At 39.1% G+C, this 60,658-nt stretch overlaps 1 protein-coding gene and 1 long non-coding RNA gene across 2 annotated transcripts; both read right to left on the reverse strand.

Annotated features, from left to right (window-relative positions):
* Positions 1 to 2,243: 2,243 nt before the first annotated feature.
* On the reverse strand, positions 2,244 to 60,413 carry LOC135084060 (uncharacterized). The gene is made up of 4 exons (XM_063978803.1): positions 60,066 to 60,413; positions 13,938 to 14,026; positions 13,262 to 13,336; positions 2,244 to 2,384 (listed from the first exon to the last, which is right to left on the reverse strand). Exons 1-4 carry the CDS (start codon positions 60,196 to 60,198, stop codon positions 2,244 to 2,246), a joined length of 438 nt encoding a protein of 145 aa, XP_063834873.1. The 5' UTR covers positions 60,199 to 60,413.
* LOC135084020 (uncharacterized) lies at positions 48,501 to 50,608 on the reverse strand. Its single transcript, XR_010259758.1, has 3 exons — positions 49,857 to 50,608; positions 49,643 to 49,768; positions 48,501 to 49,559 (listed from the first exon to the last, which is right to left on the reverse strand). It is a non-coding gene; the product is annotated as an uncharacterized LOC135084020 (long non-coding RNA).
* Positions 60,414 to 60,658: the final 245 nt, after the last annotated feature.

Here is a 60,658-nt window from a genome sequence, read left to right on the forward strand (position 1 = left end):
ATACTTGCACTTTATTAATTCAGTAAATAACTGTCCAATAACTTTCTTAACTGTCCAATGACTGGCAGTTTACCCTGCTGAGGTCATGTTCTGTTAAAATCTTCTTTAATCGTGTGGGTTGACTTTGTATGAAACAAGAACTCCTTAATGACCTAACACCCTGCGTACAGTCTGCGTCAAATAGTTCGTGACACCCAAAGTGGTCAAAAATTAGACAACAGAACCTAATTCCAATGAGGGCTATCGTTTTAGCGCTCACCAGTTAGCGCCACTGTAGAGTAAGGTCCTGTCACTTGCTAGTAGCGAAGACAGTGGCACCAACTGGTGAGCGCTAAAGTGGTAGGAGGACTATCGCATTAGCACTCATCAAGATGGCGCCACTGTAGAGTAAGGTCCTGTCAATCGCCAGGGGTGCCAACTGTTAAGTATAAAAACGATAGCCCTCATTGCAACTAAGTCGTGTTGCGAACTTTTTAGCTACTTTGGATGTCACGAACTATTTGACGCTGACTGTACATCTAGTAGAAATGTTAATATGTCTTAACTAAGCCTTAACTTGACGTTTGTTTTTTTTTTCTTATCTTGAGCACTGAATATGATACAAGTAGGTCGCTTAAACATCATTAACTTAACTAGGGCGTGATTAACTCTCTCTTTAGCCATTACAAAATAAACTAAAATACTAATAATCTAATCTATCCAATCTACTTATGAGTATGTACTTACATATCCTTGGTTCTTATTTGGTTAGACATGTAAACACGAGGGAGGGCTATTAAATTTGGCATTACTACGCAAGTGCACGTATTGGCAAAACACCAGGAATCCGTGCGGTACTATAGCTTAGCTACTGAACTAAATATGTTATTATAGCTAAATAACGCTACGGAAATAGGTAAATAATAGGGATAAATGTAGCATCAGTCATACATATTTACGTATACTTACGTCAGGCATCGACGGCATTAGGCCATAAGTGGCAAAAGACACTTAGGTAGCTTTGGCTAAACCTATGAGCAGATCCATAGCTCCACAAAGGTAACAACGCTCTCGCTATGGGATCCACAATTCCACATGTTCTTGTAGCAGTTTAATACAGCTGTTATACAGCAGGACTGGTTCCAGCTAAGATGTGAGCGCCCGTAGTGCCCACACATACTCACAGCAGATTGCCGATATTGAAGCTGACTGCAGCTGTAGTGCATGAATGAACTTGTTTAAATCTACCCATACCGCTTCATAGATCCGTGAACTTAAGTGAGTTTCAGCAGAGATGAAGAGCTGCCAGGTACTCACGGCTCCAAGGAATGAGCGTCAACACGCTGATAGCTTCGTAGGTGGAAGACAATCTATGGTTCTGTCTACCTTTCTCGCTACATAACGTACCGAATTTTGGGAGACCGCGTAGGTAGAGGACAGTTGCGCGGGTCTACGACAGCAATAGTTCCAATAGGCCCCACTACAGTGTTGCCAGGTACTCACAGCTCCTTGCCGCGCTTGACGCTGGACTGCAGCAGCGCGTGGTGCAGCGGGTGCGGGTGGTGCGAGTGCGTGAAGCGGACGCCCTCCCCTGAACAGTATGACGGGGCTACAGCTGTATAGTCTCAGCAGGCTCCGCTAGTGTCCAGGTACTCACAGCTCCTTGCCGCGCTTGACGCTGGACTGCAGCAGGGTGTGGTGCAGCGGGTGCGGGTGGTGCGAGTGCGTGAAGCGGTCGCCCTCCCCTGAACAGTATGACGGGGCTACAGCTGTATACATACTCTCAGCAGGCTCTGCTACAGTATCCGGGTACTCACAGCTCCTTGCCGCGCTTGACCCTAGACTTCAGCAGAGTCGCAGCGGGAGCGTGAAGTGGCCGCGCCTTCCCCTGAATAGTGAACAGTATGACGGGGCTACAGCTGTATAGACTCAGCAGGCTTCCCTACAGTATCCAGGTACTCACAACTCCTTGCCGCGCTTGACGCTGGACTGCAGCAACGCATGGTGCAGCGGGTGCGGGTGGTGTGAGTGCGTGAAGCGGCCGCCCTCCCCTGAACAGTATGACGGGACTACAGCTGTATAGTCCCAGCAGGCTCCGCTACAGTATCCAGGTACTCACAGCTGCTTGCCGCCCTAAACGCTAGACCGCAGCAGAGTTGCAGCGGGTGCGTGAAGCAGACGCCCTTCCCTGAACAGAATGACGGGGCTACAGCTGTATAGTCAGCTGTATAATCTCAGCAGGCTCCGCTACAGTATCCAGGTACTCACAGCTCCTTGCCGCGCTTCACGCTGGACTGCAGCAGCGCATGGTGCAGCGGGTGCGGGTGGTGCGAGTGCGTGAAGCGGACGCCCTCCGCCGGAGACAGCGGGCCCGTGCCTGGCGAGCTGCATCTGCCGGACCCGACCTGGTGGAAAAGATTCAATGTAAAAAAAATCGTCCAAATTGGTTCACCCGATTAAGAGCTACGGTGCCTTAGTTAGACATACAGCGGTCAAAACATCCTCATTTTTGTGTTGGGGCTAAAAACTAGGAGCAGGGCTTCTTTACTAGTAGTTGTCTTGGGTTCCTGGCTGTTCAGTACTGCTGAGGAATTGGCCCCTAACTTACGGACGTTTATACTAAGTATGGTATGTCATTGCGTTTATACTCATTTGGTCATTTGCGAGTGAGCGAAAGAAGCAGATATGCCACGAGTTCTGATAATGTTGTTGTCGACAATTTAGTCGATATTTACTTGCTAATTTTAGTTTTTTGGGTAACCGACGGCGCATGTCTACATTATGAGTGCGACACAATTTTTATTCTGAAGAGCTTATCTGAAGATGTAGTATTTCGAATTCGGTTAATAAGAAGGGTGTGAACATAAATATGTTTATCTTTCACCGAAATCCACGAAAGTCCAGGTCCATAAAAAATCTAAATTAACGCTTAAAATAACTATCTACAAGTTCTGTTCCGACCACATGGATGTAAAGTAATGTAAACAATCTGTAGGTATACCAACCGGGCATAGATAACCTACACGACCCGAGATATAATTGAATTATTAATTAGAACCTCATTAGATGATTGATTAATTGCAACCTTTGTGAAAGGGTTATTGTACCCGAGAACAGCTTAGCAACTTGTTAGTAGAAAAACTTAGCTTTTTCTAGTCGAGCCCAATCCTGTCCGGTGATTAGTTTATCAACAATGGTATGCCAATCACCAGCTTATGAATCAGCCAACTTACGACTAAATTTTGAACCTTAAACTTAGGTGTTTAAACTCCAAAATCCATCGGGGAAATCGGTCAGTGGCAGGTTGACGTGACGGCGATTATGGTAGCAGGAAAAAACAAACAAGTTTTACTATTATGTTCTGGCGATAGCCGTGTACTATGTCTACATACAAGGTATGTGGTACAACAACAAGAGGCGATATAATGACTTGGTACCAGAAGGAAGAGTAAATGTGCGGGGAACTTCAGTCCGTTGAACTGACTGAAATTTAGTAACAATAGAGTGCTAATCTTATTCCACTTTGATCACCTGGATTAGATCACTCCATAAAGTGGACTCCAGGCGACACTTTGGTGTCCTTTGATCACCCATGGATAAGAAAGAAGTCCACTTTGATTACCTAGGTGATCTTTTCAATTGGTAATCAAAGGACACCAAAGTATCGCCTAGAGCAGCGGTTCCCGAAAGGTGGTCCGCGGAACCCTGGGGTTCCGTGGAAAGGCCGCAAGGGTTCCGTAAAAAATATTATCCCACGTTTCGTGACCGACGTTGTTCGCGCGCACCGACTTGTTTACGCACAAGGGAGGGGCAGGGCGTGCGGGCGGAGTAGTACGGGGGTTCCGCTAGGAAAAGTATAATCAATTAGGGTTCCTTGGCAAAAAAAAATTGGGAAACCCTGGCCTAGAGTCAAGTGTGGTGAAAGGTTGGACGAACAGTTGGACTGTTTGGCTAGTGTGGAACCGGCATTAATTGTATCACTATCCTACATTCTACCTTCACAAATGCATCGCACGATTGCTAATAAGGTTCGACATCTAGTCTACAAGTCTATAGTAGATGCAATGGAAATCGATATGGCGTAAACGAGTTTCGCTGTGGGAGTCTGCTTCGATAGCTTTTTATGGCGACGCTAAATGGAAGATGGCGAAAAGATTTTACTATGATAAACGAAGCAATTATAATCATGATTGGTTCGGCACACTTAGATGTGATCGGAAGAATATGTGCTCTTTTTAGATTGTGTGCATTTTTCATCTGGCTAGATGCAAATTAAAGATTGGTGCTAGTCGACGTAGCACATGATGTCGTGCCCTGCGTGCCCAAACAACTGCTCGCCAGAAGATTTAATGGATGCTACTGACAACGCCACTCTTGCGGCGGAGTTTTGGGCTGACACAGTGTAAGTTTGTTGTCGAAGATGCTAAAAGTCATAAACAGGTTCCTTTTTTAATATGGAACTGTTAGCTATAGAGAAGCAGAAAAGTTCTTGAGTCGCGGTCACGAGTCAGAAAATGTAGTATAGTAACGTAAACTTAAGTTGACTGTGCAGTATCATAAGCTAGTATTCTTAATACGGACTCCAATACGAATCAACACTCAAGAATAGATTCAATGTTGGCTAATACTCATCAAGTGAAATATTTTTTGTCGTAGACATAATATGAACTCTGTGGCGATTCTTACTCATCCAGTCGTGAGCGAGTTTCATAAGAACACCGCATCGATCTGCCTGTCCTATTGAGGTATAGGCCCGATTCTGTACAGCTATTAAAATTCCCCGTCTCCTAGTTTAAGTCGATAAAAAGAGACAGCAGTAGTAATTGAGCTGTCAAACGTTAGTGACGAATGTAGTACAGACAAGGCACAACAAGGTAAGCACTGGCTTCTTAAGCAGTTGTAATAGGGGCGAGTTTGCTCCAAAAATGGATAGGCTAATGTGCTATCTGTACATAAACGTTTTGTTGAATTAACTAGGTATGCTAAGCTGAAGTGGCAATGGGCAGGGCGCAGAACTGACGGCCGATGGGGCAGCAAGGTTCTGGAGTTGAGGCCACGTACCGGAAAGCGCAGCGTAGGACGTCCACCCACAAGGTGGATCGACGACCTCATAAAGGTAGCGGGAAGCCGCTGGATGCAGGTTGCTGGATGTTTTGAGAAAAATACAGAAAAACGTTCTAGTTGTCTTCCCAAAAGGATACTTAATACCCATAACCAAGGTGTTCGCGGAAGACCAGCTTCTTGACATACCTCTTTGCGAGCAAATGCTAATTACATAAAATTACTATTTTTTCTTTATTTCTTCTTTCTTGTCTATTCGAGAGACATTACAATACCTCTAGCATGAACAACTTTCGTCTTCGAATCGTTTGCGTATTCGACAAAATTCGATACTCAACCTGTGACAATTTTGATTCTCAAAATAAGTTTCGTGCAACCATTTCTACTAAGTTCACTTTACGACACGTTCACAAGGGTTGCAGTTTTCGTACTAAATCTTTTGATGGCGATTCGAATACGCAAACGATTCGAACTCGAAAGTTTTTCGTGCTAGCCGTACAGGTTTTCGAGATAGTGAATAATACGAGTATCTCAGAATCAGGCACTATGTTGTACTATTTTTTGCCTATCCTTAAGTACAACGCACTGTTGTTATATTTTTTTGTAGTTTTTGTCCGCAAGCTCTGATGGTGACCGATAGGAGTCGTGCTGGTTTTTTGTCGGTCTTTTTGAGACTTTTAGATTAAGCATATCTATTGTTAATGTACAGCCGATAGCAATAGAACTTACCACGAAATTTAACATTTGATAATGGATTTTATATCGTGTGGCATAAGGTTCTAAGTCAATTGAATAGTTGTTTATATAAATACACTGTGTACGTACATGCTAATGAGAGTACCAATCATGTATCATTCGAATACTATAACTTTGAGTCCTATGCAATAAAGTTATCATTATGCCTCTGCCGTCTGGTGCGGCAAGGTCAACCAAATGACAACAATACAGAAATTGAGCAGCCTACAACGGCTAGCCTGCATCACAGCAACCGGAGCACTATCAACGACACCAGGGGCTGCATTAAATGCTCTGCTTGATCTTATACCACTGCATATGCATGTGCAAAAAGAAGCCAAGCAGAGCACATATAGAATCTGCACCCGCACGAAAGTCAGATGGGCTTCTCAAAATCTGATAAGACTCAAGGAATCAGTACTTGAAAACAAACTTCTGTGCATGCCCAGTGACGACATGCATACGGAATGTAACTTCACCAAACTATATTCCGTAAACATACCTCCTAGAGACAAATGGCTAGAAGGCCAAATGTCATTTAAGGAAGGTAGTCACGTCTGGTACACGGACGGATCCAAAAAGGAAAATAATGTAGGTTGCGGGATCTACGGAGAGAGGCCTAAGCTCAAAGTTAGCCTAAACATGGGGACTGAAGCCTCAATCTTCCAAGCCGAGGTCTTTGCCATAAACAAATGTGCAGAGATAAACTTGGAAAGGAAGCTCCAGGATCAACACATCTACATCAACTCAGACAGCCAAGCAGCACTGCTGGCCTTAACATCCTTCGAATACACGTCAAAATTGGTGCAAACATGCACCGAGACACTGAATGCACTGGGAAATACCAACAAAGTAACGCTTACATGGGTACCAGGACATTCGAATATAGAAGGAAACGAAGTAGCAGATGAACTCGCCAGAGATGGAGCCGATAACCCTCAAATCGGCGTAGAACCGTTCTGTGGAATTACCAAACAACGAGCCACCACGCTACTAACCGCCCTCTGCAAACAAGAGGCTATTGAGTGGTGGAAGTCTACATCGGGACAAAAACACTCAAAAGCACTCATTCAGGGATATAGCAATAAAGTAACTAAGGAACTGCTAAAGTTCAAAAGATACAAAGCCTGTGCAGTGACTAGAATACTGACCGGCCACTGCAAACTAAACAAACATAAATCGAACATGAACATGACCGAGGAAACTCTGTGCAGATTCTGCCATACAGAAGAAGAAACGGCCATGCATGTTCTTTGCTCATGCTTCCCGCTTATGAGCAAAAGAAGTATCCATCTCGGGCGACACATCATGCACCCGGATGAGATAGCAGATATCACGCTCCAAAGAATCTGGAAATTTATAGACTCAACGGGACTAAGCAGTGAACTTTAAAGACAAGGGCTGCCACAATAGATCAAACCTGGTCGAGTTGGCGCAAATAAAGGCCCAAAAACCAATAATAATAATAAAATCTATCTTTAATAATTATAATCGTTATACCTATCTCAATGACAAATAAATGATAAATTCAAGTGGTACGATGATTCCAATAAATACCTGCCATGTCAACTCGATAAATGCATTTGCTATGACTTATGTTATTTATGTATCTACATAACGTTTAATTAGATTGGCCCCTTCAGTTTTCTTGAAACACTTTTAGGGGTCCAACGATAAGAGTTGCGACCGACAAAACCAAGAAATTCTTAATTCATAATTTCATACTGGTGGTGAAAATTCTACTTCCTACTAATATTATAAATGCGAAAGCTTGGATGTCTGGATGTTTGTTACTCTTTCACGCAAAAACTACTGAACGGATTTTGATGAAACTTTACAGTATTATTGTTTATAGCCCAGAATAACATATAAGCTATAATTTATGACGATCTGTGATAAAATAAATTTCACGCCGGTGAAGCCGCGGGCAAAAGCTAGTTAAATATAACTAAATCAGACCCCTTGATGAAGACCTTAATGAAACTGATAAACTTCCTGATTACCACTAAGTTACTAAAATTATTTTTCCTAATTTCAAGATACAAAGGTGTTAAGTGGAGTTACTTTCTTGTTTTTAACCTTCTGAGGAGGACCAGGCGAGTCACATACTCTCTTCAAGCTTGGAAACCGTAACGTAAACATTACACGTTACATAACAAACTAGAAGGCATCTAAGCGATAACCCGCTCATTACGTTACATAACAGCGATTACTTGCTCAAGGACATCCTCATCACAGTATAGGATGGAAAGGTAGATCATGTTGTCTTAATTGCGAGAATGAAGCGATAATAGTCCAACGGTGATTAAGTCGGACAGGCCGAATCGAGATCCGAGGAACGCGGGTTCGAACCCCACTCCTAAAGTAGCCCATAAGTTCGCAACACGTCTTTGTTATATCTTTGAAATAAGGTTAAGTGTTATCAACATTTTGGCCACTTTGGGTGTTACGAACTATTTGACGCTGACTATTCCCACCACTGCAACTCCTGTGTAGCCAGGATCTACAGCTTGACCGCCATAAAAACCCAACCAATGAAGGTCAAGTTTGTCCCGGGGGAAATTTAAACTGTCATTGGACCCGCAACGAAATTAATCAGAAGAACATAGGAGGAGTTCGAAATTAAGGTTCGACTTCCCTCCATTGCCCTCTATTTGAAAAAAAAAAGAATGAGACATGTATAGGCTCTTTAAGAGCCTTTGATGATTTGTAAGTACTAATTTAATTAGTCTACACAAATAAAAATAATTTTGATTTTTTTATTTTGATCCTATAGTAGTCCACTGCTGAAGACGTCACTCCACCTTCGAGCAAAGCAGAGGAATTTACCACTGAACCTCAGTGCTCCCGAATTCTAACAACCTCATTTTAACGAGAATAACAAATGAATAGCACTTAACTGATACTACTCCTTCATTTTCACTGTGGCATAATAAGTGTTTTCATTTACCCAGGGGATTGGTCGGAGGCTCATCTCGTATATTTTCCTTATTGTTTAATCTGGGCAAAGGGACAATTTAATACAGGTCGTTTGTGCCATTTGCGTATTTGATACTGCCTGGATGTTACGCTACTTGTAGAAAATTCAAGTTTTTCGTTATACATAATTATATTTTAATAAGAATGTAAGGAAGAGGATCAATCGATTTTTATTTTCAAAATTTAATTTCTCGCAACACCATGCAAAAATATCATAATAATCGAAACTGAATCTTCAAACAGTTTCTATTTACATGGAGTCATCGTGATCATCAGAACAAAGTTCGCATCATTGATTTTATTTTTTATTTTACAAGGAAAACAATACCACAGTGTAAAAACTATGTAGACTAACTTTTTAGAAAACTTATAACCATTAACATGTTTTCACATTTAGAGAGCCTGAGTAATGCTTGTTTATCAATAAACAAAAATAGAAAAGAATTTACCAAGCCAAAGTTACCTACTACTAATTAAATTAAAGCTTAATACAAAAAAAAAGCACCTTTCAAGAATGCACATCAAACCAGTTTTTGAAGAGATTTCGTTTAACACTATTTATGCTGGAATTGAATAAATCAATATCGGGATCGCCAGCCATAAGGTTAAAGACATTAGCAGCTCGAATAAAAAATGAGTTCTTCCTGTAATTGCTATTACTATGAGGAACAGAAAGAGTAATGGGATACAATTAATGTTTCATACATCAGCTGTCGTTGGGCATTCCATTCAGACAATTGATAGGTACTAATACATACGTCGGTTAGTTCTGGTCACTGACACGATGTGATCGAATCATAACTACAGCACATGAGAAATGAAATCTTTACTCATGTGAACTACAGTCTTCATATGAGACCGATTACATTCCAAGATAGAAATACTCAATTGGCCAATACCTGTCTATAGTTTATTCAAATTCAAATAGTTTATTCAGTACATAGGCCCTTTCCAAGGCACTTTTACTGATTTTAAGTCCTCTACTAATCGTAATAAGCCTGATTCAAACTGAAGGTAGTTAGTCTTGAAACTGTCTTGTGATTTGTCAAAACTTATTCAAGTTCAAACAATCAAAAGAGACCCACCTGTGTTATGCTTAAGGTTGAATCGCTTTTTGAGCGTCTTTTCTTGACGGACGCCTATGAATAGAATATTTTTAAACTGGACACAAATTATTAATTAAACAGTTACCATTATTACTTATTCTGTGCCATTAACCGAGTATAATACTAGCTCGCAATAAGCGTTTCGATAACTCCTTTATAATGCGAACAGCTAGGGACTGGAATTCGCTGCCTGCTACTGTCTTTCTCGAACACTATAATCCGAGCCTTTTCAGGCGAGAGTGAACAGGCACTTACAGGGCAGATATGTGCCATCCTAGACTGCATTAACACCAGGTGCGATTGCGGTCAAATACCAGCCTTGTAATGTATAAAAAACATCCATCATGCATACATATTATGGCATTGCACTCGTTAGCACACAACTAGACAAGGACAGCACACGTTCTTATCTAACGTTACAACCGCGAATGTCCTCTGCGGCCGCAGTTTCGCAGTTACGATATTACGCGGTGTTGAGTAAACCTATCGCGTTGCGTGCATCATAATGATAAAATGATTAATGATATAGGGTGGTAGTACATCGATCTAACGCGTGGCATCATCATTTCAGCGTATAGCAGTACTGCTAACGGAGTGTCCTAGCTGGACTACGATTGACTGGTGTTGGTAGACATCTTTTCCGATTATACGACCAAAACGACCACTCTTGAAAGAGTGTAGCGACGAAGAAATACGACAAAACGGAGAAAGTGTACACGTTCAGGCGATAGAATATAGGTTCCCAAACTTATTTGAGACGCGCCCCCTTTCGCCTATACAAAAAATTCCACGCCCCCCCCCCCCTCCTCCAGTCAAGATTAGACATATCGAGCAGTCTGGATTCTCTCAGAGGTCGCAGGTTTTTTATACTAAACTACACAGATGGCCCCTTTAAAGGAACCAATACGATGGAACTTTTTACAGGGATATCCTGTATTTATGCGATTTACTGAAGACTCTCTCTCTTCGCACACTTCTAACTGTGTACTCAATATCTCTTTAACATTTATTTTTCTACTAACGGCTCTAACTGACAAGGACGCAGCACACGTTTCTTATCTAACGTTACAACCGCGAGTGTCCTCTGCGGCCGCAGCTTTCGCAGTTACGATATTACGCGGTGTTGAGTAAACCTATCGTATTGCGTGCATCTTAATGATATAGGACGGTAGTACGAAATAACGTAAATTTTGTGCTGATTTCACAGTAGAATCTTTTCAACTCGGCAGGAGGGGTGTTCGGGTCCATCATATACAAAGTTTTGGCCGATTCTTTACATTTTTGCCTGTTTTGATGTTTAACTGGATGGGGACTTTTTGGAAGTCTGGTGTTCTGCGCATTCTTGCAGAAGCCTTTGCTGCCAAGTCTGCTTCTTCATTGCCATCGAATCCAGCGTGGGCCTTAATCCGAGCGAGTACTCCACTAGCTTCCATTGCATGTGTATCTCAATAACACTCACTAACAAAAAAAAACTGCTCTATCTCTAAACCATCTGAACAAAGCTCTCAAACGCCTCAAATGGAACAATAAAAGTGTATGTTTAGGGTAAGAGTTATTTTTTGTATTTATAAACTTATGCAGGGCCAGCCAGTATCAAAGTGTGTGAGACTATTAATGATAATACATACTAGTAGTAGATCATATATAATTAACTTTTAAAAAAATAAAACCGACTTCAAATGCGTGAATACATATTAAAAAAACTAAAAATTAAAAATATTGCGTATAAAAAAGTTCATCCCCAATTTTCCACCCTTGGGGGTGAAATATTTTCTTCAAATTCGCATGAAACCACCCTTTTGATAATACCTATTCAACAAAAAAATAATCGTTCAAATTGATTTATAATCGGCGGAGATATTGCGTATAAAAAGTTCATCCCCAATTTTCCACCCTTGGGGGTTGTTTTTTCTATTATTAAATTTAAATGGGACCACCCTTGAGGTATTACCTATACGCCGAAAAAAGATTTGTTCAAATCGGTTCATAATTGGCGGACTTATCGCGTAACAAACATAGGAAAAAAAAAACATACGGGTCGAATTGAGAACCTCCTCCTTTTTTGCAAAACAATCCAGGGTGACTAACTATGACATAACCGATTGGTTTTAAATGCTGCAAAAAAGACGTGAGAATATGCAATTTAACTACCTTAATAACTAAGAATACAGTCAAAACTCGTTTATTTAATTGACAGCCCAATCATCTCTCCATCAGTCACAATCGGCAGTCACGATTAACACATTCTTTTAACATTTGCAACGATTAACAACCATAAATAGAAAAAAAGCTTGTTGGAACTAAAATTACATGAATGACACAAGTCCTGAAGAATGTTTAATAAAAAACAGATACAGGGTGGAAACGATAAGTCATCTTACTCGACTCGATTATTTCAAAAGTATACAAGATATCGAAAAACTGCTTACTCATCCTGAGTCTCTATCAAACGGTATCAATAAAATAGGTCACAGAATAAACTGAATCTCTCCGAAAATTCAATGTTTTTAGTTCAGAAAATTCGTGGAGCACACTAACTGTATATTGTAAACTATGTTTTTTGAACTAAATTAATTATTTTATTTCTTTCTTACAATGAAACCCCTTCAAATAGCTCTAAGGCTACGGGTCAGAAAGGTGCTGAGTCGGTTTAAATATGTTTCAAGTGCTATGTATTTAATTTCTAATTCAAATCGACTGAAATCTAGCAATAATCTACCCCTTAAACAGCCCGCCCTAAGGCGTTAGGTCAGGAAGGCGCTGGTCGGCAAAAGTGGGCCAGTCCGCGCCCACACGCCATTCACTGGGCAAATGGAAAATCTATTCAGAAGGCAAAACAATGCAGACTTACTTTTTACTTACTTGCTGTTGTAAGTAGGAGTTCTTTGATACAAATGAGGAGTGAAAAGTATTTATAAATGAAAGCGTAAAGAAAGATTTTAATTTATTTTGGGACAACAACTCTGGTTGAACAATCTTCATATTCTTTGTAACTAGAAAAGTCCTTTGCCTCTTACAATCAAAGTGTTAACAGTTAGTTAACAGGTCTAAGACAAGTTTTTTAGAATTAAAAAATTCTCTCAGCACTGGCGTGTTAAGCGATAGACTAAAAATATCTTAAAATAACTTTACAAAATGTGAACATTTGTAATTAATTACGACTTCACATCTTCTTAATCTTCTTATCTAATAAGATTTTCATAGCAATCACATATTATAGCAATAGCTGTGCATTCAAAACTGAGAGCAACTCGACTTACAAATTATGTAGTACGTAAGTACATGAGTTGCTTAGCCTTAGTTCAGTGTTGCTAAAGCTGTGGTCTGCAGTGTCTGTGTTTGTTGTCCTCAGTTTTAAATGTAATACATACATACACCCTGTATATTGTCTATGCACTTACCACGAGCGAAAGCCTGTGGTGCGGGGGCGGCGGCGGCAGGCGGGACGGCCGTCGCGATACAGTGCACTGTTCTTTCTGCAACAGACAAACCAATTTATATTTACTATGTAAGCAAATAAGGGTTACAAAAAGGTGAGGTGGTGGCCTGAAGAGGCAAGAGGCAAGAAACTAATCAAAATAATAAATAAATAAATAAATATATAATAAAAGTAGGAGTTATGTAAAAATTAAATATTCTCCAAATAAGAAGTGTACTGAAGTCACTCTTTTCAGTGATACTTACTACATTACTTGTAACAGTCACAAAAGCATTTTTATCATCATCATCAGCCATAATATGGCGTCCTCTAAAAGGCCTATTGTTTCGGGCTAACCCTAAAATATTGTAGGAGAGTGCTGAAAAGAAGCAGCGCGAGAAATTCACCTATTTGTCAGTCTGCCTCTTTTTCAGAGGCCTGTAAGTAAGTAAATATGACAAGAAAAATCTCCTCTCATAGTTTCAGTGCAATGTACTGCAAACGAAATGCAACGACATCATTCTTTGCTGCTTTTCTCACGTGTTGGTTTTCCGCTTTTCTATCTGTAGCTTATTGGTATTTTACAATTTCCAATTCTCTGTCACAGCTAATAAGAACTAAAATAAAGCTTACTTACTCAACATTAAGTTTTCACTTACCACGTGGACGGACAACGTCGGCGCCGACTTGCCGAGAGCTGATCGGCGCATGCGCACGAGGTTGCTGGTCCGCGACCCCTTGCCTGCATCTGCAAACAAAAATATAATTTGATGTACATATTCGTGCGGAAGAAATTTTTAATGGTTGGATTGGAACTGGTCAAGTATTCATCATTTGAGCCACAGGACGTCCACTGCTGAACATAGGCTTCCCCCAATGACTTCCACATCGCACGGTTGGTGGCGGCCTGCATCCAGCGCCTTCCTGCTACCTTTATCAGGTCGTCGGTCCACCTTGTGGGTGGTCAAGTATTACTGATACTGAACTAATCTAGGTTTTGGATACAACGTTAACCAAAAAACATCGAAATACATCTCCAAAACGAAGATCAGTCCAAGAAATAAGACAAAGGGAAATAGATATAAAACAACTTATGACCAAGTCAAAGACGATTCCATAAAATAATGCTTAACAAAAACCTAACGCAAATTGAATAGATAGATCGTTTTTATAATAGACCATGGCAATCTAAAAGATACTGTTCTTTATTAACTCCCCATAGTAATAAAAATAAGATCCACAATGCTATGACCACATCACTTCCTAAATGAGTCAACAAACTATGAAACTACTAGGCCTCTTAACAATTGATATTCAATAGCAACAATAATCAACCTTATCTCAATACCCACACGTACCAAACAACACTTGCGGTCGACTGTACGAAATAAGGAAACCATACGAAAACGTGGTTCAAGGGAACTAATGAGGTAGAACAAAGAGTTCTGTCATAAAAACTATAATACCATTAAGATCATCTGATACTTAAGCATTTGATTACATTTATAAAGTATTGGAATTACTGATAATGCGAGTTTCCAGTTTAGATTTTACAGTCAGCGTCAGATAGATCGAAGCATCTAAGATAGCCAAAATAATCTGATATTAAGACACTAGTGGCATATATCCTGCTGTAAATGCCCGTAAGTTTCAGCAAAATGACACCTACTGCTGGAAAAAACCCAAGGATTCCCATGACTGGCCTTGCGCTGCCCGCATCCAGGTACCACTTATGAGACAAAAAGTCTAGGATCAGATTTTACGTATCGAAAGTCATCATCATCATCATCAGAACATTTAGTCCCTACTGCAGGATCTCTTTCTTTTCTAATCTAATTTACCAAAGGAGACTTAATCCTACACGTCACACGCTTGTGACGCTGGCCAGACGGGTTGGGGGTTGGGGAGACCTGATGTTCACATATTTGTCCCTTAGTCGCCTTTTACAACATCTACGGGAAGGATGGGAGTGTTCCTATTTTACTCTGCCAGAAACCACACGGCTAACTTCCTCAAATAACACACGAATTCACCGACTGAGTTCCTCAAACAATATTGATAAAAATGTGACAGTGAATCATCGGTGATTCCTAACTATCCGTCACGATGATCCATCCATTAACTTTAGCATCTTATACGTGACTAAGCCGAGATCACCGTGCACGTACAGGCAGTAACGTACGGTATAAAACAAACACTAAACCGGTTTACTGGATAATCGCCATAATTTATTATTGTTGTGGCTCTTTGTTGCAATTTGTATTCCGCATACAGAATACCTACAATTACTTCAAAATAATAAACTTGGCTCCTTAACTAAACACTTAAGTAAAAAAAGCAACAGGAAGAATACGAAACCTTCTGCAACTTTAGGTTAACGGTGTTAGACAGTCAGGTTGAAATTTAAAAGAGCTACTTGGCGCCACTACCCCTTACTCTATAATGCCCTCCAACTCCAACCGTTTCAGCGACCTTCAACTGTGTCAGCGCACACCAAAAACAAATACAAAAATCTTTATTGTGAATCATAGGTAAAATGATGACATGTTGACCAGTTGGCCCCAGTAGAATTGCAAGTCCAGGAACTTAAAAATCCTGTCAATCGCTAGTCTCTAAGAGAAAAGACTAGACCAGACTCGGAAAAGGGCCTAAGACACATCCTGGTCTAATAATTTGAATTTGGGTGGCTAACGCCCGGTATTCACAAACATTACTATGAGGTCTCACAGTGCGCGTGGACGCACAGGGTGACACACGAACCAATCACAAAACTCCATTCAACGCTGTGCGTTCGATTTGCTGCTTCACTTAAGCAAGCATCGTTTGTAAATACGGGCGTAAGACAATAGAGCCAACTGATGAGCGCAAAGACAGCAGCTCTCATTGCGTGAGATCTCCCGGGAAAAGTCACTCCATCAATATTGCATTTGAACCCGCTGTGATCATCAAGAAACCCAATCAACATAAGAACATTCCAAATGAAAGCATTAAAAGCTTTGAAACATTACTATATTGTTAACATGCTTAGCCTTCTGTAACCAACGGCACATAGCACACTCGTCGACTTCTGTTGTTGCAAGAATTTGGACAGTTCCTAGAATACTATCTTTAAAATTTCCTATTAGATGACTTTCGTTTCTAGTTTATTGGAAACGTCCGAAAGGTTAATGGATAAGCCAGAATACATTAATTGTTGTCACCATATCAACTTTATGCCACTTTTACCTGACCAAACCCCGATGACGGAGCGAAGGCGGCACGCCCCCGCCGCGCCTAGAATACAAGTTTATAAATACCGCCAAAAGCAATATTTATTTAGAGTTCCCATCGCGTAATATCGTGCGAATCGCTGACGATTGAAAGTTGTTAAGAGTTAGTGATGTTTGAGGTCGACACTTTCGTCGGAAATATATCGATAGTAGTTTATGTGGAGAAGGTGATTTTCTTAATCGATTTCGCATTGTTTGAGTAAACGAAGACTGATATCTAGGATTTTCTATTGGCCAAAAAGTAAGCGATTCTAATGGCCGTTGTATCTAAGTCGCATTAGATTACCATTAGAAATCGCAGACTTTTAGGAGCTTGAAATAAAGAACTACATAAGACTCAGGATAAATAACAGGGCTAATTGCGAGTAGGTACATGCATACACTACACATCCACCAAAGGACATCATCCACGTTTCATATATTTTTGGTCCAAAATCCAAAGTGCCGGCCAACAAAAAAAAGTGCTGTATTCTGACAGAATACGTCTGCCTTAGCATTTGTTACTATGGCACCAAAGCCGTAGCTCCACTGTGCGTCGAGTATTTGAGATCTAAAAATCATCGACTATTCATACATTTTTTGTTCAAAATCAAAAGTGTCGGCCAATAAAATAAAAAGTGCTGTATTCTGACAGAATACGTCCGCCTTAGTATTTGTTACTATGGCACCAAAGCTGTAGCACCACTGTGCGTCGAGTATTTGAGATCTAAAATTCATCGACGATTCATACATTTTTTGTTCAAAATCAAAAATGTCGGCCAATAAAAAAAAAGTGCTGTATTCTGACAGAATACGTCCGCCTTAGCATTTGTTACTATGACACCAAAGCTGTAGCACCACTGTGCGTCGTAGTATTTGAGATCAAAGTCAGTCGTTTCATATATTTTTAGAACTCAAATACTACGATGCACAGTGGTGCTACAGCTTTGGTGCCATAGTAATAAATGCTAAGGCGGACGTATTCTATCAGAATACAGCACTTTTATTTTTTGGCCGGCACTTTTGATTTTGGACCAAAATGGATGATGTCCTTTGATAAGTATTTCGAAAGACGTAGAAAACATAAAAACAACTTGTATACTGTACAAACAATACCAAGACCTTAGTTATTGACCCCAACAATGCGCCAACATCGTGATTTTTGTTTTTAATTCATTCATGAATACTGTAAAAGAATGTAAATATGTAATTTAATTTACATAAATCATCCAGCTATGTATTTTTCAAGTACGAATGTTTTGTAGTGGCGGTTATATTTATTAAACAAAAATTTACAAACGTGTAGGACTCATTTCAGGATCGAGCGATCTGGCGCATGAGAACGAGGAGGGCCAACCCCAAATAATGGGAAGAGACACGGAAAGAAGAAGAAGAATAGGACTTATTTTCTAATCGATCGAACTTTATTCGCATTAACATCACTAGAGATTTGATGCGCATCCACGATAAAATTGCATAAGTGACAAGTATAAAACTTGAGATAAAAACATCACATCACCGACGTTTGTGTTATCTGCTAATTGAAAGAGAAACCTGATTATTTATGTTTTTGGGACACAGATAAATCAGCAGATAGATGTGAAAACTGCTGTGACAAATTATTGCTACATTAAAAAGTTGTGAGCTGTCAAAATTGACAGGTTTGACGTATAGCATAGGCCGTATCGGATTTCGAAGCACGAAATCTGTTGAGGCAACTGCTCCTTTTGTTAGATAGTGGTTTATTGTGTTGGCATCGACACTAGAGTTGCGTAAAGTTATTAAGAAATCTCTCGCGGTGAGCCTGAACCACAGAATAAAATTTTAAAGTTAATAGAAATGTTTAATTTCCAGCCTCTAAGAACGAAGAAGGGAAATTGAAAGCTTTAATTTTCAAGGAGAGCTATTTCCCCCAACAATTATATAGCTCTGCAGCCTCCAGCCTCGAAATAGGAATTGAAACTCCATTTTAAGTCTAAAGAAGCATCGGCATATCTAAAAAAAACTGTAGAGTAGGTAGGTACCTACTTACTTTCCAATAAAGTATAAATGAATAGAACACAGCCACATTAGAGTTGCCTTTACCTTGTTACACTTAAGATAAAATATCGATAAAAATTCCACAAGAGAGCTTGCAGTTTTACAGCAACTGTACTATAATCGGACGTATAATCGAGAGTACACGTGAGCGAGCCCACATAAAACCAGTCACACGCATGCAAATAGACAAGAGACAACGGCACAGCATACAAAGTGTCTCGTAACTATACTCAACATCAAATAAATCGCACCTTCCGCGACGCGAACTTTAAAGATTTTCTTCTGACACAATCATGGTACCCCAACAATATTGGTATTATTTGAAAGCCCAATAAATATCCCTAAAGAAAAATACATTCAATTTCATAATAAATGATTAACATATACCATAAATGTGACTTGAAAAAAGACCTCACTTTGGGCTCACCTCTGGGATCAATTAGACCAATTTTTATGGTAATAAAACCAAATAATGATCTCACGTGTCCTCTTTAACCGATGGATAGCGATTAATCCCAACTTAACAGTTTTATAGCCATAAAAGTTGGCTCAAGCGTAACTACCTATTTTTTGAAGAAGTGACTCTGGATCCTTCTAAAGACACATTTTTGGGGTAAAAACCTTTCCTATAATGAAATCAAGTTTAGAACTAGGCTTTTAAGTAGTGCCAATATTGGTGGGAAGTGGGGATGCATACGTTTAAAAGTGGTTGTCGCGGGAGGTGCGATTTATTTGACGACGAGTGTATAATAAAATAGGGATGGCGATTTCAGATCGACTAATCGAAGAATCGATCTTCGAAAAAAACTATCTGTTCTGGAATTGGTACCGACCAACCACCAAAAGCCTTAAACCATGCTTAGTACCTACCTATTAAAATCCAACTTTGATCGACGATCACACCATAAACCTATGATGAACCTTGGATTAAAATGAGATTTCCATACTAAATGTCAATTTAAGACAGGGTTCAACTAGGGTGTAACTTTTATTAATAAGGGGGTAAGACTTCGATTCTCTCTGAATGAACTCTCCAGCCTTCGATCCCGAAATCAATATTTTTCATGAAGACTTCCCAAATCCCATCCCTATCTCAAATGACGACACTATCACGCGTATCGTGGAAATAAAAATGCATCAGAACGTTCTTTCGTCAATCGTTGGGAATGTACAAACGGTTGCAGCTTGGCATGACCGCCAAGAACCGTTTTTATGGAAGGACGCATGAAGGTGACGAAGTAAAGCTGCTTTCAGAACTGCTTATGATAAAATATCCAGGGGTTCCGTAAAAAAGGGTGCCAAACGTGGTTCTAGTACCTGGCGATCTGTACTTCATAACAGCATCAGATTTAGATGAAGTTTTGGCAGAATCTGTACTGCTATTGTCACCAAATTATTCAATACTAAAAACTAATTAAAATTAAAGTAAATTCCATTTTCTTTGGTAGATCGAATAGAAATAGCCACAACATGGTATTCAAACTTGTACGATGGTAGTACAGTCAGTGTCAAATAATTCGTAACATTTAAGTGGCCAAAAAGTTGACAACATAACCTTATTCCATTGTAATAACTTTTTAAAAAAAATAAAACCGACTTCAAATGCGTGAACACAAATAATACCTATTCAACAAAAAAATAATCGTTCAAATTGGTTCATAATCGGCGGAAATATTGCGTATAAAAAAGTTCATCCCCAATTTTCCACCCTTGGGGGTGAAATATTTTCTTCAAATTCGCATGAAACCACCCTTTTGATAATACCTATTCAACAAAAAAATAATCGTTCAAATTGGTTTATAATCGGCGGAGATATTGCGTATAAAAAAGTTCATCCCCAATTTTCCACCATTGGGGGTTGTTTTTTTTATTATTAAATTTAAATGGGACCACCCTTGAGGTATTACCTATACGCCGAAAAAATATTTGTTCAAATCGGTTCATAAAATTGGCGGAGTTATCGCGTAACAAACATAGAAAAAATAAAACATACGGGTCGAATTGAGAACCTCCTCCTTTTTTTGAAGTCGGTTGAAAAATACGTGTTGCGAATTTTTTAGTTACTTTGGGTGTCACAAACTATTCGATTGCTGACTTTACGGAACTCTTCGTACAAGTCTGACAAGGACCTAGGTCCAGAGGCGGCGTAAGGCGTAGGCGACGTGGGCCACCGCCTACGGCCTCGCGGAACAAGGGGCCTCGCGCATCAAAAATTTTGCTCACATGTCAAATTCAACTTTTAAATACTACTAGTTAAATATAAATTATTGATAGCTAAACAATGTAGTTAAAAAATTTTTTTTCCAAACAAATTCAGCCATAATCAGACTCAAAATTAAGCAACAACACGGTTTTAAGTGGTAGAAAATGCTTTACATACTGTAAGTCAGTCAAATATTTGTATTATTGTATGTTATTTTATTTTTTTATTTATTTTTAATTACAAGGTTAGGCTTATAATCTAACATTTCTTATATCACTAAACATAAAAATGTTTGTTGTGACATTGCACATTCATCGCAATAGCTTATAAGTATAAAAATTAATATTATAGGAAGGCGGTAGGTATCAATAAATTTGCCAGCTGGAGGTGAGTCGCACAACGCGATACTACGTCGACTCGGGTCGAGCGTTCCGCTAGTTATTTTTTTGCAACGTACCTACAGGGTGTCTTCATGTTTATGTAATACAAGTTATACTTGTTCCAAAGAAATATTTTATATTATTTTATTTTAGTTAGTAAACTAGTATGACTGTGTAAGATGTGTAATAAGTGCATAGTTTGGTCAGAGGAAAGTTTTGTTATAGTTTTAGTAATTTATATTAATGTAGTTAAGGGTAAGTTTTATCATTGTGTTATGTTATTTGTAGTTCAATTAATATTTATAGATTAGGTAGATTAATGGGTATTTAGCAACACGACGGTATGTTGATTATAAATTATTATTATAAAAGAACTTCCTAAGTATAATTTTTATATTTTTAGTGTTTATTTTTTCTTTTATTTCAGTTGGCAGGAGATTAACCAGTCTCGGAACGATGTACTGAGTGGTTCTTGCACCGTAGGTATTTTTAGCAGATATAGTTGAGACCTTTTTATCTTTTACTTTTCTGGTTAGTTTATTATGTTTTATTGGCACGCGTAGTTCTTCTCGATGATATTGTTCTGTTAGCAAGCTATAGTATACTTTTTGGTGTACTGGTATTATTCTACAGTGTTTAAAGAGTTCGTGATAATTATCTGCAAATTGGCGTTTAATGTTTTTAGGAACTATTAACTTTAGAAATCTGAGTTGTATGGAGTATATTTTGTCTAGGTATGTTTTATATGTACGTCCATAGCTTGTGATGCCATACGAGATAATTGATTCCACAAGACATAGGTACAGGTTTCTTAGAATTGTATACGGTATTTTATTCTTGATGTAATAGAATTTTGATAGGATAACTCTTAGTTTGTTTATTAAGGTTTCTATATGGCAGGCCCAGTTGAACCGATCGTCAATGATTAGGCCAAGGTATGTCTGCTGGCTAACCCGTTCCACGGCTTCGCAGGAGCATCCCGGTTGTTCAACGTGCAGGCAATTATGATTATGAACCAGTAGGCGTGCGTACTTGCTTGGTTTGTTGTGACTGGAGTGTATATGTATCATTTTGGTTTTGCTAGCGTTTAGAACCAGACCCATGTCGTGTGACCATTTACATAAGTTTGTAAAATCATACTGTAATTTCCTTTCTGCAGTTGCTACATCTCGATCCGCCGATATAATGCAAGTATCATCCGCAAATTGGTACAAGGAGCACTCAGTCACGATTCCCGGAACGTCGTTTACATATGTCAGATAATTTAAGGGGCCTAGTACGGAACCCTGTGCCGTGCCTTCCGTGATGCTAATTGGCCGGCTGTACGTTTCACCAACCTTTACCACATATTTCCTATCTTCCATGTAGTTCTTGCACCATTTCAGTAGGGGACCTCTGACTCCGGAGTCGTCCAGCTTGTCTATCAATGTGTGGTGTCGCAACGTGTCAAAAGCTTTGCTATAGTCGATAAAGACAACTAAGACATGTTTCTTATGACCTAGATTTTCGTTGATTTCATCAGTAAATTTTGATAGTAGCATAGTTGTACTTTTGTTATTACGGAATCCATACTGCTGATCATTAAGTACGTCATTGGTTTCATAAAACGATGTAATTAGTCGACATATGTATTTTTCAACTATTTTATTAATTGATGGTAATATAGTTATTGGCCGATAGTTGTCATAGCAATTGTGAGGTCCTTTTTTATATATAGGTCTAACTATACCTTTCTTTAGGCTATCTGGATAAATACCTGTTTTTATAGAAGTGTTAATAAGATTTGTTATAACTCCTACAATGTTTTCTAATATGTGATTGATGTCTATCATACGTATTTGGTCATGACCTGGTGCTTTGTGTATGTTTATGTTTTTTATTATTTTACTGACATCTTGCCGGGTTGCCTTTTTAGGGTATATAGATCGGTCTATCCTACGAGAGTATTGTGCTTTGTCTAGTAAGGGTCTGTTACATGTTGGCAAAATGGACTTTACGTTTCGGTCAAACGATTGAGCAAAATTGTCAGATAAAATAACTTCACTTATACCGTCAAAAGCCCTACTGATGACGTCATCCACCGATTTAGTTATTCTTCCAGCTATTTTATTTAATATTTTCCACATTTGCTTAAGATTATTCTTATTTTTGGTTATTAGTTTGTTATAATATTTATTTCTAGCATCGTTAACGATTTTATTAGTTTTATTGCGTAATTTATTGTACTCTAATCTTAATACCATATTGTTCACGTCTTTTTTACACTCCTTAAAAAGATTGTCCCTGGCGAGACATGACGAAATTACTTTATTATTTATCCACTCTTCTCTTGTTTTTTTAATGTTACCAACCCTAGTTATTTTTGATTTTTCATAACATTCCTGAAGGCTAACTTCTATATAGTTATAAATTTCGTTAGGTGACGTCATGATTTCCGCGTCCTTCCAGTCTATTTTATTTAACTCTTGTGACAATACCCTATGGTCAAATGTAGTAAATTTGGGCACACTCTGTATTCGCTGCATTCCAAGGCAGGATAGTACGATCATGCGATGGTCCGCCAGTGTGGTGTCGAGCGCGGCGGTGAATAGGTCCCCTGTGTGGATGCGACAGAAAATGTGATCAATACAGCTTTGTGTAATTTTTCGATTTAATAGTTCTATTCTAGTGTATTCAGTTATCCCGCACAGTAGACCTAGATCCGCCAGTGTGTTGAGATACCTATCGCTGGTGCCATTATGGATTCGAATGTTTATATTAATATCTCCCATAAGTATTACATCTTTGTTATTGGAGTAACGAGTTAAGTGGTTTGTCAGTTCGCTTAGGAATATATCTTTATTACAGTTAGGTGGTCTATACAGTGCGTATAATAATATTTTGCTGTTTTGATACCCAATTGTTGCAATTAAGCTCTCGCAGTGTAAGATATTATCAGTTATTAATTCGATTTTTATTTTATTGCTGGCATAGATAATGATACCCCCACCCTTTTTATTTTTTCTTAATTTTGTGTACATTGTATAGCCATCGATTTCGTAAAGACTTTTTACGTTTTCTGATATACCCGCCTCAGTTACAATTATTACATCTAGATTATTTTTAATATTGCTAATGCTTTGCAACAGATTTGAAAAATACTTGTACAAGGATCGTATGTTTACATGCATAATACTTAAGTGATGAGGGCTAGGTAGGTAGTTAAAGTACGTAGTTAGGTTTGTTACATTTTTAAGTTCATTTATATTGGAGGCCATTTATAGAGGAAGTTGTAAGCAATTAGTATTTATAATATGTAGCCAAATATGAATAGTTAAGAATAAGAGTAGGAACCAGGTAAGATACTTATTCTTTCTTTACAATTCCTGTTAGTTTTTTTATATCTTCAGTATTGCGAATATGTAGTACCTTCTCCTTGTCGTCCTTTCTAGCCAATATTTTTCCGTTCTTTTGCCAGATGTATTTGAATCCTGCGTCCTTGAGATTTTGCTTAGCTTGCCAGAGGAGTTCTTTGTTGAAGTTGGTTAGGGCCGGTCTTATGATAATCTTATCGTTTTCTGTATTATCTTGTATTTCTGGGGTTATATCCTTGAGTATGATACTCGTCGTGCGTGCACTTTGGAGCCACAGGTGTTGTTCTTGTTCGTCAGTAAGTTCTATCTTGATGGAGGATGCTTTTCCCTTATAGGTATTTATTCTGCTGGCAGATTTCACCAGTTTTGTGTAAAAATGGCCTAGCTTAATCTACTTATTGCTAAGCGCATAGTATAAAATCATGTCTAGAACGAGTCTATTATATTCATATAAATAATTTAGAATTTGTTTTTCGTATGACTGTACCGATTTTGGCCTGAATAATATATTTCTATAAGTTATCTATGAGTGGTCCCAGTTGCCGGAAGAAAATTATTTATTTTTACTGGTCCGGCGACTGGGACCGCGGTCCCAGTTAATTGCGGTCCCAGTCGCCGGAAGCCTCATTATTCTTTGGCGCAAAATTCCTTTAAAAATAATCACTGAATCAAGAAATCAGAAACTGTCAATGAATAGACCATTGACCCGTTTTTTTTTATTATTTAATAAAATCCGTCTTCAGGTCGCCACAGAACAAGGCCTCGCGAAATCTGTCTTGCCCACATCAAATTTAGGTCTTGCCCCGCCACTGCCTAGGTCTTTGTTAATGGTGTTGTCAGTCTAACTAGCCTTAAAAGCATCACCTGACAGATAACGAGGTTTAACAAAAACCCTTTCACATAATTATGTATTATTTAAAACAAAATTATATTGGACTGTCTTGATGATGTTAAATTACATCAATATCGACATGTAGTTCGTTAACAATCAACAACAATCGATTCCACTTGCTTGAACTATTGCAATATTATTATGATAATGTTGTGTAAATATGTAATTAATAAATGAAAACCTATATTTCAATCTAGGCCAACATTATTAAAAATATAATAATTAATCACAATTAACCAGCCACATCCATTGCCATCAACACAGTTTACACGTGACGACCGCTTTAGCAATTAAATCGCTGTTTTAAAGCAATTAAAGCGCTGTTTTGAAGCAATTAAAACAGTCGGATCCGCCTGCTTAAGCAATGATGAAAGCAAGAAAAATGCCAGCGGTCACCCATCCATCAAATGACTAACGCCCAGATGCTTAACTTTCACGTTTATTTGTTAGCATAGGCACATGACTGTTGATAATGTTGTGTGGGCTTAGGGGTTAACTTTATATTTCAAGTATGTATAATCTTCACCTGAGAATAACTTCAAGACAGTAGTTGGTTGGATTTCAATAATAGGTCTTCAATCTTCATAGTCTCCACTGCTGGACTACTTGACTTTCTCCAATTTATCAGAGGCAAGTACACTCCCCAAACTGATTCTACATTATATTCATATTTGATAAATCCCGATTCTCGATAAAATAGTGCTTTTTAACTTTGTCACAAAACGGTCACCCATCATGAACATAACCACACTCGACGTTGCATAACATAGGAGTGTTGTTAAACCGCAAACAACGTTATTCTACCGATCGTGTACCGAATTCACCGACTAACTATCAGCACATGAGTAAGGCCATGTTCAGAACGCGCGATAACCGGGCGGTTACTAGGTGGTTCTAATGAGAACTGAGGCGGTAATCGCGCGATTACGGTTTGAAGCAAATGTATATCATATCAAGCTTAACTCTGTGGCATCTTACGCAGTTGTATTAAGAACGAGTTTGTAACGAAAATGTGTAGTCTGATGTGCTGTCGACTTTACGAGAACTGCCAGTAACTGCGCGATTATAGCTGTGTCTGAACCAGGCCTAAGGGCAGAAACTGCGTTAAGCGGGCATCAGTTTCAGGCCTAAGACATCCCAGACTACAGACAGTTAGTCGACTGATAATTTAGTTGGTCGGCTTTCAATTTGTATGATGAATCGACCGATACCAAATCGATGTAATATCACAGAATAATAATAAGTACTACGTACAGAAGTTTTACTTCGCGAAGGTATTTAAAAAAATGTATGCTCAATGTCTTTAACAATATGGTGTAATTTAGCCTGTCTCAAGAGTAAAGCACCATTTTGTTGACAAACGTCAGTGATCGGCATTGCGCCGAAGCTATAGGGCTGACTTCGGTAAAATGATGTGACGTGAGGTGCCAAACTGCAGAAAATGGCGGAGGAAATACATGATTTAGCATGAATTATCATGAATAATATGTTATTTACCTATGTTCCACAAATAAACGAATTTGATTTGATTTGATTTGATTTGAATAATATTAATTACTTATTTACCTCTCAGTGTCTTCAGGCAACTTAAAAAAGTACATTCTGTGTTTTTATTATTATTTAGGCAGTTAAATACTGCACAGTATTTAGTACACCATTTTCTTTATTTTCTTCCATCATACACAAGAATACGCGTGCGTGAGTCAATGTTCGCTCGTATGTGAGGCCTTGTCGAATAGTATCCTGTAGGTGGGCGATCGTGCGTGTTTTGTTTTCGATGTAAACTCGCGGAGATGAACAGGCCTGGTAATATGCGCACTTCCCTAAATGTTATCCTGTTTAACAGCTCCGACCCAACTATCGGTCTACTAAGCCTGTAGTCTGCGGGGTCTAATAGGTGCCTACACTACACTGGTTGGGTTTTTATTGGCGGTCAAGCTGTAGACTCCGGCTACACAGGACTTGCAGCGGTGGGAACGAGAGGTGTGAATAATCCCGTATGGTGCTTACACTTCACTGGTTGGGTTTTCAAGCTGTAGATCCTGGCTACACAGGAGTTGCAGCGTAGGAATTAGAGGTGGGAATAATCCCGTATAGCCTACAGTGTGGCCGGAGCCTACGCTGTATCGAAATAACACGTGTGGTCTCGGCGCGCTTCCAAATATTTGTTTTTCTGCACCGGCGTTAAAGCACGGGAATTCCTTTGGCTTATAATATCCGCGGTTACGCGAACCGGGATATCAACAAACAAACCAGTCGTGGAATTCGGACTTCGGATAAGCTTGTATTTAATAAGTCACTAGATCACTGTAATACTTATTACTCATATTATAAACATAAAAATTAATCTCTCTGTCTGTTTGGTGGTTATTTATGTTCACTCACAAAATTCAATATATTTTCTAGTTAGAGCAAAGTTCTATCGAGAAGCCGTAGATAGCTTGTAGTATACACTCAGTAGATGGTAGAACTGACATGACATTCGAATACACTTTTTTTTGGGTGTTTTCAAGACCCAGTTTTGATCATCCTTAAGAAGACAATACACACTATAGCACAAAGCAGTGCACTTACATAACAATAGTGACACAATTTAATTAAAACAAATTTAGCTAAGTCACTCTAAAGTCGCACAGAGGTAATTCCAACAACACACTTACGCCCAAAAAGGCTTCTTAACGACCATATCTGACGCTTAGTGCAGACAATAAAGCTAGAATGGCTATCAGACCAAGTCTGGGCTAAGACTAAGGCCCAGAACAGACGGTGAAACGCAACTGCAAAGAAACTGCAACTTTCTGATGATTCTTATGAATGACACTGAAACTGAAAGTTTCAAACTGGTTGCGTCATGTGTGGTCTCTCAACGGACGCTATGGCAGAAACTTAGATGCAACTCAAAAGTAACAAGTAGCAGTTGCAGTTTCGTTGCAGTTGCGTTTCACCGTCTGTTCTGGGCCTAAGTCTGTTTACAAACGACTTAGCAATGGGTGCGTTTGGCGGAAAAAGCGCTTGGAAGCGCTTGTAACCAAAATAGCGATCGCTAAGCGGTAAGCGCTGTCACTGCTTAAAAAATGAATAAAACGCGTCACTATTGATCATTAATTTGAACTATAGTCTATCCAATATAGCTTGATTAGAATGACGGCTGTCAAACGAATGTGACTAGTGATGGGTATGTTTCGTACGGTTCACATAGATGTATCGATAAGTTTTCGAAAAAATGATATGAAAAAATGCACCCAATTTTTCTTCATATATCTTTATTCATAAAAATGACAATTATGATTTAAATTTAAAGACAGTAAAATTTAAAATTCATGTCAAGGGTGTACAACCTAAGTCGTAGTCATTATCATCAGTGTTCTTCAGTGGTTTTTTCCTCTCGCTAGAGGGCGGTGGGCATCTCTTCTAGAGCAACGTAGCAAAAAATTACCGGTGATTGATTTCCGATGTTTGATTATTTAAGAATGAAATGTTTTTTGGTTTTTAATAGTGAACATTTAGAAAAACGCATAACTTGACTTAAATATGTTAAAAAATGAGTTAGAAAAAAAATTTGTTAAATATGTTAAAAAAAAAATAGGTTTAATTTAATATGACATTTGTCGATATGTCCCAACACTAACATTTTTGTAACTCGAGATAACCTTGTAGAGACGTCGTTAATACTCTAGCTTGATTTTTATAATTTCGAATTACTACTTATTGGTGTAATTTAACGCTGCATTTACACGAAATTATCATTTTTATTGGAAGCACTGTCGTGGAAAATATTGTTTGTAGGTCAGACGTGAATTATTTCTTGTCCGCCAATATTTTGCTCTCATTGATCGCTACTACAAAGTTATGTCGTTACTTTTGATGACAGCTGTCATTCTAATCAAGCTATATTGGATAGACTATAATTTGAAGTTAGCAAACGTATCCTCGCCGACAACTGTATAGTTTGTATCTCAGCGCTTCCAAGCGCTTTTTTCCGCCAAACGGACCCATTGCATCCAAATACAACGCCTACTCAGCCGTCGGGAACGCAGACTTGCGGAAAATCCAATGCAATGCGTGTATGTGGTAGAGTTCCGTACATTTTTGTTTGAAAAATTCCAAATAAGTGGCTGCCAACCAATTTCAAAAGCTTTATTAATAGTTAGGGTTCCGTACCTTGATTAATCTTTAGTAATAAGTATTATAATCCGAAAGTTAGTTTAAACTTTAAATGCACGTTTGTTGCTTCCATTCGCAACCTAAAGCTACTGGGTTAGAGAAGCTTTACAATGTTATAACTTTAAATTAAACATAATGTCTGTAATTATTTTTACAGTTGATAAAACACCTATCATTATTTATTACATAGAAAACACCCAGATCATCACAAACAGATGAGCACATTATTTTCAAGAAATTAAATAAAAACATAAATGCCAAAATGAAAATTGATGATAGCCATTTAACGCTGGGAAATAAAATTAATGGGCATGATAAAATGATAATAAGAAAAGCATAAAGTTAACTGTACTGTATCCATTAGTTGTCTATTGTTGGTAACAAGACGGTGGGAAAAAACAATTATAGCAGTGATTCTTCACAATCTTCACTAATATTATTTAACTAAAGTAGGTAAGGTTATTTTGATTAAAGGTTAAACTTAACATTTGTCTATTTACGCTGTGGACAGCGAAGCTGACTCATCATTATCAGATCATTTCGTCGCCATTTTAGGAGGAATCTTTCTGAAGACAGTGTGGCGAGTGTGGCGACATCTACGACGCGCCACTACAGTCCACTAAGTACCTAAAGTGGTAATAGTTTCGTTATTCTAACTAAAAATTCAAATGTTTTAATTTTCAAATAATCGTAGGTTTGACCAAGCAAACTTTATGAGCCTTGAGGAGTACCTACAAAATTTTTAAAGTTCCAGTTTCCAGAATTAACCCTTAAATGCATAGTGTTGCCATATGTCTACGAAGTACTTTTTTAATTATAGCAAGTAACACATTTTACAAGCGTTTCTGAATGTACGCTAATATCATAGAAAACATCCAAATAAAAAAAAAAAAACCGCAAATGAAGGTAGATTTGAAAAAAAATTAACCGATATTTGACGTAGCGATCGCGAAGGAGAAAAAATTGGTAGTGTTAAAATTTGTGGTATTTGAATTTCAGATTCAGTGAGAATTTATTGCTAAAACGATTGGAAAAAAATACATACGTGTTAGAAACAATGTAAGAATTCATTATTATAACTTATTTTTTTGGTAATCTATCCCGAATGTATCTTCGACTTGCTTTTTTTGTATGTAGCCAAATGTCTACACCATGCGTTTATACCATAAAATTGTTCGATAGGAATTGTTCTATGGTTTGCTTATTTGGCTTTTTTTTTCAGCATGTTTGGCTCGCTAATTGAAAAGGAAATTGAGGCAGCTCTTGCTGCTTTAAATGATGGTGCAGTCTCAGAAGATGATGAAAATTTAGATGATGATAACATCGATTATTACCCAAACGTACGCGATTTATTGCATGATCTGGATGAGGAGTCCAAAGATCATAATCTACCCTTGGAACACAACGAAGATCCTCCCTAGTAGTCTATGAAGAGGAGCATAATATTAGATTAGATGGTGTTTCGTGTCAGTTCTATTGAGACGAATCTCAATAGAACTGACACGATTATTTGAACTAAACCCTTTTTGAGTAATGTATAAATTCGTTTCGTCTACAATTTTCGAAACAATGTCATCGTTTATGAACTTGATAAAGAACTGAAATGGCTCCTCCAGGTCAGATATTTCTGTGGGCAGTTCCGAATCCCCTAAAAAAGCAATGCGATCATCGTCCCATGGTGGTAAATTTCTTTTTTTCCAAATCATCTCCCGGCTACGTGACCTCCAAGCTGCAATTCCTGGAATACCTGAACTTGATTGCGCAGATGAAGTAGGTACCCGCCACAGGTTCCGCTAAGGAAACACCATCTAATATGTGCTCCTCTTCATAGACTATGGGAGGGTCTTTGTTATGTTCCAAGGGTAGATTATGATCTATGGACTCATGCAATAAATCCCGTACGTTTGGGTAATAATCGATGTTATCATCATCTAAATTTTCATCATCATCTGAGACTGCACCATCATTTAAAGCAGCAAGACTGTCTTAATTTCCTTTTCAGATAGCGAGCCAAACATGCTGAAAAGAAAAGCCAAATAAGCAAATCATAGAACAATTAATATCGAACAATTTTATGGCATAAACGCATGGTGTAGACATTTGGCTACATACTGTAAATTTTCAAAAATATACTTTTTTTTCGTACGAAGATTTTTTTAATTATTTTTCCCCCTATCTGTGACTAAAAATCTAATTGAAATATTTTTTTTCATAACTAAATAAAAAATCATGCATTTAAGGGTTAAGAAAACCACTGCATTTCAGCTCAGGGATTTGTCGAACACAAAATAAAGCTCTTTAGACAAACATGAAAATGGCACTAAGACAATGAAAAGAAAATAGTCGCAATAAAATTAGAATTTCCGCCCTTTCCGTGAACAAATGGCTCTCAAATTGCCCCAAAGAACCCTAAAATTCGTCAAAGCCTCAATGACTACATCACCTTAAGCTATGTAGGTCAAGAATGTGTAATTTTTCAGTAATTTCTTACACGTTAACCATTTTCCAGTTTCAGTGGAATTCGGGTTATTCCGTAGGTAAAGTATGAGTGTATTTTGATGGTTTTATTTTTGTTGGGTTATTCTTGACTTGGCACGGTGTTTCCAGTTTAACGAAGGAGTTAAAATGTATTTTTATTTAAATGTTTATGCGTTGGGAAACTTGGAAACGCCGCGGTGGCATAATAGTTTGAGTTCAACATTATGATCCGGAGATCTTACGTTCGATTCCTATGTCGGACACATAAATGAAAAAACTTTACACACATTTTTGAATGTATTAATACAACACGTGGGTGAATAATCTAGATTCTAGGCTAATCTATTTAATGGCTGAAGTTTATTCAATCTAGGAAAAAGTCCTCACTCTACATAATTTTATAAGCAAAAAGCTTTCACTTTTCCAAGCCTACATAAAAATATATACTCATATCAGCAAACACGTAAGTAAAAATATTACGCTTCGATCTCTAAGATAAAGCCATTTTCTATGTCATAATAGTAATTAATTAGACTCTGACACACATTAAATCGCTTTTTGACGCGTAACACTTAGATAATACTTAAAATATAACTACTGTAAAACAGACCGTGTTTTTTGGATTACAGTCATAAAATAAAATCCATAAAAAACGATAACGCATTTAACCGACATTAGTCGGATAGGAAGGATTACCTTCAAAGATCTAATCGATTTGAGCATCCAATATCGTTAGTAAACTCGATTATTATATCGATGTTGAACGAGATATCGATTAGTTAAAGCGACCAAAACAAATTGCGTAAGGTCCCTCACAAATGCGTGGCGACATTGAATCTGTTGCCAGCAACTTGCGTTGGCGCAACTCGAGTGGTTGAACTCTAACGGCCAAATATGGGCATATTATAGTTGCACAATGTGGTCCAGTGATAGCCAAAGTGGTCTATATCGATATTGAGGGTCCATTTTAGATATAAGCCTTTATTTTGGATTGCATAAGCACTGGAGGGAAGTGGAACCTTAACTTCGAACTCCTATGTTCTTCTGATTAATTTTGTTGCGGGTCCAATGACAGTTTCACTTTCCCCCGGCAAAGTTGACCGTCACTGATTGGGTTTTTATTGTCGGTCAAGCTCCGTGGTCAAGCTGTAGATCCTGGCTACACAGAAATTGCAGCGATGGGAACGAGAGGTGGAAAATAGTCCCGTAAGTATGAATTTCATAAGGCGAGAGTTTGGGGACCTGTTAATCAAGTAAAAAATGTTGAACCAATGACCGGAAAATGCTTTAAATATGATTTGCAACACAAATAAGGGCATTGCAATGATATACTTAGACCCTGATACTTAAACGATTGCGCGAGCAATTGAATTTCTATCATGTTTCGTGCAATGTTGAAATAACAACAGATCGTTTTTGTGTACCTTAGTCACGTACTGGATAAGGTTTTTGTGGACTACATCGCCAGGTTTAGTTAAAAATGGGTCTTCAGTCTTGCCATCATCATTTCAGCCACAGGACGTCCACTGCTGAACGTAGGCCTCCCCCAATGTTTTACATGTTGATCGATTAGTAGCGGCCTGCGTCCAGCGCTTCCCTGCTACCTTTATGATGTCATCGGTCTTGCGCCGAAGCCAAATGTTACTGTGATGAAAATGATGCGCATCTATTATGTAGTAGGTATTTATTTCTTGGGGTTCGCTGGCGTGACATTAAAGCCTACATTTGTCCAGCAGTAAATAAAGTTACTGATGATGACAAGGGTTCGATAGACGGGGTGTGCGTTCATGACTTTCCATTTACGCAAATGTCAACATTGAAAATCGTGCCAAGATCTTTATAAATCAGTTAATGGGCCTGCGCACTCGCGTTATTACCAGCTCCACAGTTGGCCCCAACACCGCTCGTCCAACGTGTGACTGTGGAGAGCTAGAAAAAAAAAAGTATTGGCGCCAACGTTGGTAGGTACAAACTCTTTTCTGGATTCACCTTTGAAGTGGTTGGCATTTGGCACCAATATTGGGGCCAACACGTGTGGAACCGGCCTTAACGTTTGGATCGTTGGGCCAAACACGCGATCGTCAAGTCGTCAACGCACATGTCAGCAAGTTGAATGACATGTCACAAGATTGACGGCATTGTTTCTGAATAATCGTGATCATTGCGTCATCTCATAACGATACAGTGACTGAGCATGTGATTGGTAGAACCGTTGTTAACGATGCAAGAGGTCTATAATGGCCTGCTGCTCAATTCTTCCCAAATTCCCACTGCAATGGGACGAAAAGATCGTGGGACGAATCACGGAGCCGGAGCTTGCCTCAAGTAAGTAGCAATGCTACTTCCTACTCCTTTAAATTTTCAATTTAAAGCAATTTTCACTGTCACTCTTACCAGATTTCGCTATTCAAAAAAATTATGATCAGAGTAGATACTGAACTAGGTACTACATTTAATAGCAATCCCCCCCCCCCCCGTGACATGTGTCCGGCTTTTAGGGTAAAATGTCCGACCAAATGAAGCACCGAGTCCGGCTTTCGTGTTTTTGGACCTGACAACCCTATCTACAATAGTAGCTATAATAACAACCTGAGTCAAACGTATATAAAACCGTGTTTGACAAAGAGGTTGTAAAATTATGAACGTTTAGGACCTATAAATAAGTACATCAACCTAACATGAAGAATCACAGAATAAACAGTTTAATATCAAAACAAAAGACGATCAAAGGATTGAGAAGCCATTCAAGTGTGGTGTATAATTGCAAACAGCGGAAGACTATGTGAAGCACTATGACAACTATTAGGTAATCTGCCACTATATGAGATATCTGTTTGTTCCGAGTTCATACTCTACTGGTTTACTGGTCCATAACATAGAAAAAAATTAAATTAAAATATTTACTCTGTCCATAATCTTCTAGTTTTTACAAAACTTGAAACAAAATGCACTAAAACTAAATATGCAATAAAACACTTGAATTTGAATTTGAATGTAGAGAGTCTCCACAAAATGTAGGTTATGAATTGGTTTTCGTAGAATTTATGGATTCGATTAGTATGGAGTTGTAGTGGTTCAACATGAGGCATAATGGTTTTCATCTTATTCTCATCAGAAGCTCTTAATATTGTTCTATTAGATAACCATCAACCACCCATGATAGGATGGAAAAGAGAACCAGTCTTTCATTTAGAGGTGTGTTCTCTTGGTTTTTGTAGACATACTCTCATGTTTCAACTTCAGGCAGAATTTCTTCCCTGCTTTTACCAGTTTACCCATATGAGGATTGTGGAAGACATGGATAAAGTCTATACGATTTGTTATAGTTGTGCTTCTACAAAAAGTGTGGAAAATTCACCTAAAACCGTTCTTCATCGAGCGATTCATTCACGCGGAACTAATTTAAAAATCAAACATCTCCAATGATTCAAGATCATCAAAATTAGCCATAGTATTACACAAGCAACCACTAATGCATATCAGACACGCACTTGACCTGTATTCGGTATTATTGTACTAATAGCAGTACAGTCAGCGTCAAATAATTCGTGACACCCAAAGTAGCCAATAAGTTCCCAACACGTCTTTGTTACAATTGGAATAAGGTTGTGTTATTAACTTCTTACCTCAGTGCCTGAAGACTAAGGTCTATAACCAATGTGTGTTACCCGTGTTGACTTATGATTCGAAAACGTGGCCTCTCACTATAGGCCTTATACAGCAGCTCAAAGTTGCACAACGTGCTATGGAGAGGGCTATGCTCGGTGTTTCTTTACGAGATCGAATCGGAAATGAGGAGATCCGTAAACGAACTAAAGTCGCTGACATAGCCCGACGGATCAGCAAGCTGAAGTGGCAATGGGCTGGGCACATAGTACGCAGAACTGACGGCCGATGGGGCATCAAGGTTCTGGAGTGTGGACGTCCACCCACAAGGTGGACAGACGACATCACAAAGGTAGGCGCTGGACGCAGGCCGCTGCCAACCGGGCAACATGGAAAGCATTGGGGGAGGCCTATGTTCAGCAGTGGACGTCATATGGCTGAGATGATGATTAACTTTTTGGCCACTTTGGGTGTCACGAACTATTGACGCTGACTGTACATCGGACTATATATTTTTGTTGCAAAATAGCCCCTAATACAACAGCTACAGAGTCTAGCTTGACGTTCAGGCGTTTGTACTAACGCGAGAAACGAAAGATCACGATCGTAGCGGTCCGGCTTTAACCCTTAACTGGTATTGAAAAAAATATTTTTCATTGGTTTTGAACCTTATGTTAGGTCACTAAAGTTTACAATTTGGTGGCATTAATTCTGCGATTATCAGATAAAGGCTGAAGGCAGTCAGTGGCAACAAAATATTTGATAGGAATGTTCAATAGCAATTATACTGAATGCTTGATAAAATCTAATAACATTAATTAGTTTAAAGATTGAAATGAGTTGAGACTCGGTGTTAACTTTTTTTTTAATTGCTTATTTTAAATAGCTGCAATAATTACCTACATATTTTATAATTTGCACTTAAAATTGTAAACAAAACAATTTTTTACATTGAATAACCCTACAAAACAAATATTTATGTAAGAACGCTAAATTATTTTAAAATAAGTTTTAATTTAATTTCAAAATAAACCAACAATAATTACTTAAAATTATTAGCGTTAATGTAACGTAATATCAGAACCAGTATTACATGTACAATCGGCAGCTCATACGGCTACACATTTTGTTCAAAACTAGTATCTATTACAACTCCATAAGAATACAGTGTAGGCTTATCGTGTTGTCTGTACATATTTTATATTTCGTAGGCCAATAGTGAAGACATCAGATGAAAGTTGTCGCGGCCTCAATATCGAACGCCTTTCGATCACTGTCGGTATATCGACTCGATAAAACGTTATAAAAACTAAGGAGGTCGCGACGCTGACGTTACGCACTAGGCTGATACTTAACCCTTAGCCAAGCAGTGGTCAAATGGACCCCATACCACATGAACTTTTCGCTATGAAGATACGGCTCAAAACATCACGAACAAGAGGCTGACAAAGGTGACTGAGTTTCTTCCGCCACTTCTTCTCAGCACCAGCCTATAATGTTGTCCCGAAGTGGTGGTAGGGCAAGCTATATTTGGGACGTGTATGAGTGCCCTGGGAAGGGCCTATGTACTAAATAAACTATTTTATTTTTTATCGTACTATTCATAGTGAAGATACGGTTAAAAACTAATGAAAATATTTTTTTCTTAACCCTAGATAAGGGTTAATTAAAGAGGTCTATAACGACCCCATCGCTATCTGTAAGGGTCTCTGTGATCAAAATGGGGGACAATGAGATGCAAATGGGAGTCCATTTGACACAACAAGACACAAGTAAACAGTTCGCGAGTATAGTAGGTTAGTGCTAACTATACAAGAGATTTCTTATTCTTTAACGAGAAGACTCCAAGATGTCTAATTTAGGGACATCTTTTTATATGGTTGGTATTGATTAGAGGACATTTACAGGATTCAAACAGCCTTATCTAAGAAAGACTCCATGATGGATCAAGCCATAAGAAACGCCCATGATGAATCATCATAAAATTAACCAGGTTGTCCCAGCCCACACGATACAAAAACAATCATTGTATCTATGTTTCTACTAGTAGTACACTAGCTAGTACATAGTAGTATGAGCTATACCGCCCATATGCAGTTTTACTCGTTTCCCTGCGTGATCGAATCAGAAATGAGGAGATCCGCAGGAGAACCAGTGACCGACATGCCTCGCAGAATTGCTAAAATCAAGTGGCAGTGGGCGGGGCACATAGCTCGTCGTAGAGACGATGGCCGTTGTATTACTAACTTTTTTGACCGGGACATTTTGCAACCTGGACCTTCTGCACCTAAAGGGTACGAGGGTGGGTGGAGCAAACTTTGAACAGTCTAAATTAGACAATCATAGAAATGTTTAATTAATTAATTGGTACAGATTATTCGGCTTCGTTAGATCAAGGCCTTTTTCAGTAGGGGCGGCGATTAAGTTTTTTTTTTGTAAATTACACCTAATTCTAAATGCCAACCATACCTTTGTAATAAAGCAGGACATACGTGAATACTCTCTCTCTCTCACGCCAGTACCTATCACAATGTGAGTGACAGAGAAAACATCTCGACTCGAGTTATTTGCAAAGTAGGCCCCCAAGAGATGCGAGTATATTCTGGATTGGCGAATAATTGCCATGCGATGGACAGCTGTACAGCGGTGGAAACATTCCTGTTTCATAATAAACCTTCGTGCCTTGTAATAAAGTTTAACGTCTATCAAATGTGAGTGACTGTACACAGCTCAATTAACAAGATGATTCGCTTAGGGAAAAGGGAATTGGGTCTAGATCAGCAGCACTCAACCTTTTTTTATTGACACAGACGTTTTTCCATGAAGGGGGTGCTCGCCTGCTCTGGTCACAACTAATACATATTATTATGTTACACAACAAATAACCTTAGGCCTTAGTTACAAAATCAGGGCAGACTGCATTTTGAGTATCACTGTTGTATCCAATCCAAGTTATGGTTTTGGGTATAAACAAAATTAATAATGTGCAGCCCAGACTACTTTTTAGATGCTAAAACCTATTACGGCTGCATAAGATAGCAATGTTTGCCTTGATAATATCTTCGCCACCCACACACTATGTATCCAAAAGGTTAACGTATGTGACGCATAGTTTGCGGTGCATAAAAAGCTATTTTTCAGTTTGTACCTAGTTACAGATAGGTAATCATAAACACCATTAGAATTTAAACCTTATTACAGTGGAATAAAACGTAGTGTGTACATTTTGTGCTCTTGACTGTACCTGCCCAAATTAAATCCGTTTGATATATTTATGAAAACCTCCAGCCTCCAGCTTAGAAATAAAACTATACCAAGACCTACCCGCCACTGGTGTGACGTCATAGTCTAAATTGCGCTCTTCATCCCTAAGTTCTATGGGGGAGGGGACTGGGAATGACGTCAGGGGCAGCTAGGTCTAATTTTATTTCGACGACAAGTCTAGAGGGCAGATTTTTATTGTGCCTATTTACTGCATGAATGTCAACGTATAGATTACGAAGCTCTATAGCATCTTATGTACTATCGGGGACTCTTCCGCCTGACCACTTTGTAGAAATTTTAGCGTAAGCGCATCGCTCCGGTCACGTGCTCACCCCGTCTCTAATTGGTTACGCATTTTACTATATTTTTACTACGACCAATAAGAGACAATCAGGGCTTAGGTTGCAATACGAAATACCATTGTGCACTTTATTGTCATACGTTTAAGGTTTAAAACGAAATGTTTCTTTTTCTTCAATCTTTCTTAGTTTTAGGCTGAGTTGCACCACCTAACTTTGACCGTAACTATAACAGTAACCGGTGCTTTTTGTATGGAGTTTGACAGATTTTTGACGTTTGTCAAAGTTAAAGTAAGATGGTGCAACTCAGCCTTAGAATTTTAATAATACTTAGAATTTGGTTACAAACAAATAGATAATGTATTTTTTTAATATTGTGTTTTTATACGAGGTCTGTCTGCTTTTTCCTTTGGCGAACTGTCGACATATTCTCGCCTTTGTTTTTTCGTGAAGTTTTGTGATCAATAACCGATTGATTTTGTTTTGTGTTGACCCGTGCTATGAATTATTGGACTGTTTGATTGCCTTTTTATTGACCTCCGCGCGATTACTGAACCATGCCTCTCAAAATAATTCTTAATTCTTATTTATTACAAACTTATCTACAATAAACATTGTTATCTGTTTAAGTATTATTTAGTTTGAAGTTTAATTGTTATTGATTTAAGACCTTGTGTTTAGACACTTAATGTGCAATAAAAAATTGTATTTGAAATAAAACTAACTTAATATTATAATATTTACGATAACCAATTACCTGGATCATTGCTACCTAGTGCAATATTTGTATTAAATTGTAATAACGTAGTTAGATAAGTGTTTCTTTAAAACGGAAAACAAAAGTTGCTAATGTATTAAAAATAAATAGAAACCTATTATAGGTTTTTATTTACATTCAAGGATTTAAGAAAGTTATTATGAAGTTATCTTACAATAAAGCCACAAATATTCCTTAACTCTTTACTAATTAATTCAATAACATAATATTGTTTATAAATTATAAGTTCCGAATAAATTAAATACCTATTAAATAAGTAAAATTCGAAAGTAACTAACTGTATGATTTTGTATTTCTCGCCTTAACTAGCTAAACTAATATCACGAGATTTACACTCTTAATCTTAATATCAACAATAATTATAGAAAGGGCTACGTTTTTCTCAGGAAATTGCACAGTTACCTCGGAATGTGCGATACCAATTTTGTGACCCGAGCGGGCAATCACTAGTTCAAATTTTACACGAAGCCCCATATAATATTTTGTAGCGATTCTTTATTGGATTTCAAATTGACTAAAATGCGACGTTGCCAAACGAGCGCTACGGATGCGGGTAATAAGCAATACTCAATCCTAAACGCTTCACATAGAGCTTGGTTTGCAAGGGTAAACATCTACAGTGGTGCGCCGACGCTGCTTAGACCCGAAACATGAATGAACGGGGGGCGTAGCATAATCGAGCGTGTGTGTGCAAACAATTTAGGCCCTTAAGGTGTCAAGGCGTCCGAGTCCCCGATAGTACATACCTACTTGGAAAAAAGAGCTATTTTGAAAAAAAAGAAATGTTAGTCTCCAATTTTAGAATCCAGTTCTCTGATATGGGATATGGCTAAATCGTACGTCCTATGACGTCATGTTTCTTTTTGCTTCAAGACAGACCTGACCTGACTGACAACAAATTAGGCATAATATACCTAATGCTTTGTATGTTCCAAGTCCAACTGGGAATGGAAACCAGTACTTCGGAAACGGAATCAAGAGAGTTCAACTCCCTAGCCACTTGGCCATGTCGGTGTTGTCTCATGACGATTTTGCAAATATTTTCGACCTGCGCGGTTGGAAGCGGCCTAATCATTAGTAAGAAAAAGATTAGTGAATATAATTTTCTCATGATAAGAGACAGTTAGATAAAATTACAATATACACAAACCAATGAAGTAATAAAACACTGTTGGCAGCCACCGTGACTTAGTTTTTATTTGATCGTCCTCCAAGGCGAGCCAGTTTTAATGAATCGATTGATCGGCCCGTCATGATATGGGCAATATGGGCATGATGTCGACGTGTTGATATATTATTCAATATTTTACCGACCTTGTGCCGTGGACATAAGAAACAAAACGTTAGGGGAGGTCAGGGATCTTGTGGAGGCATTTCTACCAGAGCTGACTTAGGGGTATGCGGCCTCTTAACTTGGTCTACATTGAGGTCATAATCTATGGGACGATATTTAGGATGCCCGGTTGATAGAAACGGGAAAGAATCCATGTATTCTGGATTACTCATTCATCATCATATTCATCAGCTCATTAATTTAGTCTCAACTGCAGGAAGACTGCCTGTATTTCATCATCATCATTTCAGCCATAGGACGTCCACTGCTGAACATAGGTCTCCCCATTGATTTCCAGTTTCCACAATTTGCCGGTTGGGGGATGCCTTTATGAGGTCGTCGGTGTATTTAATCAATGGCAAATGGAGGATTTACTACACTCCCCACGCCGGCTAGACGAGTTAGGCAGGCCTGATGTTTGTATTTCTCCCATGGTCGCCTCTTACGACATCCACTGAAAGAGGAGTTGGGCTGGTCCTATTCCACTCAGCTAGAACCACATGGCAAAGTGTATAAATTAATTAATTTAGCCCAGCGCTGTGGTCTTTCACGAGATTCACTACCAGTTTAGGATTATTAATTTGATATCGTCAATAAAGACTATAAGCGGTCTAAAATCTAAATATAACTTCCTAAGACCTTTATCAAATAACTAGATCGTTCGGCAATCTTGACTTAAAAAAGACCCCGATATAGACCATAAGCACCGAAATAATCGGGTTAACTTATAATTAATTACTTTTATCAATTCTACTTTTAGAACTGCCATCATAACTTTGCCAAACTTGGGAAAGTACGTCCGTATCTAGAACCTAGATTTGAGTCGTCTAGTTTCAAAACCCGCTAAAACGCTCCTGCAACTAATTTCTGTTTATATCTCTAAAATTTTAGGCCTTGCTCAAACGTATGTCAGACACTGTTTTTGTGTGTGATTGAGCTCGCCAGACTAATAAACTACCGAATCAAACTAATTCAGACACCCAAGCTTTTTCAGACTAGATGGAAGAAGTACTAAATACCACGTGAATGTAAGAGAACACTAAAGATTTACTTCAAATACACATCCATGACAATAGTATACTATCACATTTGCTTGACTGACGAAGTAATAAATTCAAAAACATAAGAACTGTTGAGTTAGCTTTCTGTGACCCTTTATCAGATTGCTTGAACTTCATCCGTTTAGAACTATTCGAAAAAGATGCCAACATGAGCGACAATGACGAATTTTTTTCGTCCGTTTAGTCCTACTGAACTAAATGGCATAACTATGGACTATTGATCAAGACTGACTTCGTCTGCGGGTAGCCTAAACTTATAATAAAATCCAGCCATCACACCAGTGCCGCTAAATCTGGGCAGGCTTTAGATAGTGATGTAGGTGTGACCAAATCTCGATGTTTTTATCACTAGTAATTTTCCAATTCTATCGGCTTAACAGTAGGGTTGCCGCGTTTACATAAAATTTTATTTATTTATTTCTAGAAGACCAGAAAGAGTTACCTACAGCTTCAGTTAGTAGGTAACAGTAAATTCTAATCTAACGAAACTACGAATTGGCTTGCTGTCCTGTTGTATCACAGCACAGCTTAGTGACTGGCTGTTTGGGTACCGAGAGACTGCCGACTTCTTTTAACTATGTCATAAGTTTTCCCGCGGCTTTGCCCGCGTGAATTCCGGTCTACTATACATATAGCCTTGTTATTTAAGAATAATTTTCATTCTAATGGTAAAAAAAAAAACTTTTGAAATTAAACCATTAGTTTTTGAGATTATTCGTTACGAACATACAAACATTGTTTGAGCTCGAGTTCGAGTTTCTCGCAATTTTCTACCGAGCAACCGGAAAGTTTACGTAAGACAATGCTTACAAGATTACAGTCTAGTAGGTATGTATGTAAAGTAATAGTATAATAGAACATTTATTTATCGAACTGTATATATTTACAGTATTTATGGCATCCCTGCTTATCTCCGACAGGTTATGTTATCACGAGTTGGATGCACTCGACACCCGACACCCACTGATGTCTGATGTCCACGGTGTCATTGATAACGCGAAAAACAATACCACCTTTAATAACATCCGGTTGTGGTACAAATTAATATCATCATCATCATCATCTCAGCCACAGGACGTCTACTGCTGAACATAGGCCTCCCCCAATGACTTCCACATCGCACGGTTGGTAGCGGCCTGCATCAAGCGCCTTCCTGCTACCTTTATCAGGTTCAATCAGCTTGTAAATTAATAACATCTGACATAAAGTTAGTATGAAGCTGGGCAAATGCGAATTATCATTACCTAATTTTAATATGCTATTATATTTGTTTTTTTAAATTTTAGTACAGTCGACAGGACAGCAGATCAGACATTTTTGTAGCAAATTCGCTCCAATTACCCCATCAAATCCTAAGGGGTCGTATACGGCTGCAGTATTGTGTCTCGAAGTGCTTCTTCTTCTTATCGTGTCGACAACAAACCTACACACTACACAGTGTCAGCCCAAAACTCCGCTACAAGAGTGGCGTTGTCAGCAGCATTCATTAAATCCTCCTGCGTGCAATAGCTCGGGCACTCAGGGCACGACATCATGTGCTTCATCGACTGGGGAACAAAACCGCACCTGCACTCCATGTTTGAGTCATCCAAGAATCCCCACCTGACCAGATTGTCAGACTCGAAGTGCTAAAGATGTCACAGTGATGCACCGCGTATGCATAACTTTTATTCAATTATTCTCGAAATGTGAAAATAAGCGAGACTAATTAGTCCAAACTTGTTGATCAAACAAGGAAGTTATAAACATACCATGGACGTAATTTGGAAGTCATTTCCTTCGAATTTCCATACAAAAACAATTAAACTTCTTTGTTATCATATGTATATGCCTGTGTGAATTTGGGACATTTTAAGGAACTAAACTAATACCACAAAATAAATTAAATATTCTAAAGACAAGAGTGTACAGGACAAACAAGTAGAATATCCCAGTGGGTCTAGCCAAAGTGCTCATTATATTCGCAAACCAGTCGAAAAGTGGTAGAAAGGCCTTTTCTTGTATGGAATTTTGACGGATTTGATTTTCGATTCGATCAAAAAGTGCAACTGGTCTATGAGGGCTAGAAAAATCACGATTTTCCTTTGACTGCGGCTCGGACACATCCCAACCCTGGTCAGCGTGGAGGGAGAGTGTAGACAAAGTCCTCATTAGAAAATGTAGCAATCGTGTGAAATATTATGTTGGAGTATATTGGCTCCGTGCACGATTACAGCGCCAACTAGCGTCCACAACTTTGTGGGTTCTGTCACATTGACATTTAGGTCGTATATTTGTGAAAAAATATCGAAATGAAAAAATAACAAATATTTTCAACTAATAAATTGTTGTGATAGGTACCACGATTTGGGTGGAAAAAAGGTTTTGAAATCATTTTGGTCATTCAAATCAAATGAGGTAAGTCCAAAAAGTGTGTTTAATTTTGATTGTGTCAGGGTTTGTTTACTTCATTTATAGTTGTAGTTTTACAGTAAAACAAAAAGAAAAAGCTACTTTAACGGTTTCATTATATAACAGTAAATATATTTAAATGTTTCTGTATCGCTAGTAATAAATTAAATATCGTTTTCAGATCGAAATGAGTATCGTTTTGAAGACCGGGTTTGTGAGAGTTACAATATCAAATTCCAACCACAAACCGTATTTAAAGGAAAGTTGTTGGTATTGGCTGGACAAGTCCGAGATGTAGAAGAATTAAGAACAAAACAAGGGCAGAGTTCAATAATTCACGCTCTCATCATAAGGCAAACATCTGTGCACAACAACTACTGTGACTCATTTTTGTACTACCACGTTGTATAGTTTAGTTATTTCCAAATTGTAAACGGCTATTAAAACAGCCCTATCGAAATACAGTCCACTCTTTTATTTAAGTTCCCAGTAGGACCCTTTTCATGCGATTAATTAATGATATTAAAATGTATTATGTAGAATCGCTTTGCCATTGACAGATACATCTGATGACAGAGCTTACATTATTTCTACTTTTGACCACCATGAGCGCTGCGATAGATTATGTCCCCCCCACCTAGTACTTCGCACCCAGCGAATTGCTGCTTTAGTGATTTTAGACCACCGGGCTAACTGGAGGTGCGTCTCGTGCAAGAGCAAGCAGCCCAAAACCGACAATACTAACACGCCGGTCCGAGCTTCGCCCGAGTACATCACGCAGCGACGCGGCGCCTCTGATCTCAGCCCCATGCAGCTGGACACCACCTTGCCGGAGCAGGGGCACGACGACCAAAATGACACCGCGCTAAATATGACCGTCGAGGTGTCAGACATCCAGGCGCTCACTATGGAGATCAGGCACTTCCGTGAGGTCTTCACTTCCGAGCTCCAGGCGTTGAGGGAGCAGATGGGCGCGCTCAAAGATGAGGTGTCGGCGCTGTCCGGCAGATTAGACCGCTGCGAGAGCCGCACGAGCGCACTGGACAAGCGGATGGACACCATCGAGGTCTGCCTCACGGGCGTCGGGCACGCGAACTCGGAGCGCCTGGACGAGGTCGAGAAGAAGCTGAAGGCGGTGGGACGCGTGCAGACGGAGGCGGGCACCGGCGCCGGGTCGGGAGTCGTCGCGGCGCTGGAGCGGACCGTCGCCGAGCTGAAGCTGGAGCTCAACGACCGCGACCAGGACGCGCTCCTCGCGGACCTGGAGATCGGCGGCCTCCCGGACGAGAAGGGCGAGAACGTCTTCCACAGCGTGGCCGTGCTCGCCGGCCGCCTCGGGGTGTCCCTGGAGGAGCGGGACGTCGTGTTCGCGGAGCGCGTGGGTGCGCCCCCGGCCGAGTCCGGCGGGGCCCGCCCGCGCCGCGTGGTGGTGCGCCTGGCGCGCCGCCAGCTGCGCGACGACCTGCTGCGGGCCGCGCGCGTGCGTCGCGGCGCTACGGGCGAGGGTGGCGGCCGGGTGTACATCAACGAGCGCCTGACCCGCTCCAATCGGCTGCTGTTCTACCGGGCGCGAGAGGAGTGCCGCGGGCGCCAGTGGAGGTACTGCTGGACGAGACGAGGCCGTATATTCGCCCGCAAAAGCGATGGGTCCCAGGTCTACTCGCTGAGATCGCTAGATGACCTGTCTAGAGTTTTCGGCTGCTCGGGGTCATGACTCGTTGGATCCTGTAAACAAGTATATTTTTTTAAACTGATTTATGTTTGCAATGGTTTTGTTTACTCAATAATTCACATCACAATTTTAAAACTGCTTACCTATCGAAATACTCTGTTACTGTTGCAATATCTACAAACTTGTTATTGTGTTTCTCATTGCTACTTTCTTAATATGTTACCAAATCTTAGATTTAAAACTAGTATAAAATGCTCTTATCAGTTGTTCCAAAAAATTATATTTAAAAGGGCCATTCATATAGACATTTATCGGTGTATTAATTATACAAATCTAGCACAGGCTTGGGGTTGAGAAGTAACTTATTAGTAGGGTTCTTCAATGCAGGATCTCTTTGTACCAAGCAAGAGGAGTTTGTTGTGGCAATGGAGGACCTTGATCCAGACATAATGGCAATTAACGAGACCTGGTTGAGAGATGGGGAAGAGGGCAGAGCTCCGATCCTCGCTGGCTACCGGCTGAGACATACCCCTAGGCCGGACCATGTCAGAGGAGGACGAGGGGGCGGGGTGGGATTTTACATACGTAGAGGTATCAATATAAGGCTATGCTCCCATCCAGACACAACTACATCTGTTGAACAGATGTGGCTTTCCGTACGCCTTAACAACCAGAACATCATCATAGGTACGGCCTACAGGCCGCCCTGGCTTGATGTTGGATTATTCCTTGACACTATAACCGAGACCATTACATCCTTCAGCAAAGCAGATGGGCTGATACTGTTGGGAGACTTCAACATAAATCTTCTTGACGAGAGCAATAGCAGATGCAGACAGTTTCTCCAGTGTATACATAGTCTCAACCTTACCCAATTGGTAAAGGAGCCAACACATCACACTGATCATAGCAGTACGCTTATCGATGTTATATGTGCCGATGTGAAGGCTCTCAAAGTTGTGGTGAGGCATTCTCCTGACTTGGGTGGGCACGCTATGCTGTTAGGAGAATTTAGGTTCAAAAAGGACAAAGTCAAGCCGCAGCTGATAACCTACAGGCCTTTGAAAGACATCATTCTAGACCAGTTCAGTCAAGACCTTAGCGCCATTAATTGGAATAGCCTCAAACTCGCTAAAAATATAAATGACTACGTGGTGGCTTTTACCAGCTCAGTTATGGGTCTGATGGATCTGCATGCCCCTATGAAGACACGGAAATTTAAACGGCCTCCGCACCCGTGGATAACTGACACTATTAGGGATATGATCCGAGTCAGAGACAACTACCATAAAAAATACAAAAGCTTGGGTACCCCAGACCTTAAGGCCTCGTATAAAACTATGAAACACCTTGTTTTGGAGGCTATTGACAGAGAGAAGTCATGCTTTTTTACTAAGCATATTAACAATAATGTGAAGGACTCAAAGAAATTATGGAAAAATCTCAAGGGTACTGTCCTGCCAGACAAAAGGAAATCAGCTGACCTTCCACCATCGTTTAACAACCCTGATGAGATCAATGCACACTTTTTGAACATACCTGGTGATGGCGACGCTAATATCTCGCAACTGAGTTTCTACGAGTATCATAGACATACCAAAGCATCAACTTTCTCCTTGCATACTGTTAGCGAGGATCTGGTTTTGAGGGCTATCAAAAGACTTAGATCGAACGCGCGTGGAGATGATGGCCTGTCCCTTGACATTCTACTTTTGACTTTGCCGCAGACACTAGAAGCAATAACAAATATGATCAACAGGTCAATACTTGAAAGTGCATTCCCTGAGAGCTGGAAGGTGGCTTTAGTGAGACCGCTACCAAAAACTGGTCAACCAACCACAGTAAAAGAACTCCGGCCCATCAGCATCCTACCATGTATGTCAAAGATCTTGGAAAGGATAGTGTGTGATCAACTCACGCAGTACCTTGAGGAACGGGGCATTCTCCCACACTACCAGTCCGGGTTCCGTAAAGGGCATGGTACAGCAACCGCTCTTGCTGATGTGGTCGACAACTTATTGGCTGCTCAGGATCGGGGTACCGTTGCAGTCATGGACTTCTCGCGTGCCTTCGATTCTATCAACACCTCGCTCTTGCTGTCTAAACTGCATTATTATGGTCTTGATAGTAGTTCTGTAAAATGGTTCCATAGTTACTTGTCAGGAAGAAAGCAGTACGTGGAACTGAGGCGGGAGGATGGTATTTCTTTGCGTTCGCAGGTCCACCAGGTGACTCGCGGGGTCCCCCAGGGCTCGATATTAGGGCCAATTTTATACATCTTGTACAGTGCTGACATCATAAATAGCATCAAATATTGCAACTATCACATTTATGCAGATGACTTGCAATTGTACCTTCCATTTGAGCCTGATAAGTGTGACGCAGCTGTGATCAAGGTAAATGATGACTTGGGGAGGGTTTCTGCTTGGTGCGTCTCGAACGGTCTTACCCTGAACCCTAAAAAATCTCAGTTAATACTGATAGGAACCCCTAAAAACACTATCAAACTAGCGAATAAGTCTCTCGATATCCAGATTAATGGAGAACGGATCGAGAAAGTGGATAAGGTTAGAAATCTGGGACTCATTTTCGAGAGCCAGCTAAGATTTGAAACCCACATTACTGAATGCGCAAGAAACTGCTTCTACAGACTCAAAATATTATACAAGCTAAGGCCATATCTATGCGAGAGTATACGAATTGCACTATGTGAGTCCCTTGTCCTCAGTAAGCTCAACTACTGTGACACTGTGTATGGACCCTGTCTCATGGCCAGGTCTGCCAAGCTGGTGCAAAGAGTGCAAAATGCTTGTGCCCGCTTCTGCTTCACAGTGCCACCTCGAGCGCATGTCACCCCATTCCTCAACGCTGCCAATATACTGAAAATGGCTGCTCGTAAAAAATTACATCTCGCTACCATGATGTTTGGTATCATTGCCACACATAGACCAAGGTATTTGTACGATAAGCTTGACTGGGCCGGGAGCAGGGAGGGTCACTCCAGAAGGGTCTGCTCACACATCTTTGCCACCCCAAAGCATCGCACCGTGGCGTTCAGGGGATCTTTCAGATTTGCTGCCACACGGTGTTGGAACGACCTGCCACCTCCTTTGCGCAACCTGCAAACAAAACACACTTTTAGATCACATGTCAAGAAACACTTGCTCATGTCACAGAGGGCAGATGGCATTGTATCGCATACCTATATGCCGTCGTCGCGCTTGCAGGGGTTGGCGGGGCGATCCCGCCGTAATTAACAGTCGGATGGCTTTTTGGGACAGCTTCAGCATGGTCGCTTTATCTCTCTCGGCCGAAGTCTGGGCGCGCCCTGGGGAGTATGATCACAATGATGGTTGATCTTTGTTGTGTGATACATGTTACACGTGCTTTACTGGCACAAATTACTTTGGACTCACCAGGGGACTTTGCGCGTCGTGCTCGCCGTAGTTGCTCGCTCCTCTTACTCCATTTAATAGCATCTGCCCTGCAGGACGTGTGTCACATTTTGCACCTCACACCTTTCCGGTTTCCGCCGTGTTTTGTTTTGTTTTGAGACGCTTCGCACAGTGAAAATTTTCGCATCAACATTATAGCACGTATTTCGTATCAAATCAGAAAAACACGGCTGAACACAGCGTCCTTTCGCTATTGACTTTTTCTTTTTTTTTTATTGTTCTTTTCTCTTTTTTACGGTCCGAATCAACACAACGACAGGTCGGCAGTCCGAAGCCGCCTCACAGATCACATAAGTATTATAGTTATTTTTTATAGTGAAAACGTTATACCGTTTTTTTATTTTTTATTTAATAATTATACCGTTAACTGATTGTGTTCTGGTCTCGTTATTTTGTTTAGTGCACTTGGAACAATTGTGGAGTTTATCTTTATAAATATTTTGTAAATGTAATATTTTAGGTCTACCTTTTTTTTTTTTATATTTTGTTTTGTATTTATAGCCTGACCAGGAACATAAAAACCCTCGCCATGTTGCGGAAAACTAATGGTACTAATTTCTTTTAATGGCAACAGTAACTGAAAACTTCATTGACATGTCACCTTGCATGTCAGTCTATTGCTGTCAAAGTGTAAACAAACTTTATTTTAAATGTGTGCAATTGATTTTGTGAAATAAATTGCTAAAATATTTTTATAGTCGTGAAAGAAAAGTGGTTCAGAATGTGTTTAATGTATTTGTCGAAGAGAAATACCAAGGGTTCGGACAATATTTTCGTTGAATAATGTTTCCGACAAAGGTTGTCAAATTGACTGACATGTTTATCGTATAGTACAGTTCACTATGAAAATTAGCTGTAGTTTGTTTCAACTACCTATTTTAAAGTTTTTTGTCACTTTCTAAGTTTTGAAATTTATGGAATTGGGAAAGAAGTACCGAGTTTGAAGCGTTCATGAGCAGACATTGCAGTTGAATATTCAAGTTCTGAATTTGATTATTGATGAATAATAAAATAAATCCTACTAGCTCGATTGATGGTTTCATTTAATTTATTTAAACCAGGTTACCTTTAATAATATTTTTTCGTTAATTTATGAAAATATCAAATTAGCCCGTAATCCTGAATCCTGATACATAAATTTAGCCTATTAATTTAACACAGGTACGACTGTACTCAGTGTTGCACTATCAAATGCAATTGACGCGCCTCTATGCCAGGGTTTTTATGTTCCTGGTCAGGCTATATGTAAATAAATTGATATTTTATTTTAACAGCAGCGCCCTCTGTTGCGCGTCTTTTTGCCAGGAAGTGTTACGAACCGACACGAATTTTATTGATAAACTTCGTCACTGTCAAAAGGACGCATAACTGGCGTAATAACCCCCATGTTGGTACCCGCTGAAAACCAGCTTCGTGACTTGACGACTTGTGTGTGTCATGTCACGATTTTCGCTGAGCGGGCGCCTTTTCAGCATGGCTTAGTAATATTTAACCTCTGTACATGTATGCACATAAATGTTAATGCTGAATAAAGGTATTCTATTCTATTCTATTCTATTTTATTGTTATTGTTCTAATTATTTTGTCAACTAATTGGAAATTTTAATGAGCAATCATAACAATTGAAAACAATTTGCACATGTTTTACCTACATTATTGCGCCAGGTAAGCTATGTTCCCGCTTTTCGGAGAGAGACACTCACTTCACCAGACTATTGTTTGAAACGCCATATTATTCTAAATAATTTTTTTTTTTTTTATTCTAAAGACGAATTTAACGATAGAGTAAATCTGATTTAAAATATTATTTTTTTGTTAAAATACATTTTCTATGGCAACTTTTGCTATTTATTGTCACGTAAACGTAATTTTAAGTCAAATAAAAAAATAAATATTTGATAATCTTTGATTGTATACGTTTTTTTACTATGTCCCGCTTCTGACGGAAGAATCCCGCTATTTTCACTCAAAAAGTACCAAAGTCCCGACTTGGCGAAAAAAAAACTGGCAACGCTGGGTGACATTGATATTATGACGTGACGGAGCATACAAATCTGAAGTCTCGCTGACGTTTGACGTTCCAAAAACACTCTCCCGTGCCGCTCCCATACCTCCAGGGTTCGATTATTATCAAGATAATTACGCTTCATGATAATTATCGGATAAATTATCAACAATATAAGATACATTTGTCATTGTTTTATAAGAAACTAGCTTTCCGCCTGCGGCTTCGCCCGCGTGGAATTTTGTGTCACAGAAAAACTTTATCGCGCACGTCCCTGTTTCAAAAACCGGGATAAAAACTATTCTATGTCCTTTCCCGGGACTCAAACTATCTCTCTGCCAAATTTCATCAAAATCGGTTCAGTGGTTTAGGCGTGAAAGAGAGAGAGAGAGACAGACAGTTACTTTCGCATTTATATTATAATATTAGTATCTTAGATAGTATAGATGTTACTTTATGGTTTTGGTTGCTGATTGTTGTCAAGTTATCCATCGCTAGTCACATAAAGCTTGGAAAATAAATATTGTGACGCTAGATAACTAGTGATCATTTTGGAGCTAAATAGATAGGTTTTATAACTATCTATGTATGTTAATTAACGCCCACCACCTTTCACGAGCGCATTTTTTTGTTATTATCAACCGACCGATAATTATCCATCTGTTATTATCCTTTCGAACCCTGCATACCTCAGACATTGTCTGAGTTAAGTGCTAAACCTATAACTTTACGTAGACTAAGAGAAGGCGCACACCGTTGATTTTTCGTCGGCCGATAGTTTAGTCGGGCAGTTGATCAGTATGGGCATGTATGGGAGTGCGCACACTACGCCGATTCGATTTGGCCGATTCTTCATACAAATTAAAATCGGGCACAACTATCGGCCAACTAAAAATCAACGGTGTGCGCCTACTCTTAACATTCTCTGAATATACAGCAGGGGAAAGGTACACTTTCGCTGTACAGTAAGTATTGCAAAACAGCTCGAATCTCGAATGACAATGCCTAAGATCTAGGCCTTCGCCTCTCCGGTCTGTGTGTCATTTGGTTGTCTATTCGTCACAGACGTCATCATTTGCATACTTCTGTCTGTCAGATGTTATAAACGAAATTGCAAAAGGATTTGTTCCTATTTTATTACTGTTTAATATTATGTTCGTTCGTTTCAGCCAAATGACGTCCACTGCTGGACAAAGGCCTCCCCCAAGGATCTCCATAACGACTGGTCCTGCGCTGTCCGCATCCAGGCTCTTCCCGCGAACTTCACCAGATCGTCGATCCACCTAGTGCAGTGGTTCTTAACCTTTAAGTCATGAGGGACCATTTTACCAAATGTCTGTCTTGTCAGAGACCACCTCATGATCGGTCAAAACCAGTTTGCCTACAAAAATCAGTTAAAAGTGGTTTTAACCAAGGTGTGCAAGTGCACTTCGTGGACCACTTGGAATGTCTCCAGGGAACACCAGTGGTCCGCGGACCACCGGTTAAGAACCACTGACCTAGTGGGAGGCCTGCCCGCGCTACGTATACCCGTGGTCGCCACTCGAGAACTTTTCTACCCCAACGGCCATCGTCTCAACGAGCTATCTGCCCCGCCCATGCGTTGTTGTATATTATGGAAATCCTTGGGGGAGGCCTTTGTCCAGCAGTGGACGTCATTTGGCTGAAACGAACGAACGATGTAGTTAAGTAAGTAATTGTACTCGTTCTTATTGCACTCCCAAACAAAATGACGAATACAAAATTATGTAGATATCTAGACCTAAGTTTTTAACCCGTATTCATGAGATATGATAATGATTGTACAGAAAAACATTGAAAACAGACAGATAAATACCTCGTAAATAATAAATAAATAATGCAATGACGCAAATAGGTATTAGGGTTATTTGAGATAAAACTTAACCTGCCCCTCTAGACCAGTGGTTCTTAACCGGTGGTCCGCGGACCACTAGTGGTCCCTGGAGGCATTTCAAGTGGTCCGCGAAGACATCGTAATAAACAAGTGACGTGACTTGATGAGTCGAGGCAACACAACGCAAACGGCGCACAGTGGGAGAGAAATCGACCTCCCCTTTCATAGGATTTTCAAAAAAATATAAGTGGTCCCTGACAAGACAGAAATTTGGTAAAATGGTCCCTCGTGACTTAAAGGTTAAGAACCACTGCTCTAGACAAAGATTCTACCACATTTCTTGTCTTCGTGAAGCCATCACGAGCTTCCCTATAGATTCTATTTCGATTTAGAAATTGCTTCCCGGAGCGAAGTAATATTTACGTACGCAAAGTGATTTTGGAATAAAAACCTTCACATAATTTTACATGGCTGGTCTTTCTTTTCTTATATTATTTATGCTGTCAGCATAAGTCACAATAACTTAGTATTCTAGACTTATAAAGGATCCAAACACGTCCTAACGTTATTGCCAATTAGTTTAGAACTAAATTATATTCAATCGGTGGGGCGTGCGTGCCCAAAATATTCTGTCACGTGCCATTGATTCGTTACCCTTGGACTATACGGGACTATTCCCACCTCTCGTTCCCACCGCTGCAACTCCTGTGTAGCCAGGATCTACAGCTTGACCGCCAATAAAAACCCAACCAGTGAAGGTCAAGTTTGTCCCGCGGAAAATTAAACTGTCATTGGACCCGCAACGAAATTAATCAGAAGAAAAAAGGAGTTTGAAGAACCCTTGGACAATAGGATCTATTCTCAAATGTACAAGATTCATACTTTAACAGTCATAATATAATAAAATTTTTCATTGTTTTTGGACCTTAAGACAAGCAAATAAGGCTCAAAATATGGTGGGAACTATATTCCCACTGACTTTTAAAGGCTTAATTCAGGTCTAAGACAAAGCCCGAATGCCGGCAGACTAGAACCAAACATGTCTGCAGGCAATCAGAGCGTTCACATCCAGTCCCACACTTAGACAATAGGTCGAAAATCTAAATTATTTACAAGTTTATCAAACTAAACACTGGAATCTTTACGTAGTTTTAAAAGATGCGATTTTGCGCGAAACTAACGCCCGTATTCACAAACATTACTTTAGTGCGCGTGGACGCACAGGGTGACACACGAACCAATCACAGAGCTCTATTCAACGCTGTGCGTTCGATTTGCTGATTCACTTAAGCAAGTATCGTTTGTGAATACTTGCGTTATACTAATACCATGCTAAATTAATGTTGGTAAACTAACCCGATCAACATCGATGTAAGGAACCCTCGGTGCGTGAGTCAGACTCGGATTTGACCTGTCAAAAATAACCAATCATGCAGCACTTGGACCTCGCATCTACGTATTGCCATCTGGCGGATTTTTCAATCGCGAAAACCCTCATTATCATTACACAAGACGTTAATTCACTCCGAAACAACGTCTTGTCGCAAACACCAAATTGCTAAGCTGATTCAGATAATCCACTACTAACGCCTACTGACCCAATAAAAACTCGTGTATTTTGGTAGATGTAATAAGGCGGCAGGTACACTAGGCGGGAAATTGACCGAGACGAAGCGCGAGACATACCGAAGTATGGGCGACACACGGCGAAACTAACTGAAGCGCGTGTTTACACTAATTAATTTCCCAGAGTGTACCTACGCCATTAGAACTAACTTTATTTTAGTATGAATCAGCAATTCAGCTTTATGTCGTTAACAATAAGGGGCATATTAGAAAGTTGTTTGATTGCAGAGATAATGGAGTTTTTCTATGGCAGCCTAGTTTCCACCAATTATGCGATAATGCTTGAGAATGTGGGCCACTGTTTTGTTCATTAGTTAATTGAAAAGTAACGATTGGAGTTTACTAACAGTTTGTTTGTTTTCTCAATTTCTCTGGTCGTCGTTTCAGCCAAATGACGTCCACTGCTGGACAAAGGCCTCCTATAATAATAAGGATCTCCATAACCTGGATGCAGGCAGCGCAGACCGGTCTCTCTGGTAATGTATTAAAAGCGACAATAGCAGAATGATCAAGGTGTCAGATTGGTCGATACGAAATCCGATGATTGCTGGTTCGAACCCCGCCACCGCCGGACTATTCTGGTGAATCCACTAGTATCACTAGCATTTTAGCTTAGTAGGCACGAGGGGGTCAACGGGCCTATTCTATTACTAATTGGTGCAAGCAATACATTACTTGAAAAATCTTACAATTTATTTACTGAGATAATGCGTGTTGTGTAACATATTTATTAATTTCAAAACTAGGGAATCTGCTACCTATGCTCAGTGTTACAGTTAATGCCAAAGTTAGCTAATTTTTCCTTGATAAACAAACCACTTTTAGGCTGCCGCGCTACCTTCGATTTATCACTTTATCAGCCTGTGTTCTATCTGATAAGGAGATGACATTGTAAAGTTTCGCCAAAATCCGTCTTTCAAGCTGCGCACCGTGTAAATAGTTTAAACAATGATAAATGTAGGCAGTGTTTACTTACTTTACTCATAATACCTACATAATGCACATTTAATTTCCTACAGCGACCGAGAACACTTCAAGCTAAGCTCGCGGACCTCGAAAGAAATAAAAAGTGAATTTAATTAGTTCATTGTGTTGATACGAGACATGCCTTTTGTCTGTTGAGGGATATTATTGTAAGGCTGGCTGCGTATTCTCGTTTATTTCATGTGCAACATTCAAAATATTTCTTAGAAGGTGCTGGGTTCGATTTCCAAGTGGGGCACTTATTATAGTGAATAAGCAAATATTTGCTTGCTTTAAGTTAGGGGTCGGAAACTTTTTGAGATGGAAAAGAGAGAGTGCAAAAATTACATGTATAGAATATTTTCCAGACATTTCAGAGCCCTTTGTCTGCTCTGAGAAGCAATTGAAGCGACAAAACGTCGAAAGAGTTGCAGGTTGCCGACTCCTGCTTTACGTCGTTCCAGAAATGATTCCGTACATGGGATTCACACAATCGCATTAAGATGAGGCGCATACCGTTGATTTTTCGTCGGCCGATAGTTTAGTCGGGCAGTTGATCAGTATGGGCATGTATGGGAGTGCGCACACTACGCCGATTCGATTTGGCCGATTCTTCATACAAATTAAAATCGGGCACAACTATCGGCCAACTAAAAATCAACAGTGTGCGCCTACTCTAATCCTATTTGACAAATTTAAAGCGGCTTATTAAGTCTATCCTATAGTATATCATAACATAATAACGCCGTAATGTACTGTGCTATACGCTATACTCTCGCTCTAAACTGGTCGACGGTATGCAGCCAGCCTAAAGGGCAAAATTCAGGGCGATCGTTGACTGCCCCCATTTGCAATGCATCAATAAAAATGTAAATAAAACGTCAGTAACATATAAAGAAATGTAGACTTTGGACGACTTTGAAATCTAAATAGGTCTGAATAATACTAATCTCAGATTGCGAGTAATTCTGGAGAAGCTGTTAATTATAATTGATTAAGTACAGCAAACGACAGCACGTCAAGCTAACACGTAAATAATATAATGTTTTATCGGTCTCATTAGGTGATGAGTAAGTGTTAATTTCGTCGACCACAACCGGGAAAAAGTCGGGCCTTGCGCCACACGCTACTCTTGCTCACTCCTCATCAACTTTGTGAGATGTTAACTTGTTATTTATGTCACAAACTTAGTGATTGATATCTCAGTTGGTATTCTGTGGTGTACAGAGGCATTAGGCTGGTTTTAGTGTCACGCGGACCGTCCGGTGCGGACCCGCTCCGCACGGCCAATCTGTATGAACTTCTGGGGAGCGTATTAGAGTAATGCGGTCCGGAGTAACCGCTCTGCCGCTCCCTAGCAGTTCATACAGATCGGCTGTGCGGAGCCATCCGCACTGACAGTCCGCGTGACACTAAAACCAGCCTTAGGCCATGGCCATGGTTTATTGATGAAATTCTTTTAGTTTGTACATTTTACCTGCCTTGAAATTATATTACTGGCTGGCTTGTATGATTATACATGTATAAGAATAGGTTAAAAGCTGTAAACATTGTAAGAAAAGTAAGAATGTTGGTAATAAGTTTTAGAAGTTGAAAGTATTCCTAATATCTTTACAACACTACACTAACTTCCACAAATGAACACTCAGTTTTATGACATCACTAAAATGAGTAACTGCACATTGTGTGCACTGTGCATGTTAAATATTGTTAATGTGTCACACATTTACCTAAAACACCTTTGAATAATCAATCTTTGCTAAGAAGAAGAGATTTATTATTATTAGGTAACTGGAATCTATCAATTTGAAAACATCGCACACAAGATAACGTTGGTTATTTTTATGTTTATTACAGATTATAATCTGCATTGTGATTTTTTATCAGATAAAAAAAATCACAATGCAGATCATAATCTGTAATAAAATAAAAATATCATCTGTTACCCTCAGATAAAAGTTATAGACACCAATGCAATACATTCTTGAATGAATACCTGGCAGATAATTCAAGTAGGTATTTATCAAAGCCTGTCCTTCAGTGCAGGTGTGTCAATATTGATATTATTGTACACAATAAATACTTAACGTCACATTTACAATGAACAGAACAATATTATTGTTTTTCAAATTGAAACAAAATATGAGTTATCTATTGTCTTACTTTGAAAAGTTTATCCAAATCTATCAATTTAGGGCATCATAACTAATAAAAACAATCATATCACATTTCATGTACTGTATATTAGAATAAAAATTGTTTTGTACTGAAACCTTATTATAACTGGCCTTCATAACATGATAAGCTACTGGATTAGATCTCTACACGAGATTGTTAACCAAGAACCGCCCATTTAGCAAATTTATTGTACCATCTATAAAAAACAGTTTTATTACCGCAAGCTATCAATCACCCAAGAACGCCCATTTTACAAATTTATTTTACTTATAAAAACAGTTTTATTACCGTGAGCTATCAATCACCCAATTAACAGATGTGAAACATCGCGTACTGTGGGCACGTCTGTTTGTTCTGTGATTAGGCTCTCTATAATTAGATTTGTTGACATTATCAATGTTCATTAACACCGTCTCTTGATAATTATTCTGTTTACAAACTTAAGTTGGAATTAATGTGGTTTTCAAGTTGGCTCTGTGTTCCAATTATTTTGGATCACTTCTTATTAGATAAAAACTCAATGGGTTTACCATTGGGGAATCAGTCACCAGTGAAAATTTACAATATAGTAAATAAGGATAATTAATAGCAAAAGTGGAGATGGAGGAAGCTTTTGCCCATACAGGGTGGGTGTTAAGCTAGAAAAACATAATATCTTAACAAATTTATTTATTGTAGCAAAACTATGTTTTGTGGAAATAAAAACTTTTTATTTTTAATTTAATAATGAACAAGTCCTTGAATCTAATAGCCTAGATAACAATTATTTCAAAACCAACAAACTAATTGCACTCACCTATTATCAATTAACTAAAAATCTTGTAGTATACCTACTTAGTTTAATGTGTATTAAATATTTCAAAACAAAATTACATAAAAGCTATTAGGAAACAATCCTAAAAGCTGATAAATATTAAATTACCTACTACATTTGAGTGTACACAAACACACCAAATTAGTTTAAATATTGACATACAACAGCTGTCCCACTTTTAAATCTTATCTGTATAATGTTGATATTTATTTATCTCTATCTTTATTTAGATTAATTATTGGTTATCAGTAGAAAATCTAGGCAACTGCAATTGGGTACAATATTTGTTTTACAAAATTTAATTTTTACAAAAAGAAATCATTATGTAGGTAGTTCAAACAAAAGTTAAACAAATAAACCTTATGTAACCTCAGTTCTATTAAGGTCAATGGTAACAAATGCTGATGCACATAAGGCAAAGGTCAGTGCTGTAATCAAGAAAGTATATGGACTGTTAGTTAATGCACATTAATTAGTTAATTACCAACCAGCCATCTGGCACATACTTTCGCAAGAATAACATAGCACAGTTCTATGTAGGCGATAGAATACATCATATTTATACGGCTCACGCGCGAGAGAGCCAATGGGAGAGGGCCGTTCATTCACGCCTTCGCAATTAAATTGACAGCTGAACAGATAAACCTTGAAAACAATACTAAAACGCGTTCGAATTCGCAAACCAACACATACAAATCAAAATATAACTATAACCCTCGTTTCTCTTACCTTCAGCGCTCTGGTTCAACGACGGCGGCACCACAGAAGAAGACAAATCCTTCTTCTGCCCAGTTTTCGGCGGATCAGAGTCTGAATCGTCGAAAACCAGCGTCCGGACCGACTGTGAACACCGACGATCCATTTCCACTATCACACAACACACAAATGCACTATATTTTTCGCCATTTATCACCACTTTCCGTATGCGTTCCGACTACGCAATCTATTTACATGTCAACGTTGATATCGCGCGATTGTAAACAGAGTACTAAATCGATCTGTATCAAAGATTTAATCAGTGTATTTTTCTATGCCATGATAAATAACGCGACACACGGCTTCACCACAAATCGAAAAAGTGACATTTTTTGAAAGTCAAGTTTCGGTGTTGCCATACTACTACGCTTCTAAGAAACGTTCAGAAACAGATTTTTAAATTTTTCTCATGATTTATATTTTAGGGGAATTTTAATTTGTATTATTGCAACCCTGTAGTTTTGCTTTTTTAAACAGAATCACGGTGCAAAGGCATAAACGTTAATTGGTATCCCTGAATGTATTTTTGAGTAAAACATTTCAAACAAATTATGGTTGCTGAGCAC

Source organism: Ostrinia nubilalis, chromosome 25 (assembly GCF_963855985.1).
Source record: "Ostrinia nubilalis chromosome 25, ilOstNubi1.1, whole genome shotgun sequence".
Taxonomy (NCBI): Eukaryota; Metazoa; Arthropoda; class Insecta; order Lepidoptera; family Crambidae; genus Ostrinia; species Ostrinia nubilalis.

Bases quoted from the DNA above. Each gene is read 5' to 3' on its own strand.
- LOC135084060 (XM_063978803.1), bottom strand. From the start codon at position 60,198: ATGGATCGTCGGTGTTCACAGTCGGTCCGGACGCTGGTTTTCGACGAT. The intron at 13,337-13,937 runs GTAAGTGAAAAC...TGTCTGTTGCAG, and splicing joins CGACGTTGTCCGTCCACGTG to AAAGAACAGTGCACTGTATC. The intron at 2,385-13,261 runs GTAAGTGCATAG...CTTTTCCACCAG, and splicing joins ACCACAGGCTTTCGCTCGTG to GTCGGGTCCGGCAGATGCAG.